Genomic DNA, 72,089 nt, shown 5'->3' on the forward strand with positions numbered 1-72,089 from the left:
ATCATTTCGGCTCCCTAATACGCTAAATCAGACGGTGAAATTTTTATTAAGATCATTTGACTTTTAAGGGGTGTCTATCCCTTTTTTTCAAAAATTAGGAGAATTTTCTCAGCCTCGTAACCTCTGATAGGTAAGACTAAACCTAATGAAATTCATGTATTTGAAGTCTGCATAAAAAGTCGACTCTTTTTTTATATATCTGTAAGTATACAAAATGCTGTTTTTTTAAATTTCGGTTACTTTTGAGGACAAGCGCTCCTTACTTACAGTCCATTACCACAAACTGTTTGAGGTTGTTGAAGTTTTAATTCTTAGGGTTGTTTTAAAAGCTAAAAAATAGTCTTAAATTCTGCATTTTAGTGTAATTTTTCTTTTATATTTTCGGTTGTTACGCTGAGTGCGGCCCTTGGACTGTACTCAGGCATAGTTCGTAAGTTAATTCATAACTCAATTTTGAGAAAGCCATTTAACCAACAAATTTGTAAACATGCTAAACTTAATCGGATAGCGAGAAAACTAACTGCCCTGTTTTGAATATTTACTGAAATTTGAAGAAAAAAAACAGGGACTTTGTAATTTGAATAGGAAGCTTTTTTGATAGTGCTAACAGCTTTAGCGTAAACAGCATTTTATTTAAGAGGGGGTGACTCTTCATATCCGGATTAAATCTGCCGAAACTAATATGCAAATTCTATTTTAATTTTTCATGTACGATATAAGAAAATTTTACTCACCAAAAGTCGCTTAGACGATTCCATATCTCTATCAATGTAAATGTTTTTAAACTATAGGTATTGATAGAACGAATGAACTATTCAATCTGTAAAAAATTACAATTTTAAACTTGAATATATACATAAAAATAACTGAATATATTAACACCTAAACAGGACACACTGGTTTTCTGACCCCGGATTTACCCTAAAAGACATGTATATCACATATACTACGAAGTAGAAATTATATAAGAAACTTGTCCTTCATAACATATTGCGCAATTCCCAACTAGAAGTATAATACCATGTGAGGGAGTTCTGAATCTCTTTGAAAAAGTGTATAGCTTCCATAGAATTCCATATGGCTGTTAGAATTCTTTGCTATAGCTTCCACATGTCAATCGCGAAATAGCATTATTCACCGCAAGCATATAAGAAGTCGATTTACTAAATTATTAAACAATTTTTCTTTTGAAAGGAAAAGCTTTTAAAAATTTACAAACGATTTAAGAATTAAAGCTTCGGTAAATAGCCCCCAAGACCATCCTTGTGTTTCAGACGTCGTTCATAAAGAATTAATTAAAAGCTATAAAATTGTAACACCCAGAAGGTTTCTGTATCTCATTACCCTAAATATATGCATGCTAATTCAGTTATATTGTGCCGCAAATTTTTACATGTCAATCGTGATGAAATAAACACGCATCCGTGATCTTTCTTCTGCGTGGCAAAAAATAGAAAATTCCACATTTTTACAGATAGGAGCTTGAAACCTTATTATTTGGGCTCCCTGATACGCTAAATCTGATGGTGTGATTTTTATTAAGATCACTTGACTTTTAAGGGGTGTCTATCCCTTTTTTTCAAAAATCAGGAAAATTTTCTCAGCCTCGTAACCTCTGATAGGTAAGACTATATCTAATGAAATTTATGTATTTGAAATCAGCATAAAAAGTCGACTCTTTTTTTTATATATCTGTTGGTATCAAAAATTCTGTTTTTTAAAATTTCGGTTACTTTTGAGGACGGGCGCTCCTTACTTACAGTTCATTACCACGAACTGTTTGACGTCGTTGAAGTTTTAATGCTTAGGGTTGTTTTAAAAGCTAAAAAATAGTCTTAAATTCTGCATTTTAGTATAATTTTTCTTTTATATTTTTGGTTGTTACGTTGAGTGCGGCCCTTGGGCCGTACTCAGGCATAGGGGCGAAATATTCATTTAAAGTTTTGAATTCCACTGTCTTCAGAAAAATTTTTCCTATTGTTTTGATTGTAATCGTTTGCTTATGATGGAAAGGCAGCGTGGTCTTCTTCATTATTTGCGTGTAGTTTTTATCGAGGATGTGTTCCCCTCTCCTCACGAAATACAATCTTACGTAAGTGTTTATTGGGAGCAATGTCACGTTTAAAAAACTTTTATCGTGACAATGTGTTCACTTTTGCTACTTTCATGTCAGAGAGAGAGAGAGAGAGAGAGAGAGAGAGAGAGAGAGAGAGAGAGAGAGAGAGAGAGAGAGAGAGAGAGAGAGAGAGAGAGAGAGAGAGAGAGAGAGAGAGAGAGAGAGAGACAGAAAGGGGAGAGAATGAGAGAGATGGGGGGGGGGAATAGCATTATTCACCGCAAGCATATTAGAAGTCGATTTACTAAATTAATAAAATATTTTCAGAATATCTATTTAGTACTTACGTCGAAAATCACAGCTAGCTCGGCAGATTCCTTCTCTCCTTCGGAATGTGGCGCGAGACGAATTACAGTTGATCTGATTGTATTCAATGATTCAATTAATCCCGTCTCAGTGTTATCCTGAGTTTCATCCAATTTTGCACGTTTTTGCTGCGATGGTTGATCAACAACATTCTAAAATAAAAATCATTTTCAGTTTTCAAACTATTTAGCTTATAAGAGGGCACTGCCCCTTCAATATCACAGTACCAAACCCCCAAAAGTTGAAAAAATGACACAAGCAATTAACCTGGACTAAATAAATCATTGTAAGCGAAGAGCTTTTTCTCCTTCCATATAAACAATTAAAGTGCCCCCTCCCCCCCCCAAATTTTTACATGTCAATAGCGAAATAGCATTATTCACTGCAAGCATATAAGAAGTCGATTTACTAAATTATCAAACAATTTTTCTTTTGAAAGGAAAAGCTTTTAAAAATTTCAAACGATTTAAGAATTAAAGCTTAGGTAAATAGCCCCCCAAGACCATCCTTGTGTTTCGGACGTTGTTCATAAAGAATTAATTAAAAGCTATAAATTTGTAACACCCAGAAGGTTTCTGTATCTCATTACCCCGAATATATGCATGCTAATTCAGTTATATTGTGCCGCAAATTTTTACATGTCAATCGTGCTGAAATAAACACGCATCCGTGATCTTTCTTCTGCGTGGCAAAAAATAGAAAATTCCATATTTTTACAGATAGGAGCTTGAAGCCTTATCATTTGGGCTCCCTGATACGCTAAATCTGATGGTGTGATTTTTATTAAGATCACTTGACTTTTAAGGGGTGTCTATCCCTTTTTTTCAAAAATCAGGAAAATTTTCTCAGCCTCGTAACCTCTGATAGGTAATACTAAACCTAATGAAATTTATGTATTTGAAATCTGCATAAAAAGTTGACTCTTTTTTTATATATCTGTTAGTATCAAAAATTTTATTTTTTTAAATTTAGGTTACTTTTGAGGACAAGCGCTCCTTACTTACAATTCATTACCACGGACTGTTTGACGTCGTTGAAGTTTTAATGCTTAGGGTTGTTTTAAAAGCTAAAAAAATAGTCTTAAATTCTGCATTTTAGTATAATTTTTCTTTTATATTTTTGGTTGTTACGTTGAGTGCGGCCCTTGGACCGTACTCAGGCATAGTTCGTAAGTTAATTCATAACTCAATTTTGAGAAAGCCATTTAACCAACAAATTTGTAAACATGCTAAACTTAATCAGATAGTGAGAAAACTGACTGGCCCTGTTTTGAATATTTACCGAAATTTGAAGAAAAAAAAAACTGGAACATTTTAATTAGAATAGAAAGCTTTTTTGAAAGTGCTAACAGCTTTTGCGTAAAAAGCATGATATTGAGGAGGGGGTGACCCTTCATATCCGGATTAAATCTGCCGAAACTAATATGCAAGTTCTATTTTAATTTTTCATGTACGATGAGCCAAAATCAAAGTGAACCTGCCTCTTTTTTTTGAATATTTACTAAAATTGAAACACATGGACTGTTTAATTAACATAGGAAGCTTTTTTAAAAGAGCTAACAGCACGGTGAAAAAAAGCGTAAGTAAGGAAGGTAAAGAAAATTCTTCCTTAACTTAATGGCGAGACAAAAATAGATTTCTTTTTTTATTATATAATATAAGAAAATTTTACTCACCAGAAGTCGCTTAGAAGATTCCATACCTCTATCAATGTAAATGATTGTAAAATAATGGTATTGATAGAACGAATGAACTATTCAATCTGTATAAAATTATAATTTGAAACTTGAATATATACGAAAAAATAACTGAATATATTAACACCTAAACAAGACACACTGGTTTTCTGACACGGATTTACCCTAAAAGGCATGTATACCATATATATTACGAAGTAGAAATTATGTAAGAAACTTGTCCTTCATAACATATTGCGCAATTCCCAACTAGCAGAAGATGGACTAGAAGTATACACCATGTGAGGGAGTTCTGAATCTCTTTGAATAGGTGTAGAGGCGTACGCAAATAACATAGAGATTCCTAGGGCCGTACGCAAATAGCATGGTCCTATGGCAGTACGCAAATAGCATGGTCCTATGGCAGTACGCAAATAGCATTGTCCTATGGCAGTACGCAAATAACATGGTCCTATGGCAGTACGCAAATAACACAGAGATTCCTAGGGCAGTACGTAAATTCCATATGTACAATCTACTTTAAACTACGTTGAACAAGATGTATATCTAAAAATTTTGATTGGATGTGTTTAGGGAAATGGTGGGCATCAGAGGGGGGTTAGTTGCCCTTCAATCACTTTCGACTATTAAAAGGGCACTAGCCCCTTCAATTTCCAATTGAATGAGCTCTTTTTGATGTTTTTACAACGTTGCTTTCTATAAAAACCTTACATACCCCAGGGCATAACTTACAACTCTTGCCCTGAGGGTTGTGGGGGGGGGGGGAAGGGATTGTCATCCTTAAAGACTTAATTTCCAAAATTTTCAACTACATTGAATAAAATGGCTACCTAAAAATTTTTATTGGACGTGTTTGTGGAAAAGTGGGCGTGAGAGGGGGGTTAGTTGCCTTCAAATCACTTTCGACTATTAAAAAGGTCACTAGCCCTTTGAATTTTCAATCCTAAGATCTCTTTTTCAAGTTTCTACGACCAAGGTTTCAATAAAAACTTATATGCCCCCAGGACATAACTTATAACCCTTGCCCTGAAGACTGTGGGGGGAGTGTCCTGCTCAAAGGTATAATTTCCTGAAGCTTAAACTGCGTGAAACAGAATAACTATCTAAAAATTTTGATTGGAAGTCTTTGGGGAAAAGGTGGGCGTGAGAGGGGGGTTAGTTTCCCTCAAATCGCTTTCGAGTATTAGAAAGGACACTAGCCCTTTGAATTTCCAATCGAATGAGCCCTTTTTCAAGTTTCTACGACAATTATTTCAATAAAAACCTTGTATGCCCCCGAGGCATAACTTATAACCCTTGCCTGGAAGACTGTGGGGGGAGTGTCCTGCTCAAAGGTATAATTTTCTGAACTTTAAACTGTGTGGAACAAAATGGCTATCTCAAAAATTTTGATTGGATGTTTTAAGGGAAATGGTGGGCGTGGAAGGGGTGTTAGTTGCCTTCCAATCATTTTTCACTATTAAAAAGGGCACTAGCCATTTCAAAATCCAATCAAATGAGCCCTTTGTGAAGTTTCTACGACGACGCGTTCTCTAAAGACCTTGTATGCCCACAGGGCATAACTTTCAACCCTTCCCTGAGGGCTGTGGAGGAGTTCCCTCCTCAAAAACATAATTTCTATCTGGAAATCAACTACGCTGAAGGAAATGGCTATCTAAAATTTTTCATTGGATGTGTTTGGGGAAAAGGTGGGCGAGAGAGGGGGGTTAGTTGCCCTCAAATCACTTTCATCTATTAAAAAGGGCACTAGAGCTTTGAATTTTCAATCGAATGATAAAGTTCTACGACAAATATTTCAATAAAAACATATATGCCCCCAGGGCATAACTTATAACCCTTGCCCTGAAGACTGTGGGGGGAGTGTCCTTTTCAAATGTATAATTTCCTCAACTTTAGACTGTGTGGAACAAAAGCCTATCTCAAAATTTTGTTGGATGTGTGTTGGGGAAATGGTGTGTGTGGAAGGGGTGTTAGTTACCTTCCAATTACTTTCGACTATTAAAAAGGGCACTAGCCATTTCAATTTCCAATCGAATGAGCCCTTTTTGAAGTTTCTACGACAATGCGTTCTATAAAAACCTTATATGCCCCCCAGGGCTTAACTTACAACCCTTGCCTTGAGGACTGTTGGGGGGTTGTCATCCTCAAAGACCTAATTTACAAAAGTTAAAGCTGCGTTGAATAAAATGGCTGTCTCAAAATATTGATTGGATGTGTTTGGGGAAACGGTGGGCGTGAAAGGGGGGTTAGTTGCCCTCCAATCACTGTCGACTAATTAAAAGGGCACTAGCCCATCGAATTCCTAATTGATTGGGCCTTTTTTGAAGTCTCAACAACAAGGCTTTCTTTAAAAAATTTATATATCCCTAGGGCATAACTTACAGCCCTTGCCCTAAAAGTTGTGGAGAAGTGTCCTTCTCAAAAACATAATTTCCATCTGGAAATCAACTACGCTGAACAAAATGGTTATCTCAAGTAGTTGCACTCAAATCACTTTCGACTATTAAAAAAAGGGCACTAGCCACTCCAATTTCCAATCGAATGAGCCCTTTTCGAAGTTTCTACGACAACTCCTTCGATATGAAGCACCCGAGTATAGAAAAAAAAAAAATAATACATTGTTCCATCATCTTTCTTTACTTAGGCAGCGCTATTGCGCTGCCTACGATTATTTATTTTTTCTCGTGGGCACTTCACATGGAAGGGGTGATCGTATAAACTTCGGATGGGGCTCATTCGACTGGAAATTGGGAGTTCTAGTGCCTTTGTTTCAGAGTCAGCCCTGGGACAGGCGTTGTAAGTTGTTCCATGGGGGTATATATGGTTCTTATTGGAGGGGTGATCGTAAAAACTTCAGAGAAGGCTCATTTCTTACGAAATTGAAAGTTCTAGTTCAATTTTTAAGAATCAAAAGACATCGGAGGGCAACTAATCCTCCCTTGCCCTTTTTTTCCAAACCCATCCCATAAAAATTTTGAGAGCCATTTTGTTAAAATTAGTCCAAACATCAGATAACAAAAACTCCGGGGTTGACAAAATCCCCCAGAGCCTGGGGGCAATTGTTGTAAGTTATTTCCTGGGGGCATATGTGTTTTTATGGAAGGGGTGCTCGTATAAATTTCAGAGGGGCTCATTTGATAGAAAATCCGAAGTTTTAGTTCACTTTCTAAGAATCAAAAGGAGATTGGAGGGCAACTCCCCCCAACCTACGCCTTTTTTCTCCAAACCCATTCGATAGGAATGTTAAGATAGCCATTTTGCTAAAAATAATTCAAAGACCGGATAATAAAAACTCTTAGGTCAACCCCCCCCCTTCAAATTCCGGGGCAGGCGCTGTAAGTTACGTCCTGGGGCATATATGGTTATTACGGATGAGGTGCTCGTATAAAATTCAGTGGGGGCTCATTTCATAGCCAGTTGAAAGTTCTAGTTCACTTTTTAAGAGTCAAAACATATCGGAGGCTAACTAGCTCTCTCCCACACTCTTTTTTTACTCAAATTTATCCGATAAAAATTTTGAAATAACCATTTTGTTAAAATTGGTTTAAACATGAGATAAAAAAAAATTCCGGGTTTATGCAACCCCTTAGAGCCTGGGGGCAGGCGTTGTAAGTTATGGCCTGGGGCTATATTTGGTTCTTATGGAAAGAGTAGTCGTATAAACGTCAGAGGGGGTTCATTTGATTGGAAATTGAAAGTTCTATTTCTCTTTTTAAGGGTCAAAAGTAATCAGAGGGCTACTAGCCCCCCCCCCCCGTGGCCTCTTTTCCCCAAATGCATCCGATCGAATTTTATATATAGTCATTTTGTTCAAAATGGACCATAGATAACATAATAAAACTCCATGGAAAACACGACTCCCCACAACCCGGGAGAAAATGTTGTAAGTTATCCCCAGGGAGCATATGACGTCTTCATAGAAGGGATGGTCGCATAATCTTTGAAGGGGGCTCATTTGATTGGTAAATTAAAAGTTTTAGTTCCCTTTTTAAGAGTCAAAAGTGACAGGGCAGTAAATAGCCCCCTCTCCAACGCCCTCTTTTCCCAAAAATCCATCCGATAGAATTTTTTAGATAGCTATTTTGTTCATAATAGACCAAAGATCATATCACAAAACTCTGGGCTGGGCAAGTTTTCCAAGACAGCCCTTACAGTACCCCAAGAGCTCTAACTCCTCCTCCCCCAAACTGACAGTAATAATGGAAATGGAGACAGTTCCCTACAACCAAATGTAACAAAAGTGGCAGAGTCGTTAAGCTAAGGAAGATAATGGACATTTAAATTACTTTATATATGTTTTTTTTGTTATTATTAGTGTGAAAAAGTTATTATTACCTGTGAAAAAAGGAGGTATAAGGTTTTGTGCTTGTGTTTGCTGTTTGCGTATGTAATGCTTGCTTTATTATTGCTGCTTGCTTTTGCTTTATTATGTGTTTTTGTTGCAGGTCGGTTGGCTTGATAAATTATCATCACGAAAAATGATACAATGTGAGAAAATGACAGAACGAATTATATATTCGAAAGTAATACAGGGTGAGAAATAACCCAAACGAATTCGCAAGTAGCGCTGATATCGTCTGGGAGACGGGACCTGTCGGTGTCTATTTGGGAACACTCAGTTAATATCTTTGAGTTAGTTACAATCATATTCAAGATGTTTTCCTTCAAGTAATGAACTCTTTTCTTCTTAAGAGTTTCGCTTGGAAAGCATGCCATACACTACAGTAAAAAGTATTGACAGACATTTTCCCGGGGAGTGGGGGGGGGGGGGTACCAGGAGACGGTTTTTAACGAGATTTAAACATGGATGTTTCTCAATTCCTGTTTTATATTTGCATTGTCTTATTGTTTCCTGGGGATGGGGCTTTTATAAGATTCAATTTTTTTTTTCAATTTCTGAATTTCTATTCGAAAACACTCCGTTAATATCTTTTTAGTTTGCTGGCAAGGAAAACGAGAAGTTATGATAGTTATTTTCTTACATGTGTTTTTTTTTTCATTCTTCTTGAAACAGAATTTATTTGTAAAAACGTTTTTACTCAAAACTCTGTCTTTCTTCTTACTGGATTATTATTCATACCAAAGAAAAAAATCAGATTTGCTTCCATTTTAATGGCTCGAAATTCGATATTCCAACAACGGGTAAATACAACAATAGGTAAAAAATATGTTGTTTTACACAAAAAGAAAAGTTTTAATTGTAATAATAAATTTTGTCATGATCATTGGTCAATACAAAGAATCGGCACTTAGTCTAGGCTGTAAGAAATGATTCGATTACAGTAATTTATTTTGTTAAAATCAGATAAGAAATGAACATTCAAAGATATAAAATTCTGTCGGTTATTACAGGAATTTCGTCAGAACCTGCATCGTCGATGATTGGATATACTCCTCCTTTTTTAGTTGTTGAGGCGTGGGATCCCCAGGCCTATCTTGCTTCAGTAGAGAAAACAAGTTATCAACCTTTTGCAAAAGCTTATGCAAAGATTTACAGCTAAGTAAGCCATCCAACCAGTGTTCATTTGCCATTATATGATTGGTCAAACTATACAGTAAAGAGCAATTAAAGTATAAAATCGAATTTGTGTCTTCATAAGGACACCATAGCAATCGGTTTAAGTACATCGTAAAAAAAAGTACCATTTGAAATTCTGAGTAGTTATGAACAATCTTCATGTTGTAGGTACTTGGGCTTTGGCTTTCACTCAAAATGTAACTCTTTCCTTGACCGTTAGTGACAATCTCTAACTTGAATCGATGAAGTTCTGGAAGAACTTTGATAGCTGAAATGCAGTCTTCAATATCTAAGTTATTCCATAAATCCTTGATATTGCTGCTTGAGTTATTTTCTAAGGATTCTCCTGATGACATTGCCATCCTCTTCGTTTCACTATTATCTTTGGCATTGGTGTATGACGTCTCAATAGTTTTAAGCAGAACTACCATAAAAACCAATCCATGAATTTCGAAACTAGCCTGATTTGCTTTACAGTAGCAATAGATGATGGAGCATATAAAAATCTGAACTTCCCCAGGAAATTGTGCAACGACTTCCAAGTCATTATCATTCAACTTTAACACTTGATGCAGAAATTGCTTTCTAATACCCGTTGGTAAATCCGGCATGTCTTTCAAATTTGGTAAGGAAATCACATCGCTTTCAGAAAATAGTATTGTTATTTCTTTGAGTTCAGATCCAACTCTCATCTCTACAATCAGATCAATAGCTTTGGACAAATTGCTTTCTAAAGATATTTTTGGATAGTCATTGCTCAAAACAACTGCTGCAAAAGCTTTGACAATTTCAATTGCTGCTAGGAGGCTGTACTTTTGATCTTCTTGCTCCACTTGAGGGAAATACACAATCTCTTGGAAGAAAGGAATTCTTAACACCCAAGATGGAAACTGATATTGTCTTAGAGCAGTGACAAACCATGGAGGTAAAATATTACATTTGTTAGGCAGTGTAAGAGCATTGCTTGATTCGTAAAATATTCTTTCTGGGTTTTCCATAACTTGTGTATAGGTGAGTTCCACAGTGGTCTTTGATGGATACTGAAGCAACCTCATTGCTTTGTCTCTTTTTTCATGTTCCACGCAAGACATTATCTAAAATTTAAATTTAATAATTAGTATAACTCCAGTTAAAGGAAGGCATACGAATTAAGGTATCTTTCTGTCACCCAATTGTTGCTAAATATTTTCACTTAGTTTTCAAAAACAGAATTGTCAATAAACAAAAACTTGTTAGTAGCAATTCTTGGAAGTGTATTATTTAGGTGATGAATTGAAAAAAAACGATGCTTTAAATGTCAAGAACGATTTAGAGTTTTGTAATAGACCAGTAAATCGATCATTGCTTGCAGATACGTTGGGAAGGTCTCGATCCCGGCGGTAAGAGTGCAGACGCAAGGTCCTTCGTAGTAAAGTAGCGTTGTTAATAAATAAATAAAAAAAAAAACAATTTGAAACAGCTTTTGAAATCTTAAAACAAATGTAAAAATGTATTTTAACTTTGTACAACGCAAAACCCATCCATGGTTATTCTTTTATAACAAAGAAATTCGCAAGTTTTATCAGCAAATTTTTGGCCGTCTTCTGAAAACAATATTCCACAAACCCCAGATCAGCCGTCTCACGAAAGCTCGTATCTACTCTGCCTCGGTACCTAATGGTGTTTTGTACTCGTCAGAAACTTGGCCTTTGACTCAGTCGCAGATGATAAAGGTAGACGCTGTCCAGTCAAAAAACCTCCGCAAAACTGAACACATTAGGTGGCTCGACAGGATACGGAACATGGATATCCTCCGGTCCTTTAAATTACCACCCCTGTCCAAAAAGCTTGAGTCCCGCTCGCAGTGTTGGTATGTTCATTTACCTAGCCTACCCACTGAAACACCTGCCCGACTTATATTCGACTTCGATCCAACTGCAAACGGCTGGAAACGCCCCAGAGGTAGACCACGTATGAGATGTGCAGATATCATCCGCGATCGACTCACAACGTGGGGCATTGACCCCAGCAAAGCTCCTACCCTAGCCAAAAACAGACCACTCTGGAGACAACTAATGGCGCAAACATCTGGCTTCTTTTACGCTGGTGACGCTGCCGAGCAAGAGCTTTAATTCAAGTAAGTCAAAGTATCTTTGCTCGTCAAATATTTAGGGTGGCAAGAACTCGCTGATTTTTTTTTTTTTTTTTCGGCGACGTTTTGAACTGTGAGAGTGTCACAAACAGTCGTTAAAATAAATTTCTTGTTTACTCTGTTTAAGCTAAATTTTCTTTCCACTTTTTTTTTATATTAACAGAAACAGGTTGTTATTTATTACCCCCTCCACCCTCTATTGCTCACCACCGTGAGTAAAGGCAAATTGTGTTAGTTTAACTAAACAAAAAAAGTTGTTTCTAAATCAGTGTTTGCGAATCGATTTCTGTAAGTACCAAGCAAATGTCGCTGCAAATTGGCTCTATGTATTATTATTTTTCCACCAAGACAATTCTTATGGAAAGAGTTGTCGTACAAAACTTCGAAGGGAGCACGGTCGATTGAAAATTCCATTTCTCTTTTCTAGTGCCCTTTTTAAGAATCAAAAGTGATTGGAAGGCAATCAGCCCCCTCCCACGTCCCTTATCCCCAGAGACACCCAACCGAAATTTTTAGATAGCCATATTGTTCAGCATAGTGTAAAGGTCCAATAACTATTCCTCTGGGGATGTCATGCTCCCCTCTCTCCCCACCACAGCCCTTGGGGCAAGGGCTTTAAGTTATGCACTTTAATCATTGTTTACACATAGTATTTTATATTGGGAAAGGGGGGGCATTTTTGACCCATGGTGTCCAAAAAGGCCAAGAGTATTCAGACGAAGCTTTAAGGGAATGTTGAGGGGAGATTTGAAGTAAATAAAAACACAATACGTGCATGCAGGTTGTCGAAAGGGCGTATCTCGGGAAGGGCTTAGGGCATTAGGTTAAAACTTTCAGGGAATAACGAGGGGGGTGATCAATTGACAAAAACACAATTTGTGCACGCTACTGCTGCTACTACTACTATTACCATTACTACAACTATTATTACTACTACTGCTACTACTTCTTCTATTGCGACTACTGCTAAGGCTAAGGGTATTAACGTGACAACTTCAGGAAAATTCGAGGGAGAAGTTGAATGAAATTAAAACATACTATATGCATATATGTTGTAGAAAGGGCGTAACAGCAATATCTTAGGAACAATTTGGAGTATCGAGTTGAAACTTCCAGGGCTTGATGAAAGAGATGGTCAACAGACCAAAAGGCAATATGTGCATATAACCATTACTACTAATACTCCTACTAATACTACTAATGCTACTACAACTATTAATACTCCAGAAACTACTCTATGACCACTACTATTACGGTACTTCTAAAGCAAAGGATATGAAGGTGAAATTTCAGGGAATACTGAGAGAAACCAAAACATACTGTGTGCATGCAGGTTGTGAAAGGGCGTATCACCAATATCTTAGGAACGACTTGGAGCATTGAGTTGAGACTTTCAGTGCATGTTGAGGGGTATTTTGAACAAAGTAAGAGACACCATGTGCATCTTACCACTACTGCTACTACTACTACTGCTACGACTGCTAGGTCTACTCAGACTAAGGTTAATAAGGTGGAGCTTTCAGGGAATATTTAGGGTGGGGATGACGAACACATTACGTAAATTAAGGTGACCAAAAGGGTGTAGGAGCCATTTCTCATGAAGAGCTTAGACTATTAAGTTAAAACTTTCAGGGCCCGTTGAGAGAGATCATGACCTTATCAAACAGCAATTTGTACATACTGCTTCTACTACGACTACTACTACTAAGGCTAATGGTGTTAAGGTGAAGCCTTTAGGGAATGTTTGCAGGGACATTAAGCTTAATCAAAACACACTTTGGGAATGCAGGTTGTCAAAAGGGCGTATCGGCAATACCACGAGAATGGTGTACAGCAACTGAACGGTGAACGGTGTTGACAGTTCTTTGTTTTTACCGATAACGGTGAAAACAACAGCTATTACTACTACCTCTTCTACCAATATTACTACTGCTACTACTACTACTGCTACAACAACTGCTTATGCTACTACTAATGCTACTGCGACTATTTATGACAGTCATCTCTTGCGTTTGTGATTACTTGCGACTGCAAAACTTGCGACTCTGACTCCAACTATTTTGAGTTGGAGTCAGTTAGTTGTTGTAGTACCACAACAGCAACTACTACTACTACTTTTGAACTAAATCAAAAGAGTTTAAGTACTTAGAGGTAGTCAAAACGGGAGTGATGCAATGTTTCAGGAATGATATAGGGTATTAATTTGAAACTTTCAGGAAAGGTGAGGAGGACGCAGAATTTAATCAAGATAAATTATGTGTAACCAGATTGTCAACAGAGTGTCTTTACAATATCCTAGGAAAAATCTGGGTCTTACGTTGGACCTTCAGAGTTTGTTTCGGGGATGTTAAACTAAATCAAAGACACTACGTGAATCCAGTTTTTCCAGAGGCCATATTTGCGATATCTTAAGAACAGCTAAGGGCATTAAGCATTTTGAATTGGAAATTGACTGGATCAAGTCGGACTATATGCATCCAAGATTGTCAAAAGGATGTACCTGCAATATCTCAAGAAAGGTTAAGGAATTTAAGTTGAAACGTTCAGGGAATGTGGAGAAGGATAGTTGCTTAACATTTGTCTGTACTCCAGGCTGTTACATTCTGGGGGTTAAAGTTAAAATTCCGCCTGCCCTATAGAGCCCCGATGATGATGCCGATTTTTGACCGATATATTAAAATATTTCTATTATTATATTATATTTCTATTATTATATTATATTTCAATTCTATTATTATATATTATTTCTATCATTATAGTACAATTATTATTAAAATTTGCTGCGAAATTTCGTAGAACACATAAATAGTAATCCAAGATCTTGATTCTTATAAGGAAAGCCAAAGGATTTAATATATTTTTTCTTAACCAATGAAAAAAAACCATGTCAACTAAAAATGAAAAAAAAAAAATTTAAATAATTTTTCCACAAAAGAAGTTTTTCAAAGAAAAGCTTTCCGGGCACGTTGAGAGAGATCATGCTCCTACAAAACAGCACTCTGTGCACACTGCTGCTACTACGACTACTACTACTAAGGCTAATGGTGTTAAGGTGAAGCCTTCAGGGAATGTCTGCGTGGGACAAAATTAAAACACACTTCGGGAACGCCGGTTATAAAAAGGGCGTATCAGCAATACCACGAAAAGGGTGTACAGCTACTTTAAGGTGAAAGGTGTTGATAGTTCTTGATTTTTATCGAGAACGGGAAAAGGTCGAACCACTATTATTACTACCTCTACTACCACTATTACTACTGCTACAACTACTGCTTATGCTACTACTAATGCTGCTGCGACTATTTATAACAGTCACCTTTTGCGTTTGTTATTACTTACGACGGCAAAAACTTGCGAATCTGACTCCAACTATTTGGAGTTGGAGTCAGTTAGTTGTTGTAGTACCACAACAGCAACTACAACTACTACTATTGAACTAAGTCAAAAGAGTTTAAGTACATCCAGGTAGTCAAAACGGTAGAGATGCAATGTCTCAGAAATGAAATATGGTATTAATTTGAAACTTTCAGGAAAGGTGAGGAGGATGCAGAATTTAATCAAGATAAATTATGTGTAACAAGATTGTCAACAGAGTGTCTTTACAATATCCTAGGAAAAATCTGGGTCTTACGTTGGACCTTCAGAGTATGTTTCGGGGATGTTAAAGTAAATCAAAGACACTGCGTACATCCAGTTGTTCAGAGGCTGGATTCGCGATATCTGAAGAACAGCTAAGGGCGTTAAGTTAACATTGTCATGGCATTTTGAATTGGAAATTGACTGGATCAAGTCGGACTATATGCATCCAAGGTTGTCAAAAGGGTGCATCTGCAATATCCCAAGAAATGTTAAGGAAATTAAGTTGAAACGTTCAGGGAATGTGGAGGGGGATAGTTGCTTAACATTTGTGTGTACTCAAGGCTGTAACATTCTGGGGGTTAAAATTTCGCCTGCCCTATAGAGCCCCGAAGATGATGCAGATTTTCGACCAATACATTTAAATATTTCGGTACTGTTATTTTATCTGTAACAAACACGCGATAGATGACAAAAAAGAAACTAGTCAAACAGATTGTTTCAACGGAGAATTTGATTGCAAACAGTGGTTTGTCACTGCATTTACAACATTTAAACTTTATTTTTTGGGGGTTTACAGGGAAAAAGGAACCTAGGTTAGGTTATATTACGTATTTAATATATGCTATGCTTCACCCCTATCCCCCTGATGTGCAAATATATAACCAAAATTTGTTTCTAAACTATTATATTTTCATCCTATTCCGTTTTATTTCATTAGCATTAAACAAACTTCCCTTCTCGCGTGGGTTACAGATAATAGAACAGCACCAACATTTCTTCCCTGACCATCAATCCATAGCATTATAGTGCAATTATTATTAAAAATTGTTGCAAAATTCCGTAGAACATATAAACAGTAACCCAAAATCTTGATTCTTATAAGGAAATCCAAATGATTTAACATATATTTTCTTAACCAATGAAAAAAATAACTTAACCAATTTTTAACTGAAAAATTTTTTTTTTTAAATTTTTAACTTAAAAAAATTTTCTTAACCAATTAAAAATGGAATACAAATTTTTTTTTTTTTAACATTTTCCACATATTAAACCAAAGATGAGCAGAAAAAAAAGTCAAATAACTTTTCAAGTGTAAAACTACCCTAAATCACCGTCAATACATAAATCAAACCCATTTTTAAGTAAATCTATTTCTGAGAAGGGAACAAAGAGAAGGAGAGAGAGAGAGAGGCAGATAGACAGAAATAGATAGAGAGTGAGAAAGAAAGGGGGACGGAGAGAGAGAAAAATGAGAAGAAGGAACAAGAGAGGGAAAGAAAAAACTGTAAGAAAAAATGCTTCTGAAGCTTACTTTTTCATCTGCGATATTCTTGTGATGGTATGTAAGCCACCTTCGAATAATATCCAGCCTTTTTTGGAAGTTGAAAGGTTGTTCCTGATTGAACAGCTTTTTAAAACCTGTATTGTCAATATACTCATCATTAAGAAGAATTGCCAGAAACGGCAACTGGGATCTCTTTATACAAAGATCTTCTAAAAACATGTCAATTGAGACCATTTTGCACCTCACTGAAGACTCACGAAAATGCTTCACGTTTTCGGTGCTTTCCAAATATTTATATGGTATCAAATTAGCACCAAAAATAATGAAGATTGAATCATTGCTCAAAATAGGACAATTTAATCTTTTTGCTAACTCCGCCATTTCTTCATGAGACTCGTGAACACTTTGAATAATTTTGAAATTACACTTTTTGCATGCCCTCATAAAAACATCCTTCGCAAAAAGTGGAAACAAATTTGATTTTTGCCACTTGTCCTCTTTCAGTGGGTCGTAATTACTACAGGTAGATAGCTTGTAGAGCCGATTGTTTCTCTTGAATCTTCTTCTTCCACTATCAGCTTCAATTCCCCCCTCGAAGACCATAATTGGCGTGATATTGCACTGTTTTAGTATTGTATTGAAATTCAAGTATTTGTAGTAAAGGGCATCGTAGTTTCCGCCAAATTCTTGGCCCATTTCAGGACTGTCTTTATAAATGCTGTATGCCAAATTAAGCCCATCAACAACCAATACAGACGACTGTAATTTGTGGTCGATCATGAATCGTCGCTCAACAAAAGAGAAGAGTCCTCTAATACCCATTATTGCCAATATCAAACAGCGATGAAGGAGCAAAATTTGCAAACAACTGAAATGATAAGCAATCGAAAATTTAGTTTTTTTAAGTCATAAAAAAAACAAGTTTTGTTCCCATTATCATTTTGGTGATCCTGCATGAGCATTACTTCTCAGAAGGAAACGCTTGAACAACAAAAGATGGGAGTAGAAGGGGAGGTGCTACTCCGATCACACACCCCTGCTGCCACCTACAACTTTTTTTTACATAATTTATGTCTGTTTGTTGTCAGTGAGAATGAAAAAACAGGAATTTTGTCACATTTATGGATGTTTTCTTGGATGGTTATGTGTGTTGGTCAATTTATTTGATGTTTTTCATGGATGTCAACAGTAATTTATGGATGTTTTTATGGTTTTTGTCAGTGAGAATTTGAAAAACAGGAATTTTCTCACTTTTATGGATGTTTTTATGGTTTTTGTCAGTGAGAATGAAAAAACAGGAATCTTCTCACATTTATGTCTGTTTTCATGGATGGTTATGTGTGTGGGTCAATTTATTTGATGTTTTTCATGGATGACAACAGCAGTTCATGTCTGTTTTATGGTTTTTGTCAGTGAGAATGGAAAAACAGTAATTTTCTCACTTGAAAAAACAGGAATTTTGTCACATTGATGGTTGTTTCTTGGTCGGTTATGTGTGTTGGTCAATTTATTTGATGTTTTTCATGGATGTCAACAGCAGTTTATGTCTGTTTAATGGTTTTTGTCAGTGAGGATGAAAAAACAGTAGCTTTCTCACTTTAATGGATTAATGAGTCTAATGGGGAACCGGTTCAATAACACTTCCTTCAAGATCTTGCTGTTGTTTTGGTCATGTGCGCGCAAAACCTAATGAAATTCTGTAAACCGTTAGATTCCGTGTTTCCTTCTCAGCCAATCAGCGAGTCGGATACATATCCTTTCTCAGCCAATCAGAGACTTGCTTACATATGATTTTCCCCGTTACATAACAATTCACCCTTGAGATTTCGTATATAACGGGCGTGCAATGTGATTAAATTATCAGAAAGTATTTTGACATAGTTCAAACAGAAATTTTCTTTTTATTACCTAAACCTAACCCCCCCCCCCATTGTTTTTTTACAACCAAAATTCTCGCAAATAGAAATAATTATCCTTTCGAAAAATTTAGCTTTTCCATATTGTAATCTTTTCTCTAACTGAGACTTCCGTCAAATCTTAAAGCATTGTCGTTCTGTTTTGACATAATGCTCTACGCGAGGTTAAAATTAGCTGTCACCCCTTTTCCTGTGTGTTTACGAACGCGGCAGCCAAAGTCAAAAGGAACTGTTTCTCCGCAAAATTAAAACACTTTGAGGCAATTGTAATAATTAGGCGCAGACGCAATGCGCTATTTTGGAGAAGTGAAACAGATTATTTTCAAGCTTTCTTTCGATAAAGTTTCTTTTATATTCCCGGGAGGGGGCGTGAATCCAGGATTTTTTGCTGGGGAGGAGGTTAGCAGTTTTAATAGAAATAGAAATGAAAGATTGTTTTTAACATAATTGTTTTCAACTTCAGTGTTTAACCATTTCTCTTTGATATTTGAGTGATTTTAGCCATAGCATTTGAATAAAAGGTAGTAAAATATATTCTTTATTGATATGCCTTTCGCTTGAATATATCACAAGATTAACTCAATGAGAGGGATGGCTTAATTTTCCTAAATTTAGGGGAGGGGGGGCGTGAATCCAGGATTTTTGTTGGGGAGGGGGTTAGCACTTTTATTAGTGACAAAATAGAAATGAAAGATTGTTTTTACCATAATTGTTTTCAACTTCAGTGTCTAACCATTTCTCTTTGATATTTTAGTGATTTTAGCTATAGCATTCGAATAAATGGTATTAATATATATTATTTATTGATATGCCTTTCGATTGAATATATCGCAATATTAACTCAATGTGAGGGATGGCTTCATATTCCTAAATTTAGGGGAGGGGGGGGCGTGAATCAAGGATTTGTGGTGGGGGGGGGGGTAGCTCTTTTATTAGTGAAAAAATAGAAAATGAAAGATTGTTTTTATCATAATTGTTTTCGACTTCAGTGTCTAACCATTTCTCTTTCACATTTTAGTGATTTTAGCTATAGCATTTGAATAAAAGGTAGTAAGATATATTCTTTATTGATATGCCTTTCGCTTGAATATATCGCAAGATTAACTCAATGAGAGGGATGGCTTAATTTTCCTAAATTTAGGGGAGGGGGAGCGTGAATCCAGGATTTTTGTTGGGGAGGGGGATAGCGCTTTTATTAGTGACAAAATAGAAATGAAAGATTGTTTTTACCATAATTGTTTTCAACTTCAGTGTCTAACCATTTCTCTTTGATATTTTAGTGATTTTAGACATAGCATTCGAACAAAAGGTAGTAAGATGTATTCTTTATTGATATGCCTTTCGATTGAATATATCACAAGATTAACTCAATGAGAGGGATGGCTTAATTTTCCTAAATTTAGGGGAGGGGGGGGGGCGTGAATCAAGGATTTTTGTTGGGGAGGGGGTTAGCGCTTTTATTAGTGACAAAATAGAAAATGAAAGATTGTTTTTATCATAATTGTTTTCGACTTCAGTGTCTAACCATTTCTCTTTGATATTTTAGCGATTTTAACTATAGCATTTAAATAAAAGGTAGTAAGATATATTCTTTATTGATCTGGCATGCGCTTGAATAAAAAACTGAACGTTAGTATAATAATGCTTTGAGTTATTTCTGAGAAAATTTGAATTTATTATAATCAAACTATGATTTTCAGAGTTTAGGTTGTTTTCGACAAAGATTTCTCTTTACATACGGCAAATTTCCACAAGGTGATTGATCCATGGCCCTTCTAAATGTGATAGAAGCTACTACGCCCTGCTTCAATCTCTTTTTACGTATTCAAACTGAATGTTCGTATAACAATGCTATGAGTTATTCCTCAGAAAATTGACCCCTCCAAATATTTACTCAGAGGAGCGGGTGCTGAAATGTAAAACGTTACTTATTTGCCAATCATTTTCACAGTTTTCAGGTTGGGATCTTTGAACACACTCCCTCCTTCTCAGTTTATTCTATGAAAGTGAGCTGTATTTGTTAGAGTTTCAGAAACATTACATATTTATTTAATTTAAGCACTATTTTTCAGATATAATAATGTTTGGTGTGATTGACACAGAATATATTGGACTGAAATATTCCTCAACTGGCATTATTTTCGAAGCAGCTTTCTTACTCCTAGACAATCAACGACGTTAAATTCATTGCTATAAATGGAACATCAGATACAATATGTATAAGTACGAGAAAAACAGATGGAGTCCAACACTAAATTTTATAAATCGAAATGACTTTTACGCTAAAACCATACGACCACGTAATGAAATTGGCTATGAAATAAAACATGTACAAGAAAAAATTCAGGAAATATGCAGTATTTTAGGTGTGCAAGTTTTATATGTTAAGGGAACGTGTTAATTGATAAATTTTTACTAGAAAAATGTGATATAAACATATCATTATTCAATTTAGAAGATTTCAAATGTGAGAAATGGCCGCATTCAATCTATTACCCAGAAGATGAAGTTAAATATCTCGCTCAATGGATACCGGAAAAGATACCTGATATGGAAAAATGCATCATATATCCAAAGTCCTAAACTTGCTCCTCCTCCTCATATCAAATGGATTAAGCTTCTTTTTTTTTAAATATGTTATTTTTTTTTTTTCAAATGTTTTTAAATATGTTTAAGCAATAAATATCTTAAGCCTCAACCGTTATTATTATTTAGAATAGTCCATCGCTATGAAAATTATACTTTCAGATTCAACATGTCAGGGAACACACTTTCAAGTTCAGCATGTTGGAGAACCCTAAATAGTCACCCCTAAAAAAGGTAAGTTAACCCTAAAAGGTTAAAGAATTTCTCTGAAATTACACTTTCAGATCCAACAGGTCAGGGAACAAACTTTCAGGTTCAGCAAGTAGGAGAACCCTAAATGCTCATCCCTAAAAAAGGTACGTTAACCCTAAACGCTTAAAGAATTTCTCTGAAATCTCACTTTCAGGTTAGGTTAGGTAGGACCCCGACCCACACTACCCCAACCCCGAAGTAATCCCCTCGCCTCAGAGCCTCCCCGGCCCCCCAAGACCCACACGACCCCCCAATACATTTCAAAATGCTATAATATGCCTTTTAAGTACAAGTTCTTTTCTTAATATCCTTATTAAAACAAATTTACAAATTTTAAATTTTTCCTTAGTGGATAGAAAAAGCTATATCATAGCTGTGAATATTTTCTCGAAAGATAAGCAGTTGTATTTCAATTTTAAATTTTCTCAATGAAGTGAAGAAAAGTTCAAGTTCTCTTCTGAATTTTCTCAATGAAAAAGAAATTAGTTTTTATTCAATTTTATTTTTTCAAATAATATAAAAATTTTCCACTTTAATTCAGATTTTTCTCAAAGGAATGACAAATCTAAAATACTATTTCAAATTTTCTCAACGTTGTGAAGAAAAGTTTAAGTTCTCTTCTGAACTTTACCAAAGAACACACTTCAATTCTAATTTCTCCAGAGAAAACAAAAATCTTCCACTTCAGTTCTTTATTTCACAAAGACATAAAGAAATTTAAAGTTCAATTCTAATTTTTCGGTGGAAGATAGAAAAAGTAACCCCCAACCCGAAGGAACCCCCGGTCCCCAAAGGCCCCAGGCCCCCCGGTCCCCACAATGCCTGCCAAAGGACACCGAACCCAAAGGCCTCCAAAGCCCCCCCCCCCGAAAAACTCAAAAGGCCAACAAACACAAATTTTTCTTAGAAATAATATTTTTCGTCAATGATAACACTTTTTCTGTTCGAACTAGCAAGTTTTCTACCAAAGATAGCAAATAGTTTCATAGAAGTAACATTTTTTTTATTATGATAACAACTTTTCTGTCAGAAGTAGCAAGTTTTGCTTAACACTAACAAACATTCTCATCAAAGTAATGATATTTTAACTTTTATACTAATATACTTTTACCGAACACACACAAATTTTTCTTAAAAATAATTTTTTTCATCAGTGATAGCACTTTTTCAGTTTGAACTAGCGAATTTTCTACCAAAGATACCAAACATTTTCATTGACGTACAATTTTTTTATAGTGATAACAACTTTTTTATCAGGAGTAGCAAGTTTTTTATTAAAACTTACAAAAATTCTCATCAAAGTAACATTTTACACTAATACTAACATACTTTTATTGAACACACAGAAATTTCTCTTAGAAATAATATTTTTCGTCAGTGATAACACTTTTTCAGTTCAAACTAGCAAGTTTTCTAGCAAAGATACCAAATTTTTTCGTATAAGTAACATTTTTTTTTATTGTGATAACAACTTTTCTATCAGAAGTAGCAAGTTTTGCTTAACACTAACAAACATTCTCATCAAAGTAACGATATTTTACTTTAATACTAACATACTTTTACTGAAAACACATAAATTTTTCTTAGAAATAATATTTTTCGTCAGTGATAACACTTTTTCTGTTCGAACTAGCAAGTTTTCTACCAAAGATACCAAATATTTTCATATAAGTAACATTTTTTGACTGTGATAACAACTTTTCTGTCAGAAGTAGCAAGTTTTGCTTAACACTAACAATCCTTCTCATCAAAGTAACAACATTTTACCCTAATACTAACATACTTTTACTGAACAAACAAAAATTTCTCTTAGAAATAATATTTTTCGTCAGTGATAACACTTTTTCAGTTCAAACTAGCAAGTTTTCTAGCAAAGATACCAAATATTTTCATAGTAGTAACATTTTTGATTGTAATAGCAACTTTTCTGTCAGAAGTAGCAAGTTTTTTTCTTAACACTAACAAACATTCTCATCAAAGTAATGATATTTCGCCATAATACTAAGATGCTTTTACTGAACACACATAAATTTCTCTTAGAAATTTTATTTTTCATCAGTTATAACACTTCTTCTGTTTGAACTAGAAACTTTTCTACCAAATATACCAAATTTTTTATTAGAAGTAACATTTTTGACTGTGATAACAAAGTTTCTGTCAGAAGAATCAAAGTTTGCTTAACACTAACAAACCCTCTCATCAAAGTAACGACACTTTACGTTAATACTAAAATACTTTTGCAGAACACGCACACAAAATTCTCTTAGAAATAGTATTTTTCATTTATATTTCTAAATGTATTTTCATACATGTCTGGGATGGTGTTTGGTTAGGGTAGGTTAGCTAAGTTAGGTTAGGTTAGGTTAGCTAAGTTAGGTTAGATATTATACATTTCTCCATTTTTAATTTCGGTTAGGCTAGGTTAACTTATCATGAGCTCTCAATATAACCTAACCTAACTTAACTCAAACATGATACCAAGTTGACACGGGTGGATTTTCCGGCGAGTATGGTTAGGTTAGGTAGGATCAAGTTAGATTAGGTTAGGTTAATTTAGGTTGGGTTAGCCTACCTACGCGCGCGTACGTAAGCTAACCCAACCAAACTTAACCTAACCTAATCTAACTTGATCTAACCTAACCTAACCATACTCGCCGGAAAATCCACCCGTGTGGATTTTCCGTGTGGATATTCTTTATTTCAATAAAGAATATATCTTACTACCTTTTATTCAAACGCTATAGTTAAAATCGCTAAAATATCAAAGAGAAATGGTTAGACACTGAAGTTGAAAACAATTATGATAAAAACAATCTTTCATTTTCTATTTTGTCGCTAATAAAAGCGCTAACCCCCTCCCCAACAAAAATCCTGGATTCACGCCCCCCTCCCCTAAATTTAGGAAAATTAAGCCAACCCACTCATTGAGTTAATCTTGCGATATATTCAAGCGAAAGGCATATCAATAAAGAATATATCTTAATACCTTTTATTCAAATGCTATAGCTAAAATCACTAAAATATCAAAGAGAAATGGTTAGACACTGAAGTCGAAAACAATATAGGGTAAAAACAATTTTTCATTTCTATTTTGTCACTAATAAAAGTGCTAACCCCCTCCCCAACAAAAATCCTGGAGTCACGCCCCCCCTCCCCTAAATTTAGGAAAATTAAGCCATCCCTCTAATTGAGTTAATCTTGCGATATATTCAAGCGAAAGGCATATCAATAAAGAATATATCTTACTACCTTTTATTCAAATGCTATATCTAAAATCACTAAAATATGAAAGAGAAATGGTTAGACACTGAAGTAGAAAACAATTATGATAAAAACAATCTTTCATTTTCTATTTTGTCACTCATAAAAGCGCTAACCCCCTCCCCAACAAAAATCCTGGATTCACGCCCCCCTCCCCTAAATTTAGGAAAATTCAGCCATCCCTCTCATTGAGTTAATCTTGTGATATATTCAAGCGAAAGGCTTATCAATAAAGAATATATCTTACTACCTTTTATTCGAATGCTATAGCTAAAATCACTAAAATATCAAAGAGAAATGGTTAGACACTGAAGTTGAAAACAATTATGGTAAAAACAATCTTTCATTTCTATTTTGTCACTAATAAAAGTTCTAACCCCCTCCCCAACAAAAATCCTGGATTCACGCCCCCCCCCTCCCCTAAATTTAGGAAAATTAAGCCATCCCTCACATTGAGTTAATCTTGTGATATATTCAAGCGAAAGGCATTTCAATAAAGAATATATCTTACGACCTTTTATTCGAATGCTATAGCTAAAATCGCTAAAATATCAAAGAGAAATGGTTAGACACTAAAGTCGAAAACAATTATGGTAAAAACAATCTTTCATTTCTATTTTGTCACTATTAAAACTGCTAACCCCCTCCCCAGCAAAAATCCTGGATTCACGCTCACCTCCCGGGAATATAAAAGAAACTTTATCGAAAGAAAACTTGAAAATAATCTGTTTCACTTCTCCAAAATAGCGCATTGCGTCTGCGCCTAATTATTACAATTGCCTCAAAGTGTTTTAATTTTGACAGTGAAACAGTTCCTTTTGACTTTGCCGCTCCGTTCGTAAACACAAATGGAAAAGGGTGACAGTTAATTTTAACCTCGCGCTGGAGCATTGTGTCAAAACAGAACGACAATGCTTTAAGATTTGACGGAAGTCTCAGTTATATAAAAGATTACAATATGGAAAAGCTAAATTTTTCGAAAGTATAATTATTTCTATTTGCGAGAATTTTGGTTGTAAAAAACAATGGGGGGGGGTTAGGTTTAGGTAATAAAAAGAATATTTCTGTTTGAACTATGTCAAAATACTTTCTGATAATTTAATCACATTGCACGCCCGTTATATACGAAATCTCAAGGGTGAATTGTTATGTAACGGGGAAAATCATATGTATGCAAGTCCCTGGTTGGCTTAGAAAGAATATGTATCCGACTCGCTGATTGGCTGAGAAGGAAACACGGAATCTAACGGTTTACAGAATTTCATTAGGTTTTGCGTACACATGACCAAAACAACAACAAGATCTTGAAGGAAGTGTCATTGACCCGGTTCCCCATTAGACTCATTAATCCATCAAAGTGAGAAAGTTCCTGTTTTTCCATTCTCACTGACAAAAGCCATAAAACAGACATAAACTGATGTTGACATCCATGAAAAACGTCAAATAAATTGACCATCACACATAACCGTCCAAGAAACAACCATCAATGTGAGAAAATTCCTGTTTTTTCAAGTGAGAAAATTACTGTTTTTCCATTCTCACTGACAAAAACCATAAAACAGACATAAATTGCTGTTGACATCCATGAAAAACATCAAATAAATTGACCCACACACATGACCATCCAAGAAAACAGACATAAATGTGAGAAAGTTCCTGTTTTTTCATTCTCACTGACAAAAGCCATAAAAATATACATAAAAGTGAGAAAATTCCTGTTTTTTAAATTCTCACTGACTAAAACCATAAAAGCATCCATGAAATTACTGTTGACATCCATGAAAAACATCAAATAAATTGACCAACACACATAAAAAATCCAAGAAAACATCCATAAATGTGACAAAATTCCAGTTTTTTCATTCTCACTGACAACAAACAGACATAAATTATGTAAAAAAAAGTTGTAGGTGGCAGCAGGGGTGCGTGATCGGAGTAGCACCTCCCCTTCTACTGATGGGTACCATTGTTGAATCCCCCATTCAACCCTTTCTTGAAAATTAATGGTGACAATTACATTCAACCCCCTCAATTGGGACGAGGTATAGTGCTAGGCTATACACAAAACTAAAAGAAAACACTAAAGTAGCATAACTTTTACTTTTATGATATGCAGAAACAACTACTACTGCTAATAACGCACTGCAGCACCAAGATACTCGAGGCAAACACAGCTACGCACACTCTTCTTCCATCCCAATCTATTCAAAGCCTCCCTCTTTACACCCTCCCAAGAAGTTTCAATATCCATCAGATCCTAGCCATCTGGAATTTTGGGAGGGGAATCTTTCGATTGGGGTTTGAACGTTAGTGTCCTTTTTGGGTTAAAAGTTATTTGATGGTAACCATCCCCCTCCGGTGCCCTTTTTGCTACCCAAGATATCCTATCATGATTCCCGTATAGCCATTTTCCTCAAAATAGTCGAAGGGACCTATGATTGTCCCTTCCAAGATGATATTGCCGCCTAATCTCCTCGGACAAGGATCACAAATAATGCGAAGTGTCCACTGTTTACAAATAGGTTTTATCAAACAGTTCGTGGTAACGAACTGTAAGTAAAGAGCGACCCGGCTCAATACTAGCCGAAACTCTAAAAAACGGAATTTTGATACCAATAGATACATCAAAAGAATCAGATTTTAATGCTGATTTCAAATATATAAGTTTCGCCAAATTTAGTCCTACTCATCAAAAATTCGTCTGAGAAAATTTGCCTGATTTTCGAAAAAAACGGAAAACACCCCAAAAAATTATAGAACCTTAATGAAAATCACACTATCAGTTTTAGGGCATCAGAGATCATTACTGTAGAGGTTTTAAACTCCTATCTGCAAAAATGTGGAATTTTGTATTTTTTGCCAGAAGAAAGATCACGAATACGTATTTATTTATTTCTTTTTTTTGTGTTTGTTTGTTTTTTTCCCCAGGGGTAATCGTATCGACCCAGTGGTCCTTGAATATCGTGGGAGGGCTCATTCGAACGGAAATTGTAAGTTCTAGTGCCCTTTTTAAGTGAACAAAACACGGAGGGCAACTAGGCCCCCTCCCACGCTCGTTGTTTCCCCCTAATTTACCCGACCAAAATTTTGAGATATCCATTTTGTTCAGCATGGTCGAAAATATAGCAGCTATGTCTTTTAGAATGGCTTAATCCCCCACAGTCCCCGGGGGGAGGGCTGCAAGTTATGAACTTCACCCAGTATTTACATATAGCAATGGTTATTGGGAAGTATACATACGTTTTCAGGGGGTATTTTTTCTAGTTGTGGGGGTGGGTCGGGGGTTAGGCGGGAGGATCTTTCCACGGAGGAAGTTTTCACGGGGGAAGGGACATTGCCATGCAGGGGGAGCCGGATTTCCCAGCATTATTTAAAAAAAACGATCAGAAATTCAATAAAAACAAGTTCTTCAATTGAAAGTAAGGAGCAACATCAAAACTTAAAAGGAACAGAAATTATTACGTACATGATTGGGTCCGCCCCCTAGTCAATACCTCGCTCTTTAATCCAAAGACTTTTTAGTACTTTCATAAGAGCTACTTATTCTAATCAACGGCTTGTGTGATTAAGCGGTCATTTTTAAAGAATTGGAACAAAATTCGAATTTTATCGTGAAGAGCGAGGTAGTGACTAGGGGGCGAACCCCCTAATATACGTATTAAAAATATATGAATATAGAAGTACATTACGTAAGTTAATTCATAAGTTACGTATATTTATTACTAATAAAAACGTTCCTAAATAAAATTAAACAACTTTCGAGAAAGTCATTTAGCAAAATAAAAGTAAAATGAATATGCAAATTTTGTTTTAATAATTCATGTCCTCTCCTCAACGCCTCGCTCTTTACGCTCAAATTTTTTATTGTTTTAAAAAAATTTGCGAGAAAGAGTCTAACCTTAGCGTACAGAGCGTTGCGTTGAGGAGGGGACAGCCCCTTTCATATACGGAATAATTTCTGTTCGTTTTAAGTTCTAATGTCGCTACTTACTTTCAGTTAAAAAAAAAACTAGTTTTTTTTGTTTAATAGTAGAAAAAGAAGCCTGTTTGATATGGGTGTTGGATTGGCTCGAAACTTTTTCCGTTCATTCCCTATGCCAAGAGGAATATAGGGAATCACGGGGTGGAACGGGGTACTAAGTTTAAAATGATTTTTATTAATTAGAAGGAGTCAATACAAAAGGCTACAAAATTTCATAAAAGTACATTGTATTGTTGTAAACAAAGTTTCACACTCATATTGTAAGAGGTGAAAACAATTATTATTTATTTTATTAAAATATAAAAAAAGTCAAATGCTCCGTATCCGGGGCATAATAGGGTGGTAAGTTAAAACAGAATATCTAAATAAATAAAACTGTTATTTGATTTTTTATTTATTTTGATTAAGGGAACAACTCTATTTTAAAAATATTCTTTCATCAAATTAATCTGATTATGATTAATTAATCTGATTAATAAAATAAAACTTATAATTTGGCTTTTTATCCATTTCGCTTAAGCCAACAAAACTAGTTTAAACATATTCTTTCATGAAATTAATCTCATTCTGTATTACAAAAATCACACACAAGGATAGCCTTATCGTCCTCGCTATCAATTCCTGCACAGGAATTCTGAGCCCATTTTTTACATATGGAACAGGCAACCCAACCCTCAGTTGACCTTAAGTAAAACTCACAACAACATAAACATTCACAGTCGGAAACCTCGTCAGAATCACTACCGTAAGTTTCAGGTTGTTTCTTTATCTTCTTGTTTTTTTTTCTTGGCACTTTTTCGCTCTTATTCAGACACTTTTCCTTTGGTATTAGAGCTTCTGTTTTGTTTTCTTTCTTAAAAAGTATCTTCAGTGCTCTTTCAGTCTTCGCTATCTCCTTTTCTATTTTTCCTTTTATAGCATCCTCTAACTCATTTTTATAGTGTGAATCAGCTTTAACTACAGTCTTCTCTTTCCTTCGATTCGTCCTTTTTGCACTTCCTCTGACTTTTGGAATAGGAATTAAATTTTCAGGTGAAACAATAAATGCAATTGGAGAGTCATTTATGTCAGTTGTCATCCAAGAGCATCCAGAAGTAGCCTTGTCATCCATATTAAATAGAACCTTTTTAGCTGGGGTGCCATTAACACCAACGGTAGGGCCAGAAATTGTAACATCTTCACCCCCATCACTACAAGTGAGGGGATTTACCTTATCAATAGATGAGCCAGACGAAGATTTTCCCACTTGTTCTTTCTCTTTCGTTGGAGGTTTCTCAATCGCTTTTTGGGTTGAAGGTCCAGCTTGTTTGATGTCAGTAGTGTCAGCTGGTACGAAATCTGAATCAGAGAATATGGCTGGGTTAGGTGTCCAAATTCCTGTTGCTTTAAACCCCTTAATTGCAGCATTCATAGAGGGGCTTTGGATAAACGCTGTTCCGAAGAGCGTTGAAATTTGAAACAGCGTTACAAATTTGCCTGGGTTGCAACGGAGCCACTTTCGAAGCTCGTCACCGTAGTGAAGGCTCAAAGGCTTCATGAAAGACACATCAATCGGTTGTAACTTGTGAGAACAATGCGGGGTTAAACAAAGCAACGAAACGCCATTATCTCTAGCGTAGTCAATGACCTCTAAGTTCTTGGTGCGGGTGGAATGTCCGTCTAATATGAGAAGAACCGGAAAGTCCTTTGATGCCTTAGAAAATGCTACGATTTTTTTTTAAACCATACTAAGAACAGCTCAGCGGTCATCCAGCCCGTGCTGTGAACTTCAGCCCAACGCCCTGGAGGTATTCCAAGCACAAACTCCTTCTGCATTTTCTTCTCCGGAAAAACTAACATCGGGGGCATGTATGATCAGCTTGGTGACATGCAAATAAGGCAAGTTACGGTCTCCCCCCCCCTTTCTGCAGAAGTTATTGCACCAACTTGTCGTTTACCCTTTACAAGCAATGATTTTTGAATGGTTATTAGGGTTCACTGAAACAACCGTTTCATCACAATTAAATATCTGCGACGCTGCAAGTTTGTGCTTATCTACCAATTGAGTGAGTAGTGAAAAAAAACTATCCATGGAAACTCTATTAAATCCCATAGCTCTTGCACCAGATGTTGACTCTGGCTTACGAATAGATAGAGTAGGATTTCGCTTAAAAAATCCGCTGACCCAGTCTTAACCAGCTATTTCATTTTGAAATCTATGAGCTATGCCATTTCTTTGAGCTAACTGGTAAGCTAAGGTGCCCAAGTCCTTCATCGTCAGACCAAATAACCAGCCTCCATAGTTTTTAAGTACGTCACAAGCTAAAGTTCCTGTTCTTGGGTAAAAACGGTTTGAAATTTCCCAGCAGTTTTATCAATCAGATACTCAGGATTTTCCTTTTTTCGTATCTTTCAAGAGTAATTTGGGGAATGTCAAACTCATTAGAAGCCTTCAGGCGGCCACAACGGCCAGAAATAACCACTTTAACAGCATTGTTCATCGCCTCAGTAGACCAGGATTGTCTGTTTGTCTTTTTCTTATACACACGGATCATCCGAAAATAAATTCAGAAAAGTTACTGACCCAATTTGAACGACTGGCTAGATTAAAATAGTGCGAGGCAGAATGGGGTACTTCCCCATTCCGTCCCACCTGTTCCACCCCAGGAACACGCCTTATTATTTGGAGGTTATGGCCACGCAAAAACTTCAAGTAAAGAAACAATAAGGTGACTAAAACAAAGCCAATTGAACGCACTACAAGTATGACTAGCTAGAGCTGTAATACAAAGAAGCGTATTACCCTTACCTTGATTACAAAATCAATAAAAGTTGCAATCCAACAGCAAATATAAATGTTTTTACTTTTATAACTTTAATAAATCAAATAATATTAACATTTTGATTAACAAATATCAGTATAAGAATATTAGACTGACAATGTCCATTCCATTTGTATTTGTTTTTCAGTAAAGTGCAAATTATGTTCTGGCCTTGGGAAGGCATAGGGGTTTTGAGCCCTAATCATGTTAATTTCTGCTCGTTTTGAGTTTGACTCGGTTATTTATTGTAATCTCTGTTCGTTTTGGGTTTTATTTACTTATCGATACTGATTTGTGGTAGTTTCGCGCTTGGTAGATTATTTTATTTTATTTTTGCTCATTTTTGGTTTTTCTTTACTTTTCATTGAAAAAATTATTTTATGGGAAAAGTTTTTTTAATTAATTTCTGTTCGTTTTATATCGACATAGTCTTTTCAGGGAAAAAGAAAATAATAGTTTAAATCTTTTTTTTAAGACTCTATAGTTTGGCCTGCTATTTGTATGCTGGAGAAAATTTTTCAGCAATTTTTAACAACATATACCCTTTTAAAAATCTTGACACAAATAATAGTGTTTAATTTAGTTTCATTCCTCCTCTAGTTGACCTGAAATAGTAAACTTGATACCATTCACAAAAAAATCTGTTTACTCTCTTTGATAGCTTGCATACACTTATGCTATTTTCATTTGGTTAAAATTTAAGAGCAGAAGTAGCCCCGAAAGTTTGAATATAATACCCTCAGTCGTTCTTGGGATACTGCTGAGATGCCTTATTGAGAATTAGTACGAGTGCATTAACAGAGTGCATTTTGATTTAATCTTAACTTACAACCTTTGCCCTGGGGACTCTGGGGGGTTTGTCTTCCTTAACCACATAATTTCCAGAACTTTCAACTACGCTGAACAAAATGGCCATATCTAAACTTTGATTGAATGTGTTTGGGGAAATGGCAGGCGTGAGAGGGGGTCAATTACTCTCCACTTACTTTCAACTATTAAAAAGGGCATTTTCAATTTCCAAACAAATGAGACCTTTTTGAAATTTTTACAACAAGTTGCTACAAAATCCTTATATGCCCCAAGGGCATAACTTACAACCCTTGAATTAAGGGCTCTGATGGGGTTATCATGCTAAAAGACCTAATTTCCAGAACTTTCGACTAAGTTGAACAAAATGTATATCTCAAAATTTTGATTGGAAGTGTTTGGGGAAATGGTGAGCGTTAGAGGGGGGTTAGTTGCCCTTCAATCCCTTTCGACTATTAAAAGGGCACTAGCCCTTTCAATTTTCAATTGAATGAGCCTTTTTTAATGTTTTTAAAACATCGATTTTTATAAAAACCTTACATGCTCCCAGGGCATAACTTACAACCCTTGCCCTGAGGGTTGGGGGGGGGGGAGAGGTTGTCATACTTAAAGACCTAATTTCCAAAACTTTCGACTATTAAAAAGGGCACTAGTCCTTTGAATTTGCAATCAAATGAGCCCTTTTTCAAGTTTCTACGACGAAGATTTCAACAAAAACCTTATATGGCCCCAGGGAATAACTTATAACCCTTGCCCTGAAGACTGTGGGGGAGCGTCCTGCTCAAAGGTATAATTTCCTGAACTTTAAACTGCGCGGAACAAAATGGCTATCTCAAATTCTGACTGGATGTGTTTGGGGAAATGGTGGGCGTGGAAAGGGTGTTAGTTGCCTTCCAATCACTTTCGACTATTAAAAACAACACTAGCCATTCCAATTGCCAATCGAATGAGCCTTTTTTGAAGTTTTTACGACAACACGTTCTATAAAAACCTTATATACCCCCAGGGTATAACTCAAAACTCTTGCCCTGAGGGCTGCGGGGGATTGTCCTCCTTAAAAACATAATTTCTATCTGGAAATCAACAACGCTGAACAAAATGGCTATCTCAAAATTTTGATTGGTTGTGTTTGGAGAAAAGGTGGGCGAGAGAGGGGGATTAGTTGCCCTCAAATTACTTTCGAGTATTAAAAACTGCACTAGACCTTTGAATTTCCAATCGAATGAGCCTGTTTTGAAGTTCCTACGACAATGCCTTCTATAAAAACCTTATATGCCCCCAGGGCATAAATTAAAAACCCTTGCGCTGAGGGTTGTGGGGGAACACATTTTCTATCTGGAAATCAACTACGCTGAACAAAATGGCTGTCTCGAATTTTGATTGGATGTGTTTGGGGGAATGATGGGCGTGGGGGGGGGGCTAGTTGCCCTCCAATCACTTTCGACTTTTAAAAGGGCACTAGCCTCCCAAGTTTCCAATTGAATGAGCCCTTTTCGAAGTTTCTACGACAACCCCTTCGATACGAAGTGCCTTTCGAAGAAAGAAAAAAAAACACATTGTGGCCACATCGTTCTTTACTTAGGCAGCGCTAGCGCGCCACCTATGATTACACAATCAATAAAAGCTGCAATCCAACAGCAAATAACTAGATGAAAACTTATTCACTCATCAAACGAAAGGAAACTAAACCAACATGGATGCCGCAGTTCAGCTGTACCGAGCTGAGTAGTTGTAGCTATTGCCGCTTGGCACAGCACCTTGCTTGTCATCTGAAAATCGGCTACCCCGTTATGCCCCTTACCCCGTTCCACCCTGTGTTCCCCTACACAAAGTGAAAAATTGAAACTACACGTAAAAGTGAAAAGTGTTCACTTTTACAGTTCAGATTAAAACCAAACAAGGTCTTATAAGTCCATAACTTAACTGGATCCTGATTGTATAAGGTTTTAAAAACTTGGCCCTGTTCATTTTGTATGGACTTCAAGCACATTTGGGGACAATCGTCATTTTTTTTCATGGGGGGGGGATTGATAAGAAACGTTGATGAACATTAATAAGAGAGGAACCTAACTATAATAGTAAAATGTAATTTTGACCCAAAAAAATGCAAAATTTTTTAAAAAAAGCCTCGCAAGTGACGTTACAGCAGAACTGACGTCATTTTCAAATTTGGTTCAGAATAATATTTTACTATAAAGGCTATGAAAATAATAGTGAACATTCCTGAATCAGCTACAAATATCAAATTTTCTCATTAGATACTTTTTTTAGAAGCACATTTTTAATTTTTTGGTTAGACTGTTTTGAGCTTTTTTTTAACCCTTTTAAGACCTCAAAATCAAATTTACCCCAGAAATGATTATCAAATTTTGAAGGAGCATTAAAAAAGGCATGAATTGATGTATTAACTTTCTTCCTATCTAAACTATATGAATATGAATATATTTAGCAAGGCTTAAGCCTTTTGACAATTTCTTTGAATTTTTAAACTACTCGCGTAAAATTAATTTAAAAAAAAATGCAACTAAAAATTCGAATAAATTTCATAAACAGACCATTCAAGAATGAAAAGGAAATAGACGGTAAAGTTCTACCAAATCATATTATTGAGTTAGAAATAAAGTGAATACACCATTAATTTACAAATCACATCCCCCTAATGTGCAAATATATACCCTGAATTGGTATATATAGAGGTAGGGGTAAAATTCATTTCTGACAAAAATGATTATTATATTTGGAAATCTGCTTTCTACATAATCAAAATGAGAAAAACTGTTCTTATCTTATTAATGATTCTTAAAGTCAGAGGCACAGTATAAGGATATACTCACTTTATATCCCCTTTAATATGGTTATACCTCACTCGTTGATAACAAAAATCCAACTGAAACTTCTGTTTTTGACTCGCAATCATTTGATCTCGATGTTTTGTTGTTGAGGCATTCATTCTTCAACAGGGGAAAAAGTACAAGTTTAATGTTGTATATGATGATTATTGGTGTTGCAAGTATTGATGTTACTGTATTTTCATTTGAAAAAGAGGTAACATTCTAGACGAGGGGTTTCACTATCTTTGGGAACTAATTAGGGTCAATTTGAATACTACACTTGAGAGTTTAATATTGACAATGTGGAAGATAGTTGGGTACTTATGTGTTATATAATGCACACTCGAGAACTTGCATCGCGAACATGAGAAAATACCCAGTTTTCATGGTGTTTATACCAGACAATTAGCTTCGGCTCGGTGGAAAACTACATTATAGCTATAAATTAATTAAATATTTAGTTTTTATTTTGGTTAGGTTAGGTTAGTGTGGGTTATGTATTTAATATAACGTGCTCTGGGCCCTTCCAGGAGTCTTGGTCGTAGTGTTCAAAATTTTGTTACTAAAGTCTTGTATTTTCATCATATTTTGTTTTATTTCATTAGCATTCACCCAACTTTACTTCTCGAGTGTGTATTATATAACACATAAGTACCGATGGTTGGAATAATTTTTTTAAAAATTTGTGTAGTTGCTGATGGTGTCTTAGGGAAGAAAGTTAGGGGTACTGGTGCATTATGCAGGCCCATCGCTATATACTGTATCAAGGAAACCAGTCACAAAAGAAATACTAGCCAAGCAGGCTATTTACAAGAGACCGCTATAGATAAATGATTGCAAAGCCGTGGTTTCTCAATGAGTTACAAGATTTAAACGATTGTTTTTTGTAGTTTAGGGGGGTGGGGAAAGGTACCTAGATTAGGTTACGTATTTATTATATTCTATGCTCTACCCCCTACCCCCACCAGGCCCCACCCCCTAATGTGCAAATATATAGCCCAAATTTGTTTCTAAATTTTTATTTATTCATCCTATTTTATTCTATTTCATTAGCATTAACCAAACTTGACTTCTTCGCGGTGCCCGCATAATGCACCAGTACTAAGTTAGGACAGCAGCTAGGAATATTAGTGAAAAAGCTTTTTGTTTAATATAGATCAGAATGGGTTTATACAAGAATTATCTGAGTAATAGATCATATGAAAATAAAAGGAATGTAAAGAAAGTGGAGAAAGCATTGGCGCCCTTAACGGGGGGGGGCAACCCTTGGCTGAACTACGGTGTCATAGATTTGTTTTATTTTAAAAAATTTCCACAGAATAAGTTTTCAAAGAAAAGTAAAGAGCTGTATTAAGCCAAGAATGGGCAGAAATAAAGTCAAATAACCTTCCAAGCGTAACACTACCACAAATTACTATCAACAATTAAATAAAACTCAATACGAACAGAAATTATAATAACTTGTCGAATCAAACTCAAAACGAGCAAAAATTAACATTACTATGGCTGAAAACTCTCATGGCTTCTCAAGACCAGAACGTAAATTAGGCTTTACTAAAACAAAATGACCATGGATTGTCAGTTTAATATATATACTAATAGTTATTCCTTAAAATAAATATGGGTAAAAAAAAGTTTTTTACTTATTTAAGTAAAAAAAAGTGAAAATATTTAAACATATTTTTTTTTCAGTAAAGCATGAATTATGTTCTGGTCTTGAGAAGGCATGGGGGTTATCAGCCCTACTAATGTTAGTTTTTGCTCATTCCGAGTTTGAATCGACTATTTATTCTTATTTCTGTTTATTTTAAGTATCGTTAATTTTTTGAAAATGGTTTGTGGTATTTTTACGCTTGTCTTATTGTCTAACTTTATTTCTGATCATTATCTGCTTAATGGAACTTTATAATTTTCTCTGGAAAATCTATTTGGTAGAAAAAGTTTTTTAGATAAATTTATGATCGTTTTCTATTGACAACAAGTGGCCATCTTAAAATTTCTATCCGATTCGTTTCTGGAAAATACGACGTGCGTGTGTGTGTGAAGGGGGGGGGGCTATTTGCCTTTTGATCACTTTGACTTCTAAAAAGAGCACTACAACTTGTGATTATCAAACCAATGAACCATCTTTAAAGTTTATACGACCACCATTTCTACAAAAACCTTTTATGCCCCCAGGGCGTAACTTACAACCCTTGCCCTGTGGGTTATATGGGGGGGGGTATCCTCAAAGAAATAATTTCTGGATCTTTCAACTACACTGAAACAAATGGCTTTCTCAAAAATTGTGATTAAATGTGTTTGGGGTAATGATTGGTGCATGGGGAGGGGGCTGGATGACCTCCAATCACTTTTGACTGTTAAAAAGGCCAATAGAACTTCTGATTATCAATCAAATGAGCTCCCTCTGAGGTGTATACGACCACCCTTTCTATCAAAAACCTTATATCCCCACAGGGCATAACTTACAACCCTTGCTATGAGGGTTGTGGGGAGGGGGAGGGTGCCATTCCCAATGTCATAATTTCCGGACCTTAAAACTACACTAAACAAAATGGCTATCTCGAAATTTTGATTGGATGTGTTTGGAGAAGTGATTAACGTGGGGAAGGGGGAGCCGGTTGCCCTCCATGAGCTCTCTTGAAGTTCCTATGATATTTCTTTCTATAAGAAGTGCCCTAGTCTAAAAAAAGACAATATATTGTGCACATATCGCTCTTTACTTAGGCAGCGCTATAGCACTGCATATGATATTTTGTCTTGAGATTTCAATTATACAGCGCTGGATGTGCCGATTAGACCAGGTAAGCACCCCCCCCCCCCTAAAATTCAGTCTATGGGTGCCCATGGGAGAAAGCACTAAAATATGAACTAAGTAGATGTGAAGTGGAGACCATGGATAAAATTGCCGAGGATCTGGAAGATGCAGCTAGACGGCATAATAGTAAAATAGTACTAAAAGGATTAAAAAACGATAAGGCTCCAGGTGCTGATACTATGGTGAATGAGTTTCAAGTGGAATCAAATGGGGAAGGAAAACTCTCCTGTACTTAGATTATACTGATGATTTAAGCATCTTAGATGAAATTGTAAGCAAAATGAATGGACTTTTAGACGTTTTGCGAGTCCAGGGTGCTAGAATAGGTTTGAAAATTAATGTTAAGAAGACTAAGTCAGAAAGGCTTTGAATAAGTGAAGATGAAAAGGTGACGTTGGATAACGAAAAGATTGATCAGGTGGCCAGCTTGATCAGGTTGATCAGGCAGTAAGATATATTCTTTATTGATCTGGCATGCGCTTGAATAAAAAACTGAACGTTCGTATAATAATACTTTGATTTATTTCTGAGAAAATTTGAATTTATTATAATCAAACTATGATTTTCAGATTTTAGGTTGCTTTCGATAAAGACTTCTCTTTACTTACAGCAAATTTCCAAAAGGTGATTGATCCATGGCTCTTCTAAATGTGATAGAAGCTACTACGCCCTGCTTCAATCTCTTTTTACGTATTCAAACTGAATGTTCGTATAACAATGCTATGAGTTATTCCTCAGAAAATTGACCCCTCCAAATATTTACTCAGAGGAGCGGGTATTGAAATGTAAAACGTTACTTATTTGCCAATCATTTTCACAGTTTTCAGGTTGGGATCTTTGAACAAACTCCCTCCTTCTCAGTTTATTCTATGAAAGTGAGCTGTATTTGTTAGAGTTTCAGAAACATTACATATTTATTTAATTGAAGTACTTTTTTTCAGATATAATAATGTTTGGTGTGACTAACACGGAATATATTGTACTTAAATATTCCTCAACTGGCATTATTTTCGAAGAAGCTTTCTTAATCCTAGACAATCAACGACGGGAAATTCATTGCTATAAATTGAGCATCAGATACAATATGTATAAGTACGAGAAAAACAGATGGAGTCCAACACTAAATTTTATAAATCGAAAAGGCTTTTACGCTAAAACCATACGACCACATAATGAAAATGGCCATGAAATAAAACATGTACAAGAGGAAATTCAGGAAATATGCAGTTTTTTCGGTGTGCAAGCTGTTTATGTTAAGGGAAACGTGCCAACTGATAAATTCTTACTAGAAAAATTTGATAAAAACATAACATTATTCAATTTAGAAGACTTCAAATGTGAGAAATAGCCGCATTCAGTCTGTTACCCAGAAGATGAAGTTAAATATTTCGCTCAATGGATACCGGAAAAGATACCTGACATGGAAAAATGCATCAGATATCCAAAGTCCTTAACTTGCTCCTCCTCCTCATATCAAATGGATTAAGCTTCTTTTTTTTTAAATATGTTATTATTATTTTTTTCAAATGTTTTTGAATATGTTTAAGCAATAAATATCTTAAGCCTCAACCGTTTTTATTCTTTAGAATAGTCCATCGCCATGAAAATTATACTTTCAGATTCAACATGTCAGGGAACACACTTTCAAGTTCAGCATGTTGGAGAACCCTAAATAGTCACCCCTAAAAAAAGGTAAGTTAACCCTAAAAGGTTAAAGAATTTCTCTGAAATTACACTTTCAGATCCAACAGGTCAGGGAACAAACTTTCAGGCTCAGCATGTAGGGGAACCCTAAATACTCATCCCTAAAAAAGGTAAGTTAACCCTAAACGCTTAAAGAATTTCTCTGAAATCACACTTTTAGGTTAGGTTAGGTAGGACCCCGACCCCCACAAACCCCAACCCCAACTAATCCCCCGGCCCCAACGCCCCCCGGCCCCCAAAGACCCTCAGGACCCCGCAATACTTTTCAAAAGGCTTTATTATATCTTTTCAGAACAAGTTCTTTCCTTAATATCCTTCTTAAAACAATTTTACAAATTTTAAATTTTTCCTTAGTAGATAGAGAAAGCTACATCATAGCTGTGAATGTTTTCTCGAAAGATAAGCGGTTCAATTTCAATTTTAAATTTTCTCAATGAAGTGAAGAAAAGTTCAAGTTCTTTTCTGAATTTTCTCAATGAAAAAGAAATTAGTTTTTATTCAATTCTATTTTTCCAAATAATATAAAAATTTTCCACTTTAGTTCAGATTTTTCTCAAAGGGATGACAAATTTAAAATACTGTTCCAAATTTTCTCAACGAAGTGAAGAAAAGTTCAAGTTTTTTTCTGAACTTTACCAAAGAACACACTTCAATTCTAATTTCTCCAGAGAAAACAAAAATCTTCCACTTCAGTTCTTCATTTCACAAATACATAAAGAAATTTAAAGTTCAATTCTAATTTTTCGGTGGAAGATAGAAAAAGTAACCCCCAACCCGAAGGAACCCCCCGGTCCCCAAAGGCCCCCAGGCCCCCCGGTCCCCACAATGCCTGCCAAAGGACACCAAACCCAAAGGCCTCCAAAGCCCCCCCCCCCCGAAAAACTCAAAAGGCCAACACACACAAATTTTTCTTAGAAATAATATTTTTCGTCAATAATAACACTTTTTCTGTTCGAACTAGCAAGTTTTCTACCAAAGATACCAAATATTTTCATAGAAGTAACATTTTTTTATTATGATAACAACTTTTCTGTCAGAAGTAGCAAGTTTTGCTTAACACTAACAAACATTCTCATCAAAGTAATGACATTTTACCCTTAATACTAACATACTTTTACTGAACACACAGAAATTTCTCTTAGAAATAATATTTTTCGTCAGTGATAACACTTTTTCTGTTCGAACTAGCAAGTTTTCTACCAAAGATACCAAATATTTTCATAGAAGTAACATTTTTTGATTGTGATAACAACTTTTCTGTCAGAAGTAGCAAGTTTTTTCTTAACACTAACAAACATTCTCATCAAAGTAACATTTTACCTTAATACTCACATACTTTTATTGAACAAACTGAAATTTTTCTTAGAAATAATATTTTTCGTCAGTGATAGCACTTTTTCAGTTCTAACTAGCAAGTTTTCTAGCAAAGATACCAAATTTTTTCGTAGAAGTAACATTTTTTTATTTTGATAACAACTTTTCTATCAGAAGTAGCAAGTTTTGCTTAACACTAACAAACATTCTCATCAAAGTAACGATATTTTACTTTAATACTAACATACTTTTACTGAAAACACATAAATTTTTCTTAGAAATAATATTTTTCGTCAGTGATAACACTTTTTCTGTTCGAACTAGCAAGTTTTCTACCAAAGATACCAAATATTTTCATATAAGTAACACTTTTTGATTGTGATAACAACTTTTCTATCAGACGTAGCAAGTTTTACTTAACACTAACAAACATTCTCATCAATGTAATGATATTTTACCTTAATACTAACATACTTTCACTGAACACACACAAATTTCTCTTAGAAATAATATTTTTCGTCAGTGATAACACTTTTTCTGTTCGAGCTAGTAAGTTTTCTACCAAAGATACAAAATTTTTTCTTAGCAGTAATGTTTTTTGATTGTGATAACAACTTTTCTGTCAGAAGTAGCAAGTTTTGCTTAACACTAACAATCCTTCTCATCAAAGTAACAACATTTTACCCTAATACTAACATACTTTTACTGAACAAACAAAAATTTCTCTTAGAAATAATATTTTTCGTCAGTGATAACACTTTTTCAGTTCGAACTAGCAAGTTTTCTAGCAAAGATACCAAATATTTTCATAGTAGTACAATTTTTGATTAAAATAGCAACTTTTCTGTCAGCAGTAGCAAGTTTTTTCTTAACACTAACAAATATTCTAATCAAAGTAATGATATTTCACCTTAATACTAAGATACTTTTACTGAACACACACAAATTTATCTTAGAAATATTATTTTTCATCAGTTATAACACTTCTTCTGTTTAAACTAGCAACTTTTCTACAAAACATACAAAATTTTTTCGTAGAAGTTACATTTTTGATTGTGATAGCAACGTTTCTGTCAGAAGAAGCAAGGTTTGCTTAACACTAACAAACCTTCTCATCAAAGTAACGACATTTTACCTTAATACTAACATACTTTTACAGAACACGCACACAAAGTTCTCTTAGAAATAATATTTTTCATTTCTATGTCTGAATCTATTTGCATACATGTCTGGGTTGGTGTATGGTTAGGGTAGGTTAGCTAAGTTAGGCTAGGTTATGTTAGCTAAGTTAGGTTAGCTATAAAAAATTTCTCCATGTTAAAGTTAGGTTAGGTTAGCTTATCATGAGCACTCATGATAACCTAACCTAACCTAACTTAAACATGATACCAAGTCGACATGGGTGGATTTTCCGGCGAGTATGGTTAGGTTTGGTTAGGTTAGATCAAGTTAGATTAGGTTAGGTTAATTTAGGTTGGGTTAGGTTAGCCTACGTACGCGCGCGTACGTAGGCTAACATAACCCAACCTAACTTAACCTAATCTAACTTGATCTAACCTAACCTAACCATACTCACCGGAAAATCCGCCCGTGTGGATTTTCCGTGTGGATATTCTTTATTTCAATAAAGAATATATCTTACTACCTTTTATTCAAATGCTATATTTAAAATCGCTAAAATATCAAAGAGAAATGGTTAGACACTGAAGTTGAAAACAATTATGATAAAAACACTCTTTCATTTTCTCTTTTGTCACTAATAAAAGCAATAACCCCCTCCCCAACAAAAATCCTGGATTCACGCCCCCCCTCCCCTAAATTTAGGAAAATTAAGCCTTCCCTCTCATTGATCTAATCTTGCGATATATTCAAGCGAAAGGCATATCAATAAAGAATATATCTTACTACCTTTTGTTCGAATGCTATGGCTAAAATCACTAAAATATCAAAAAGAAAGGGTTAGACACTGAATTTGAAAACAATTATGGTAAAAACAATCTTTCATTTCTATTTTGTCACTAATAAAAGTTCTAACCCCCTCCCCAACAAAAATCCTGGATTCACGCGCCCCCTCCCCTAAATTTAGGAAAATTAAGCCATCCCTCTCATTGAGTTAATCTTGTGATATATTCAAGGGAAAGGCATATCAATAAAGCATATATCTTACTACCTTTTATTCAACTGCTATAGCTAAAATCACTAAAATATCAAAGAGAAATGGTTAGACACTGAAGTCGAAAACAATTATGATAAAAACAATTATACATTTTCTATTTTGTCGCTAATAAAAGCGCTAACCCCCTCCCCAACAAAAATCTTGGATTCACGCCCCCCTCCCCTAAATTTAGGAAAATTCAGCCATCCCTCTCATTGAGTTAATCTTGTGATATATTCAAGCGAAAGGCATATGAATAAAGAATATATCTTACTACCTTTTATTCAAATGCTATAGCTAAAATCATTAAAATATCAAAGAGAAATGGTTAGACACTGAAGTTGAAAACAATTATGGTAAAAACAATCTTTCATTTCTATTTTGTCACTAATAAAAGTTCTAACCCCCTCCCTAACAAAAATCCTGGATTCACACCCCCCCCCCCTCCCCTAAATTTAGGAAAATTAAGCCATCCCTCTCATTGAGTTAATCTTCCGATATATTCAAGCGAAAGGCATATCAATAAAGAATATATCTTACTACCTTTTATTCGAATGCTATAGCTAAAATCACTAAAATATCAAAGAGAAATGGTTAGACACTGAAGTTGAAAACAATTATGGTAAAAACAATGTTTCATTTCTGTTTTGTCACTATTAAAATTGATAACCCCCCCCCCAGCAAAACTCCTGGAGTCAAGCTTGCCTCCCGGGAATATATCAGAAACTTTATCGAAAAAAAACTTTAAAATAATCTGTTTCTCTTCTCCAAAATAGTACAGTCCGTCTGCGCCTAATTATTACACATGCCTCAAAGTGTTTTAATTTTGCGGTAAAACAGTTCCTTTTGACTTGGGCTGTCGCTTTCGTAAACACATAGGAAAAGGGGTGACAGCTAACTTTTACCTCGCGTATATCATTATGTCAAAATAGAACGACAATGCTTTAAGATTTGACGGAAGTCTATGTTAAAGAAAAGATTACAATTTGGAAAAGCTAAATTTTTAGAAAGGATAATTATTTCTATTTGCGAGTCTTTCGGTTGTAAAAAACAATGGGGGGGGGGGTTAGGTTTAGTTAATAAAAAGAATATTTCTGTTTGAACTATGTCAAAATACTTTCTGATAATTTAATCACATTGCACGCCCGTTATATACGAAATCTCAAGGGTGAATTGTTATGTAACGGGGAAAATCATATGTAAGCAAGTCTCTGATTGGCTGAGAAAGGATATGTATCCGACTCGCTGATTGGCTGAGAAGGAAACACGGGATCTAACGGTTTACAGGATTCCATTAGGTTTTGCGTGCACATGACCAAAACAACACCAAGATCTTGAAGGAAGTGTCATTGACCCGGTTCCCCATTAGACTCAATAATCCATCAAAGTGAGAAAGTTCCTGTTTTTCCATTCTCACTGACAAAAGCCATAAAACAGACATAAACTGCTGTTGACATCCATGAAAAACATCAAATAAATTGACCAACACACATAGCCGACCAAGAAACAACCATCAATGTGACAAAATTCCTGTTTTTTCAAGTGAGAAAATTACTGTTTTTCCATTCTCACTGACAAAAACCATAAAACAGACATGAAATGCTGTTGACATCCATGAAAAACACCAAATAAATTGACCCACACACATAACCATCCAAGAAAACAGACATAAAAGTGAGAAAATTCCTGTTTTTTCATTCTCACTGACAAAAACCATAAAAACATCATTAAAATTGAGAAAGTTCCTGTTTTTTAAATTCTCACTGACAAAAACCATAAAAACATCCATAAATTACTGTTGACATCCATGAAAAACATCAAATAAATTGACCAACACACATAAAAAATCCAAGAAAACATCCATAAATGTGACAAAATTCCAGTTTTTTCATTCTCACTGACAACAAACAGACATAAATTATGTAAAAAAAAGTTGTAGATGGCAGCAGGGGTGCGTGATCGGAGTAGCACCTCCCCTTCTACTGATGGGTACCATTGTTGAATCCCCCATTCAACCCTTTCTTGAAACTTAATGGTGACAATTACATTCAACCCCCTCAATTGGGACGAGGTATAGTGCTAGGCTATACACAAAACTAAAAGAAAACACTAAAGTAGCATAACTTTTACTTTTATGATATGCAGAAACAACTACTACTGCTAATAACGCACTGCAGCACCAAGATACTCGAGGCAAACACTGCTACGCACACTCTTCTTCCATCCCAATCTATTCAAAGCCTCCCTCTTTACACCCTCCCAAGAAGTTTCAATATCCATCAGATCCTAGCCATCTGGAATTTTGGGAGGGGAATCTTTCGATTGGGGTTTGAACGTTAGTGTCCTTTTTGGGTTAAAAGTTATTTGATGGTAACCATCCCCCTCCAGGGCCCTTTTTGCTACCCAAGATATCCTATCATGATTCCCGTATAGCCAATTTCCTCAAAATAGTCGAAGGGACCTATGATTGTGCCTTCCAAGATGATATTGCCGCCTAATCTCCTCGGACAAGCATCACAAATAATGCGAAGTGTCCACTGTTTACAAATAGGTTTTATCAAACAGTTCGTGGTAACGAACTGTAAGTAAAGAGCGACCCGGCTCAATACTAGCCGAAACTCTAAAAAACGGAATTTTGATACCAATAGATACATCAAAAGAATCAGATTTTAATGCTGATTTCAAATATATAAGTTTCGCCAAATTTAGTCCTACCCATCAAAAATTCGTCTGAGAAAATTTGCCTGATTTTCGAAAAAAACGGAAAACACCCCAAAAAATTATAGAACCTTAATGAAAATCACACCATCAGATTCCGCGTATCAGAGATCCCTACTGTAGCGGTTTCAAACTCCTATCTGCAAAAATGTGGAATTTTGTATTTTTTGCCAGAAGAAAGATCACGGATGCGTGTTTATTTGTTTCTTTTTTTTTGTTTGTTTGTTGTTTTTCCCCAGGGGTAATCGTATCGACCCAGTGGTCCTTGAATATCGTGGGAGGGCTCATTCGAACGGAAATTGTAAGTTCTAGTGCCCTTTTTAAGTGAACAAAACACGGAGGGCAACTAGGTCCCCTCCCACGCTCATTTTTTCCCAAAGTCAGCCGATCAAAATTTTGAGATAGCCATTTTCTTCAGCATGGTCGAAAATATAATAACATTATCTTTTAGGATGACTTAATCCCCCAAAGTCCCCGGGGGAAGGGCTGAAAGTTATGAACTTTACCTAATATTTACATATAGTATTGGTTATTGGGAAGTATACAGACGTTTTCAGGAGGGATTTTTTCTGGTTGTGGGGGTGGGTCGGGGGTTATGCGGGAGGATCTTTCCACGGAGGAAGTTTTCACGGGGGAAGGGACATTGCCATGCAGGGGGAGCCGGATTTCCCAGCATTATTTAAAAAAAAACGATCAGAAATTAAATAATAAAAAACAAGTTCTTCAACTGAAAGTAAGGAGCAACATTAAAACTTAAAACGAACAGAAATTATTACGTATATGATTGGGTTCGCCCCCAAGTCAATACCTCGCTCTTTAAGCCAAAGACTTTTTAGTACTTTCATAATAGCTACTTATTCTAATCAACGGCTTGTGTGATTAAGCGGTCATTTTTAAAGAATTGGAACAAAATTCGAATTTTATCGTGAAGAGCGAGGTAGTGACTAGGGGGCGAACCCCCTAATATACGTATTAAAAATATATGAATATAGAAGTACATTACGTAAGTTAATTCATAAGTTACGTATATTTATTACTAATAAAAACGTTCCTAAATAAAATTAAACAACTTTCGAGAAAGTCATTTAGCAAAATAAAAGTAAAATGAATATGCAAATTTTGTTTTAATAATTCATGTCCTCTCCTCAACGCCTCGCTCTTTACGCTCAAATTTTTTATTGTTTTAAAAAAATTTGCGAGAAAGAGTCTAACCTTAGCGTACAGAGCGTTGCGTTGAGGAGGGGACAGCCCCTTTCATATACGGAATAATTTCTGTTCGTTTTAAGTTTTAATGTCGCTACTTACTTTCAGTTAAAAAAAAACTAGTTTTTTTTGTTCAATAGTAGAAAAAGAAGCCTGTTTGATATGGGTGTTGGATTGGCTCGAAACTTTTTCCGTTCATTCCCTATGCCAAGAGGAATATAGGGAATCACGGGGTGGAACGGGGTACTAAGTTTAAAATGATTTTTATTAATTAGAAGGAGTCAATATAAAAGGCTACAAAATTTCATAAAAGTAGATTGTATTGTTGTAAACAAAGTTTCACACTCATATTGTAAGAAGTGAAAACAATTATTATTTATTTTATTAAAATATAAAAAAAAGTCAAATGCTCCGTATCCGGGGCATAATAGGGTGGTAGTTAAAACAGAATATCTAAATAAATAAAACTGTTATTTGATTTTTTATTTATTTTGATTAAGGGAACAACTCTATTTTAAAAATATTCTTTCATCAAATTAATCTGATTATGATTAATTAATCTGATTAATAAAATAAAACTATAATTTGGCTTTTTATCATTTTGCTTAAGCCAACAAAACTAGTTTAAACATATTCTTTCATGAAATTAATCTCATTCAGTATTACAAAAATCACACACAAGGATAGCCTTATCGTCCTCGCTATCAATTCCTGCACAGGAATTCTGAGCCCATTTTTTACATATGGAACAGGCAACCCAACCCTCAGTTGACCTTAAGTAAAACTCACAACAACATAAACATTCACAGTCGGAAACCTCGTCAGAATCACTACCGTAAGTTTCAGGTTGTTTCTTTATCTTCTTGTTTTTTTTTCTTGGCACTTTTTCGCTCTTATTCAGACACTTTTCCTTTGGTATTAGAGCTTCTGTTTTGTTTTCTTTCTTAAAAAGTATCTTCAGTGCTCTTTCAGTCTTCGCTATCTCCTTTTCTATTTTTCCTTTTATAGCATCCTCTAACTCATTTTTATAGTGTGAATCAGCTTTAACTACAGTCTTCTCTTTCCTTCGATTCGTCCTTTTTGCACTTCCTCTGACTTTTGGAATAGGAATTAAATTTTCAGGTGAAACAATAAATGCAATTGGAGAGTCATTTATGTCAGTTGTCATCCAAGAGCATCCAGAAGTAGCCTTGTCATCCATATTAAATCGAACCTTTTTAGCTGGGGTGCCATTAACACCAACGGTAGGGCCAGAAATTGTAACATCTTCACCCCCATCTCTACAAGTGAGGGGATTTACCTTATCAATAGATGAGCCAGACGAAGATTTTCCCACTTGTTCTTTCTCTTTCGTTGGAGGTTTCTCAATCGCTTTTTGGGTTGAAGGTCCAGCTTGTTTGATGTCAGTAGTGTCAGCTGGTACGAAATCTGAATCAGAGAATATGGCTGGGTTAGGTGTCCAAATTCCTGTTGCTTTAAACCCCTTAATTGCAGCATTCATAGAGGGGCTTTGGATAAACGCAGTTCCGAAGAGCGTTGAAATTTGAAACAGCGTTACAAATTTGCCTGGGTTGCAACGGAGCCACTTTCGAAGCTCGTCACCGTAGTGAAGGCTCAAAGGCTTCATGAAAGACACATCAATCGGTTGTAACTTGTGAGAACAATGCGGGGTTAAACAAAGCAACGAAACGCCATTATCTCTAGCGTAGTCAATGACCTCTAAGTTCATGGTGCGGGTGGAATGTCCGTCTAATATGAGAAGAACCGGAAAGTCCTTTGATGCCTTAGAAAATGCTACGATTTTTTTTTAAACCATACTAAGAACAGCTCAGCGGTCATCCAGCCCGTGCTGTGAACTTCAGCCCAACGCCCTCAAGGTATTCCAAGCACAAACTCCTTCTGCATTTTCTTCTCCGGAAAAACTAACATCGGGGGCATGTATGATCAGCTTGGAGACATGCAAATAAGGCAAGTTACGGTCTCCCCCCCCCCTTTCTGCAGAAGTTATTGCACCAACTTGTCGTTTACCCTTTACAAGCAATGATTTTTGAATGGTTATTAGAGTTCACTGAAACAACAGTTTCATCACAATTAAATATCTGCGACGCTGCAAGTTTGTGCTTATCTACCAATTGAGTGAGTAGCGAAAAAAAACTATCCATGGAAACTCTATTAAATCCCATAGCTCTTGCACCAGATGTTGACTCTGGCTTACGAATAGATAGAGTAGGATTTCGCTTAAAAAATCCGCTGACCCAGTCTTAACCAGCTATTTCATTTTGAAATCTATGAGCTATGCCATTTCTTTGAGCTAACTGGTAAGCTAAGGTGCGCAAGTCCTTCATCGTCAGACCAAATAACCGTGCCTCCATAGTTTTTAAGTACGTCAAAAGCTAAAGTTCCTGTTCTTGGGTAAAAACGGTTTGAAATTTCCCAGCAGTTTTATCAATCAGATACTCAGGATTTTCCTTTTTTCGTATCTGTCAAGAGTAGTTTGGGGAATGTCAAACTCATTAGAAGCCTTCAGGCAGCCACAACGGCCAGAAATAACCACTTTAACAGCATTGTTCATCGCCTCAGTAGACCAGGATTTTCTGTTTGTCTTTTTCTTATACACACGGATCATCAGAAAATAAATTCAGAAAAGTTACTGACCCAATTTGAACGACTGGCTAGATTAAAATAGTGCGAGGCGGAATGGGGTACTTCCCCATTCCGTCCCACCCCAGGAACACGCCTTATTATTTGGAGGTTATGGCCACGCAAAAACTTCAAGTAAAGAAACAATAAGGTGACTAAAACAAAGCCAATTGAACGCACTACCAGTATGACTAGCTAGAGCTGTAATACAAAGAAGCGTATTACCCTTACCTTGATTACAAAATCAATAAAAGTTGCAATCCAACAGCAAATATAAATGTTTTTACTTTTATAACTTTAATAAATCAAATTATATTAACATTTTGATTAACAAATATCAGTATAAGTATATTAAACTGACAATGCACATCCCATTTGTGTTTGTTTTTCAGTAAAGCGTAAGATACGTCCCGGTTTTGATAATACGTTTAGGTTCTGAGCCCTACTCAGGTTAATATTTCTCGTTATGGGTTCCACTCGGTATTTAATAGTATTTTCTGTTAGTTTTGGGTTTCATTTATTTATTAATGTTAATATGTGGTATTATATACTTGATAGGTTATTTGATTTTATTTTTGCTCATTTTTGGTTTAATTGAGTTCTTTACTTTTCTTTGCAAAACTTATTTTGTGGAAAAAGTTTTTTAAATTAATTTCTGTTCGTTTTATATCGACATAGTCTTTTCAGGGAAAAAGAAAATAATAGTTTAAATCTTTTTTTTAAGACTTTATAGTTTGGTCTGCTACTTGTCGGCCGGAGAAGAATGTTCAGTAATTTTTGAAAGCGTACACCGTTTTCAACATATTGACTCAAATAGGATGGCTTAATTTATTTGGTTATCTCCCCGAGTTGATCTGAAATATAAAAATTAACACCGGTCACAAAAAAATAACTGTTTACTTTCTTCGATATCTTGCATAGACTTATGCTATTTTCATTTGGTTAAAATTTAAGAGCAGAAGTAGCCCCGACAGTTTGAATATAATACCCTCAGTCGTTCTTGGGATACTGCTGAGATGCCTAATTGAGAATTAGTATTAACACAGTGCAATTTGATTTAATCTTAACTTACAACCTTTGCCCTGGGGACTCTGGGGGGTTTGTCTTCCTTAACCACATAATTTTCAGAACTATCAGCTACGTTGAACAACATGGACATGTCTAAACGTTGATTGAATGTGTTAGGGGAACTGGTGGGCGTGAGAGGGGGGTCAATTACTCTCCACTCACTTTCAACTATTAAAAAGGGCCATTTCAATTTCCAAACAAATGAGCCCTTTTTGAAATTTTTACAACAATTTGCTATATAAACCTTATATGCCCCCAGGGCATAACTTACAACCCTTGAACTGAGGGCTCTAAAATGGTTTTCATCCTAAAAGACCTAATTTCCAGAACTTTCGACTAAGTTGAACAAAATGTATATCTCAAAATTTTGATTGGATGTGTTTGGGGAAATGGTGAGCGTTAGAGGGGGGTTAGTTGCCCTTCAATCCCGTTCGACTATTAACAGGGCACTAGCCCTTTCAATTTTCAAATGAATGAGCCCTTTTTGATGTTTTTACAACATCGCTTTCTATAAAAACCTTATATGCTCCCAGGGCATAACTTACAACCCTTGCCCTGAGGGTTGGGGGGGGGGGATGGGTAGTCATCCTTAAAAATCAAGTTTCCAAAACTTTCGACTATTAAAAAGGGCAGTAGCCCTTTGAATTTGCAATCTAATGAGCCCTTTTTCAAGTTTCTACGACAAAGATTCCAACAAAAACCTTATATGGCCCCAGGGAATAACTGATAACCGTTGCCCTGAAGACTGTAGGGGGAGTGTCCTGCTCAAAGGTATAATTTCCTGAACTTTAAACTGCGCGGAACAAAATGGCTATCTCAAAATTTTGATTGGATGTGTTTGGGAAAATGGTGGGCGTGAAAGGGGTGTTAGTTGCCTTCCAATCACTTTCGACTATTAAAAAGGACACTAGCCATTTCAATTTCCAATCGAATGAGCCTGTTTTGAAGTTTCTACAACAACGCGTTCTATAAAGACCTTATATGCCCCCAGGCCATAAATTAAAACCCTTGCGCTGAGGGTTGTGGGGGAACACGTTTTCTATCTGGGAATCAACTACGCTGAACAAAATGGCTGTCTCGAATTTTGATTGGATGGGTATGAGGGAATGATGGGCGTGGGGGGGGGCTAGTTGCCCTCCAATCACTTTCGGCTTTTAAACAGGGCACTAGCCATCCCATTGTCCAATCGAATGAGCTCTTTCCGAAGTTTCTACGACAACTCCTTCAATACGAAGTGCCTGTCGAAGAAAGAAAAAAAAACACATTGTGGCCACATCGTTCTTTACTTAGGCAGCGCTAGCGCGCTACCTATGATTACACAATCAATAAAAGCTGCAATCCAACAGCAAATAACTAGATGAAAACTTGTTCACTCATCAAACGAAAAGAAACTAAACCAACATGGATGCCGCAGTTCAGCTGTACCGAGCTGAGTAGTTGTAGCTATTGCCGCTTGGCGCAGCACCTTCCTTGTCATCTGAAAATCGGCTACCCCGTTATGCCCCTTACCCCGTTCCACCCTGTGTTCCCCTACACAAAGTGAAAAAGTGAAACTACACGTAAAAGTGAAAAGTGTTCACTTTTACAGTTCAGGATGTAGAACTAAAGACCACAAATTAAAATCAAACAATAAGTCCATAACTTAAGTGGATCCTAATTGTATAAGGTTTTAAAAACTTGGCCCTGTTCATTTTGTATGGACTTCAAGTACATTTGGGGACAATCGTCATTTTGTTTCGGGGGGGGGGGGGGGGGGTTGATAAGAAACGTTGATGAACAGTGGGAACGGAAATTCCAAAGTGGTCCGAAAACCCTGCTCTAAGTGAAGCATGTGGTCGTGCAAAATTTTGGCTTAGGCTCTGGAACGAGTGTGGTCGTCCGAAATCAGGTGTTGTAAATGAAGTTCGGCTGTTCAGCAAACGCAGATTTGCTAAGATTTTGTCTAAGCATAAATGTGAAGTGATCGATCAACATAGTCAATTGATAAGTAATGATCCAAATGCTGTGTGGAGATTTCTTAATCGTAAGGGTGATCAGAATGGTGTCGAACCTGTGATCTCTGAGCAAGATTGGGTGTCCCACTTTACTTCTGAGTTCTCTCCACCCGAACAAGATCTTGAAGATAAATATGAAGTCGAACTTGATAAGTTCATGGAATTGCCTAGTTCTGGTGTTGGCTACATAGTAACTGTTCCTAATCTGATTCGTGCAATTTCAAAATTAAAAAAGAAACAATCGAAAGGTGTCGACAAGTTGTGTGGGTTGCATCTTGTACATGGTACTGCTGGTCTCCTGAGTCATTTAGAGCTTCTATTCCAAATTATCTTTAATTCTGGTCTCGTTCCCGACGTTTTTGGTACTGGAGTAATTACACCTATTTTGAAAAAAGGGAAAAATCCGTTTGAATGCGTATCTTACCGCCCTATAACTGTTTCGCCGGTTTTATGTAAGCTTATGGAATTGCTAGTTATAGATCATATTGCTTTTCAATGTTCTACCCCCGATAATCAGTTCGGATTTAAAAAAGGTGTTGGTCGCGAGCACGTCCATTATATTCTTGCTAATATATTAATAGAAGCTGATGAACTGAATGAATCCCTTATTCTAGCGAGTCACGATGTTAGACGTGCTTTTGATTCTGGGATACATCCCCAGTTATTAGTGTCTGCTCATAAACGTGGTGTGGACCGATCGGTTATTTTGCCTTTTCGGGATATGTATAAGAAGCTTCGAGTCCAAGTTAAAGTCCCGTCTCCTAACGGGCCGATTGTATTACCAAAAGCTATTCCGGTTAGAAAGGGCATTAGGCAGGGTGCAATTTCGTCACCCCGGTTGTATAATAATAGTGTTCTCGAGGCCCAAAAGTTAGTGCAAATGAGCTGCATTTTCCGAGGTTTGGATGTAACATTACTTACTTACGCAGATGATATTTTTAATTTAAGTAGATGTTTGTCTCGTATTGATGAAAATTTTCAGATTCTAGATGATGCTTATAGAGAGATAGGCCTATCTTTTAATGCAAGTAAAAGCGAGATTGTTGCTTTCAATAGGAGAAATGCAGATTGTATAGATCTTGCTGTCAAATTTGGTGCTCAAGAGGTTCCACTGTCTGACTCCATAATGTACTTAGGAATGCCTATAGGTCATAACATGGCATCTACACGTGCTCGCCAAATAAGTAATTTCGCAGAAAAGGCACGTAAGGCTTACGGGGCGCTATCTTCAACTAAAGCGAAATATAATCGACAAATTCGAGCTAGGCTATATAATGCACTGGTGATCCCACACTTTCTGGCTTTATCACCGTTTTGGCATATATTTAGTGTTAGTGATAAAAGAAACCTTCGATCACTTTTTTACAATTATGCAAAATTTCTTTTAAATACCCCACCGTGGGTTAAAAATTCCAAGATGTCTGCAAGGTTCGGTATCACAGATCCGATTGCTGCTGTGACGAAACGTCGTTCTGAATTTTTGGGGTCGCTTGGGCCTAGTAGTCTGGCCATTGCAATTCGTCCTTAGTGAGTTTTTGTAATAATGTCTTTATTTATTGGCGGTGTATCGTAACGTTTGTTTTTGTTTTTGCAGTTAAGTGTTTTTTTTGTTTTTTTTTCTTCTTCTTTATACTCCATTCGTGCCATTTGTGGTTTTGTATCGAGTGGGTGAATAAAATTATCTATCTATCTATCTATTAATAAGAGAGGAACCTAACTATAATAGTAAAATGTTATTTTGACCAAAAAAAATGCAAAATCTTTTAAAAAGAGCCTTGGAAGTGACGTTACAGCAGAACTGACGTCATTGTCAAATTTGGTTCAGAATAATATTTTACTATTAAGGCTATGAAAATAATAGTGAACATTCCTGAATCAGCTACAAATATCAAATTTTCTCATTAGATAGTTTTTTTAGAAGCACATTTTTAATTTTTTGGTTAGACTTTTTGAGCTTTTTTTAACCCTTTTAAGACCTCAAAATCAAATTTACCCCAGAAATGATTATCAAATTTTGAAGGAGCATTAAAAAAGGCATAAATTGATCTATTAACTTTCTTCCTATCTAAACTAATTGAATATGAATATATTTAGCAAGGCTTAAGCCTTTTGACAATTTCCTTTAATTTTTAAATTACTCGCGTAAAATTAATTTAAAAAAAATGCAACTAAAAATCCGAATAAATTTCATAAACAGACCATTCAAGAATGAAAAGGAAATAGACGGTAAAGTTCTACCAAATCATATTATTGAGTTAGAAATAAAGTGAATACACCATTAATTTACAAATCACATCCCCCTAATGTGCAAATATATACCCTGAATTGGTATATATAGAGGTAGGGGTAAAATTCATTTCTGACAAAAATGATTATTATATTTGGAAATCTGCTTTCTACATAATCAAAATGAGAAAAACTGTTCTTATCTTATTAATGATTCTTAAAGTCAGAGGCACAGTATAAGGATATACTCACTTTATATTCCCTTTAATATGGTTATACCTCACTCGTTGATAACAAAAATCCAACTGAAACTTCTGTTTTTGACTCGCAATCATTTGATCTCGATGTTTTGTTGTTGAGGCATTCATTCTTCAACAGGGGAAAAAGTACAAGTTTAATGTTGTATATGATGATTATTGGTGTTGCAAGTATTGATGTTACTGTATTTTCATTTGAAAAAGAGGTAACATTCTAGACGAGGGGGTTTCACTATCTTTGGGAACTAATTAGGGTCAATTTGAATACTACACTTGAGAGTTTAATATTGACAATGTGGAAGATAGTTGGGTACTTATGTGTAATATAATTCACACTCGAGAACTTGTATCGCGAACATGAGACAATACCCAGTTTTCATGGTGTTTATACCAGACAATTAGCTTCAGCTCGGTGGGAAACTACATTATAGCTATAATTTAATTAAATATTTAGTTTTTATTTTGGTTAGGTTTGGTTAGTTTGGGTTATGTATTTAATATAACGTGCTCTGGGCCCTTCCAGGAGTCTTGGTCGTAGTGTTCAAAATTTTGTTACTAAAGTGTTGTATTTTCATCACATTTTGTTTTATTTCATTAGCATTCACCCAACTTTACTTCTCGAGTGTGTATTATATAACACATAAGTACCGATGGTTGGAATAATTTTATCAAAAATTTTAGTAGTTGCTGATGGTGTCTTAGGGAAGAAAGTTAGGGGTACTGGTGCATTATGCAGGCCCATCGCTATATACTGTATCAAGGAAACCAGTCACAAAAGAAATACTAGCCAAGCGGGCTATTTACAAGAGACCGCTATAGATAAATGATTGCAAAGCCGTGGTTTCTCAATGACTTACAAGATTTAAACGATTGTTTTTTGTAGTTTTTTGGGGGGGGGGGGGAAAGGTACCGAGATTAGGTTACGTATTTATTATATTCTATGCTCTACCCCCTACCCCCACCAGGCCCCCCCCCCTAATGTGCAAATATATAGCCCAAATTTGTTTCTAAATTGTTATTTATTCATACTATTTTATTCTATTTCATTAGCATTAACCAAACTTGACTTCTTCGCGGTGCCCGCATAATGCACCAGTACTAAGTTAGGACAGCAGCTAGGAATATTAGTAAAAAAGCTTTATGTTAACTACAGAGGAGAAGGGGCTTGTACAAGGATTATCTCAGTGAAAGATAATATGAAAATAAAAGGAATGTAAAGAAAGTGGAGAAAGCATTGGCGCCCTAAACGGGGGGGGGGGCAACCCTTGGCTGAACTACGGTGTCATAGATTTGTTTTATTTTAAAAAATTTCCACAGAATAAGTTTTCAAAGAAAAGTAAAGAGCTGTATTAAGCCAACAATGGGCAGAAATAAAGTCAAATAATCTTCCAAACGTAACACTACCACAGATTACTACCAACAATTAAAGGAAACTCAAAACCAACAGAAATTATGATAAATAGCCAAGTCAAACTCAAAACGAGCAAAAATTAACATTACTAGGGCTGACAACCCCCATGCCTTCTCAAGACTAGAACATAACTTAGGCTTTACTGAAAAAAATGACCATGGATTGTCAGTTTAATTTACCTACACTGATAGTTATTCATTAAAATAAATATGGGTAAAAAAAAGTTTTTTACTTATTTAAGTAAAAAAAAGTTAAAATATTTAAACATATTTTTTTTTCAGTAAAGCATTAATTTTGTTCTGGTCTTGAGAAGGCATGGGGGCTATCAGCCCTACTAATGTTTATTTTTGCTTTTTTCTAGTTTGGATCGGCCATTTATTCGTATTTCTATTCGTTTTAAGTTTCGCTTATTTACAGATGACGATGTGTGCTATCTTTATGTTTAGCTAATTATTTGAATTCAGGTATGTTCTTATCTGCTTAATGTGGTTTTATATTTTTTATTCTAAGCTTTTTTTGCCGGTTAAGTTTTTTAGATGAATTTCTGTTTGTTTTCTATTGACAACAAGTGGCCATCTTAAAATTTCTATCCGATTCGTTTCTGGAAAATACGACGTGCGTGTGTGTGTGAGGGGGGGGGCTATTTGCCTTTTGATCACTTTGACTTCTAAAAAGAGCACTATAACTTCTGATTACCAATCCAATGAGCCTTCTTTGAAGTTTGTACAACCCCCATTTCTATAAAAACCTTATATGCCCCCAGGGCGTAACTTATAACTCTTGAGCCAAGGGCTATATGGGGGGGGTATCTTCAAAGACATAATTTGTGTAGCTTTTAACTAAACTGAACAAAATGGCTATCTCAAGAATTATGATTGAATGTGTTTTGGGTAATGATTGGTGTATGAGGAGGGGGCTGGATGACCTCCAATCACTTTTGACTGTTAAAAATGCCAGTAGAACTTCTGATTACCCATCAAAAGAGCCCCTTCAGAGGTGTATACGACCACCCTTTCTATCAAAAACCTTATATCCCCCCAGGGCATAACTTACAACCCTTGCTCTGAGGGTGGTGGGGAGGGGGAGGGTGCCATTCCCAATGTCATAATTTCCGGACCTTAAAACTACACTAAACAAAATGGCTATCTCGAAATTTTGATTGGATGTGTTTGGAGAAGTGATTAACGTGGGGAAGGGAGAGCCGGTTGCCCTCCATGAGCTCTCTTGAAGTTCCTATGATATTTCTTTCTATAAGAAGTGCCCTAGTCTAAAAAAAGACAATATATTGTGCACATATGGCTCTTTACTTAGGCAGCGCTATTGCACTGCATATGATATTTTGTCTTGAGATTTCAATTATACAGCGCTGGATGTGCCGATTCGACTAGGTACCCCCCCCCCCCTAAAATTCAGTCTATGGGTGCCCATGGGAGAAAGCACTAAAATATGAACTAAGGAGATGTGAAGTGGAGACCATGGATAAAATTGCCGAGGATCTGGAAGATGCAGCTAGACGGCATAATAGTAAAATAGTACTAAAAGGATTAAAAAACGATAAGGCTCCAGGTGCTGATACTATGGTGAATGAGTTTCAAGTGGAATCAAATGGGGAAGGAAAACTCTCCTGGACTTAGATTATGCTGATGAGTTAAGCATCCTAGATGAAATTGTAAGCAAAATGAATGGACTTTTAGACGTTTTGCGAGTCCAGGGTGCTAGAATAGGTTTGAAAATTAATGTTAAGAAGACTAAGTCAGAAAGGCTTTGAATAAGTGAAGATGAAAAGGTGACGTTGGATAACGAAAAGATTGATCAGGTGGCCAGCTTCACCTACCTAAGTAGTATTATTAGTAAAGACGGTGGGAGGAGTGCAGAAGTTAAAAGTAGAATAGCCAAGGCTAAGGGTGTTTTTTTCACAGTTTAAAAACGTTTGGAAGAATAGGAAGATAAAACTGCAAGCCAGGATTAGAATATTGGAAGCTACAGTGATGACGGTGGTCAAATATGGCTCTGAAGCATGGGCTCTCCGAAAAGCGAATGAAGATTTGCTAGATGTTTTCCAGAGAAATTGCCCGATGTTTTCTGAGTACCCGGCTGTCTCACGGTATTTCAAACAGTAGGCTGTACGAAAAATGTGATTCAATCCCTCTTTCTAGGGTTATAATGAAAGTAAGATTAAGATGGCTAGGGTACGTTCTGCGGATGAAAGAAGACAGATTGCCGAAAATCGTCCTTTTCGGCCAACCGTCTAGGGCTAAACAGATATCTGGTCGTCCTGGTCTTGGGTGGGAAATTGTCAGAAATAAAGAATTAAAGGAAATGAGAACTTCCTGACAGGGTGTAAAGAGCGAGGCTTTGAATAGATTGGGATGGGGGAGGAGCGTGCGTAGCTGTGTTGGCCTCGGGAGGCCTGGTGCTGCGGTGAGTTGTTAGTAGTAGTAGTATTAGAAGTAATTAGGGTAAGTGAGTGATTAATTCAGGAGTGGATCAAGAGTCTAATCACACTCCGGGTGCATCTTTGGAGATATTTACTTCGGTAATGGTGCCTTATATGGTCGTTTACAAGGAAACCAGTCACGAAAAACGCGTCAGACGGGTTAATTCAAGAGACTGCTATAGAGAAATGCAATACAAAGCGTGGTTTTCATTGCGTTTACGATATTTAAACAGTTGTTTTTAGGGGGTTTAGGGGAGGGGAGGTACCTAGGTTAGGTTATGTTACGTATCTAATATATGATATGCTTTACCCCCCACCCCCACCCCTAATGTGCAAATATATAGCCCAAATTTGTTTATTAATTATTATATATTCATCTTATTTTATTTTATTTCATTAGCATTAACCTAACTTGACATTTTAGAAGTGACCATATAATGCACCAGTATCTTTACTTCCATCCCCTCCAGAAAGCACTGGCCTATGCTGAACTTAAATAAACTTTGTGGTATAAAAGCATAACTTTCGTAACACTTAATCAGCTCAAATGAAACCCAAAGAAAGTGTTTTGAGCTCCTACCTCTGATAAATATTTTTTTTATAAGATTTTACAAAAATATAGTTTTAAACTGGAAACTGACGTAGCATGGATTAAACTCGTCATAAATACATCAGAATTTTATTTTAAAAATCTAGCGCCAAAAAGAAAACTAACTCAAGCCAAAGTTAAGGAGAAATGTTATTTTTGCCCCAGGAGGGCAACTGCCACTCCCCTAGACCATGATATACAACCCCCCTCCTTCCCTAGCTGAAATTTAGCATCTTCAGAAATTTTGTCAAAACTAAGATAGGCCTGCATAATTCAAGCAACCACAGAAACAGATTAATTTTCTTTAGTATACCTTTACCTTTATGGTACTGTATGGCCCATTTTTCATTCTTCACTTGGTCATTTTCCCTTGACTTGGGAAACTCGGCGGTACTTACGTGTTATAGCGACCACACTTTGTTCTTGATCTGTAATTAAACCGGTTGTATCTGTCCACTCGGAGTTAATCAGATTAGCCCGAGTGAAAGAAACCACTTTGCAGGTATATTTTAATTAAATATTTAATATATAGAGGTGGTTGGGTTAGGTCAGTTTAGGCTAGACATCTAATATAACGCGTTCTGGACGGCCTGCTTTCAACAATTCTCCTTTGTATTTTCCATGATTTTGTTACTAAAGTATTATATTTTATTCATGTTTTGATATATTCCATTAGGATCAACCTAACTTCACTTCTTTGGTGTGGTCGCTTTAATGCGCAAGTATCAAATCGGCTCCAACTTAGCCCCTCCCAGGATTTTGATGAAATTACGCCCCTAAAATACACATTTCTTCTATGCTATCTTCTAACCCCTAGAAATAAGGAAGAAGTAGATACAAGAGTTTTAAATCCATAGCATTGCTTTGGGTTCTTCTGAAAGCTCCGTTCATCAAAATCCGCTACTTTTCAAATAGCAAGAAACTAGCTTTTAAATAGCTTTTTGATATCTCAAACAACTGGGGAGTGGCTGCTCTTAGATCACTTTTGACTCTTAAAAAGGGCTTTATAACTTCCAATTTCAAATCAAATGAGCTCCATCTGAAGTTTAAACGACAACCCATTCCATAAAAACCTTATTTGCCCCCAGGGCATAACAATGTCTCTAGGGTTAACACAACCCCCAGAGGACTAGGGCAAGGGCTGTAAGAGGGATAGGCGTTTCATGAAAGAGGGGTAGTTAGGGGTTGGCCTAGAACTTACAGCCCTTGCCCCAGGGCTCTGGGGGTTTTGTCAACCCTAGAGGCAGTGTTATATGTTCTCTGGATTATTTTATTTTAAAATGGATTTTAAAACATCTAATCTCGAACTGTATGGTTTTTTCTGTTTAACTTAGCTTGCTTGCTTTGTTGGTATTAGTAGAAAGGCCTTATTGACTCCGACGGGGTACAACTGCTGCCACCTACAACTTTTTTACATAATTTATGCATGTTTTTATGGTTTTTCTCACTTGAAAAAACATGAATTTTCTCACATTGATGGATGTTTCTTGGACGGTTATGTGTGTTGGTCAATTTATCTGATGTTTTTCATGGATGTCAACATCAATTTATGTCTGTTTTATGGTTTTTGTCAGTGAGAATGAAAAAACAGGATTTTTCTCACTTTGATGGTTGGTTCTGGGATGGTATCGCTATGATGGTTGTTTCTTGGATGTTCTCACTTTGGTGGATGTTTCCTTGTATGTTTTCACTTTAATGGATGTTTCTTGGTTGTTCTCGCTTTAATGGATGTTTATTGGATGTACTTAGTTTGATGGATGTTTTCTTGGATGTTTATGAGTAACACATGACACATGACACATGACACATGACACGTGACACGTGACACATGACACATGACACAATACATGACACGTGACACATGACACAACACATGAGACATGACACATGACACGAAACATGACACATGACACATGACGAATGACACATGACACATGACATATGACATAAGAATGACGTAATCAACTAGGACAAATGGATTTTCTGAGAAATTGATTACAAAATCTGTAGAACCCTATCAGGAGGTCGTGACGAGGGTTCATATATGGACATAGAATGACGTAACGACTAGGACAAATGGATTTCTGAGAAATTGATTACATAATCAGTAGAACCCTATCAGAAGGTCATGACGGGAGTCCATATATGGGCATAGAATGACGTAATCAACTAGGACAGTTGGTTATCTGAGAAATTGATTACATAATCGGTAGAACCCTATCAGGAGGTCATGACGGGAGTCCATATATGGGCATAGAATGACGTAATCGACTAGGACAGTTGAAATATTTCAGTAGTGGTTTGTCGTGGTTTACCATTTCACAGTTACATTCTCTTGATTTTTCAAAGTTTATTTTCGATTTCTTTCGTTGAAATGCATGAGTTGGAATATTTCAGTTGTGTTTTGTCGCGGTTTAACTTGTCACAGTTACATTCTCTTGATTTTTCAAAGTTCATTTTGAAGCTCTTTCGTTGAAATGCAAGAGTTGGAATATTTCAGTAGTGTTTTGTCGTGGTTTACCTTCTCAAAGTTGCATTTTCTTAATTTTTCAAAGTTCATTTTGGAATTCTTTCATTGAAAAGCAAGAGTTAGATTATTTCAGTAGTGTTTTGTTGTGGTTTACCATTTCACAGTTACATTCTCTTGATTTTTCAAAGTTCATTTTGAATTTCTTTAGTTGAAATGCAAGAGTTGGAACAATTCAGTAGTGTTTTGTCATAGTTTACCTTGTCACAGTTACATTCTCTTGATTTTTCAAAGTTCATTTTGAATTTCTTTCGTTGAAATGCAAGAGTTGGAATATTTCAGTAGTGTTATGTCTTGGTTTACTTTGTCACAGTTACATTCTCTTGATTTTTCAAAGTTCATTTTGAATTTCTTTCTTTGAAATGCATGGGTTGGAATATTTCAGTAGTGGTTTGTTGTGGTTTACCTTGTCACAGTTACATTCTCTTGATTTTTCAAAGTTCATTTTGAATTTCATTCGTTGAAATGCATGAGTTGGAATATTTCAGTAGTGTTTTGTTGTGGTTTACCTTGTCGCAGTTACATTGTCTTGATTTTTCAAAGTTCATTTTGAATTTCTTTCATTGAAATGCAAGAGTTGAATTATTTCAGTAGTGTTTTGTCGTGCTTTACCATGTCACAGTTACATTCTCTTGATTTTTCAAAGTTCATTTTGAATTTCTTTCGTTGAATTGCAAGAGTTGGAATATTTCAGTAGTGTTTTGTTGTGGTTTACCTTGTCGAAGTTACATTCTCTTGATTTTTCAAACTTCATTTTTAATTTCTATCATTGAAATGCAAGAGTTGGAATATTTCAGTAGTGTTTAGTCGTGGTTTACCTTGTCACAGTTAAATTCTCCTGATTTTTAAAAGTTCATTTTGAATTTCTTTCGTTGAAATGTAAGAGTTGGAATATTTCAGTAGTGTTTTGATGTGGTTTACCTTGTCACAGTTATATTCTCTTAATTTTTCAAAGTTCATTTTTAATTTCTATCATTGAAATGCAAGAGTTGGAATATTTCAGTAGTGTTTAGTCGTGGTTTACCTTGTCACAGTCACATTCTCCTGATTTTTCAAAGTTCATTTTGAATTTCTTTCGTTGAAATGCAAGAGTTGGAATATTTCAGTAGTGTTTTGTTATGGTTTACCTTGTCACACTTACATTCTCTTAATTTTACAAAGTTCATTTTTGATTTCTTTCGATGAAATGCAAGAGTTGGAATATTTTATTAGTGTTTTGTTGTGGTTTACCTAGTCACAGTTACATTCTCTTAATTTTTCAAAGTTCATTTTGGATTTCTTTCGTTGAAATGCAAGAGTTGGAATATTTAAGTAGTGTTTTGTTGTGGTTTACTTTGTCACACTTACATTCTACTGATTTTTCAAAGTTCATTTTGAATTTCTTTCATTGAAATGCAAGAGTTGGAATATTTCAGTAGTGTTTTGTCATGGTTTACCTTGTTACAGTTACATTCTATTAATTTTTCAAAGTTCATTTTGAATTTCCTTCGTTGAAATGCAAGAGTTTGAATATTTCAGTAGTGTTTTATCATGGTTTACCTTGTCACACTTACATTTTCTTGATTTTTCAAAGTTCATTGTGGATTTCTTTCATTGAAATGTAAGAGTTAGAATACTTCAGTAGTGTTTTGTCGTGGTTTACCTTGTCACAGTTACATTCTCTTAATTTTTCAAAGTTCATTTTTAATTTCTCTCGTTGAAATGCAAAAGTTGAATTATTTCAGCAGTGTTTTGTCGTGGTTTTCATTGTCACAGTTATATTCCCACGATTTTTGAAAAGCAATTTGGGATATCTTTCATTGAAATGCAAGAGTTGGAATATTTCAGTAGTGTTTTGGCAAGGCTTACTTTGTCAAATCTATATTATAGTAATTTTTAAAATTTTCTTTTCAATTTCTTTTGTTGAAATGCAAGTTGAATTTGAATTTGAATTTCGTTGGAAAGCAAGAGTTGGAATATTTCAATAGTGTTTTGTCGTGGTTTACCTTGTCAAACTTACATCTCTTAATTTTTCAAAGTTCATTTTGGATTTCTTTCGATGAAATGCAAGAGTTGGAAAATTTCAGTAGTGTTTGGTTGTGGTTTACCTTGTCACAGTTACATTCTCTTAATTTTTCAAAGTTCATTTTGGATTTCTTTTGTTGAAATGCAAGAGTTGGAATATTTCAGTAGTGTTTTGTCGTGCTTGACAATGTCAAAGTTACATTCTCTTGATTTTTCAACGTTTATTTGAATTTTTTTCATTGAATTTCACGAGTTAGATTATTTCAATAGTTTTTTGTTGTGCTTTATCTTGTCAGAGATGTATGCTCTTGATTTTTAAAAATAAATGTAATTTATTTTGGTGAAATGCACGAGTTTTATTATTTCAGTGATGTTTTGTTGTGATTTACCATCTCACAGTTACATTCTCTTAATTTTTCAAAGTTCATTTTGGTTTTCTTTCATTGAAATGCAAGAGTTGGAATATTTCAGTAGTGTTTTGTTATAGTTTACCTTGTCACAGTTACATTCTCTTAATTCTTCAAAGTTCATTGAATTTCTTTCGTTGAAATGCAAGAGTTGGATTATTTCAGTAGTGTTTTGTTATAGTTTACCGTGTCAGAGTTACATTCTCTTGATTTTTCAAAGTTAATTGAATTTCTTTCGTTGAAATGCAATAGCTGGAATATTTCAAAAGTGTTTTGTCATGGTTAACCTTTTCACAGTTACATTCTCTTGATTTTTCAAAGTTCATTTTGGTTTTTTTTTAATTGAAATGGAAGAGTTGGAATATTTCAATAGTGTTTTTTCATGGTTTTCCTTGTCACAGTTACATTCTCTAAATTTTTCAAAGTTCATTTTGAATTTCAATCGTTGAAATGCATGAGTTGGAATATTTCAATAGTGTTTTGTCATGGTTTACCTTGTCACAGTCACATTCTCTTAATTTTTCAAAGTTCATTTTGAATTTCTTTCGTTGAAATGCATGAGTTGGAATATTTCAGTTATGTTTTGTCATGGTTTACCTAGTTATAATTTCATTCTCTAAATTTTTCAAAGTTCATTTTGGTTTTCTTTCGTTGAAATGCAAGAGTTGGAATATTTCAGTAGTGTTTTGTCGTGGTTTACCTAGTCACAATAACATTCTCTTAATTTTTCAAAGTTCATTGTGGTTTTCTTTCGTTGAAATGCATGCGTTGGAATATTTCAGTAATGTTTTGTCGTGGTTTACCTTGTCACACTTACATTCTCTAGATTTTTCAAAGTTCATTTTGATTTCTTTCGTTGAAATGCAAGAGTAGGAATATTTCAGTAGTGTTTTGCTGTGGTTTAACTTGTCACAGTTACATTCTCTTGATTTTTCAAAGTTCATAGTTGGAATATTTCAGTAGTGTTTTGTTGTGGTTTACCTTGTCACAGTTACATTCTCTTGATTTTTCAAAGTTCTTTCTGGAATTTCTTTCGTTGAAATGCAAGAGTTGGAATATTTCAGTAGCGTTTTGTTGTAGTTTACCTTGTCACAGTTACATTCTCTTGATTTTTCAACGTTCATTTTGAATTTCCTTTGTTGAAATGTAAGAGTTGGAATATTTCAATAGTGTTTTGTCATGGTTTACCTTGTTACTGTTACATTATCTTGATTTTTCAAAGTTCAATTTGAATTGTTTTCGTTGAAATGCAAGAGTTGGAATATTTCAATAGTGTTTTGTCATGGTTTACCTTGTCACAGTTACATTCTCTTGATTTTTCAAAGATAATTCTGGTTTTCTTTCGTTGAAATGCAAGAGTTGGAATATTTCAGTATTGTATTGAATACTGAATGTAACTGTGACAAAGTAAACCACGGCAAAACACTACTGAAATATTCCAAGTCTTGCATTTCAAATACGGATCCCCGAAATATACTTTTAAAAATCAAGTGAAGTTAACATTTACTATTTACAACAAAGCAAACCGCTACTTCCATAATCCAGATTTTGAATTTAAATGAAAGCAATTTCAAATGAAGTTTGAAAAATCAAAATAATGTAACCCTTACATGGTAAACCATAAAAAAACATCACTGAAATATTCAAACTCTTGCATTTCAAAGCGTGAAATTCGAAATGAACTTTGAAGAATCAAGAGAATGTAACTTCGACAAGGTAAACCATTACAAAACAATATTGAAATATTCCAACTCTTGCATTTAAACGAAAAAAATTCAAATTGAACTTTGAAAAATCAAGAGAATGTAACAGTGACAAGGTAAACCATGACAAAACACTATTGAAATATTCCAACTCTTACATTTCAACAAAGAAAATTCAAAATGAACTTTTAAAAATCAAGAGAATGTAACTGTGACAAAGTAAACCACAACAAAACCCTAGTGAAATATTCCAACTCTTGCATTTCAACGAAAGAAATTCCAAAAGAACTTTGAAAAATCAAGATAATATTACTGTGGCAAGGTAAACCAAAAAAAACACTACTGAAATATTTCAACAACTAACTTTGAAAAATCAAGAGAATTTAACCGTGATAGTGCAAACCACAACAAAATCCTACTGAAATATGCTTATTCTTGAATTTCAGCGAATGAAATCCTAATGAAATTCCAAGAATCCAGAAAATGTAACTGTGTCAAGGTAAACCATGACAAAACATTACTGAAATATTCTAACTCTTGCATTTCAACGAAAGAAATTCAAAATGAACTTTGAAAAATCAGGGAAATGTAACTGTGATAAGATAAACCCCGACAGAACACTACTGAAATATTCCAACTCTTGCATTTCAACGAAAGAAATCCAAAATGAACTTTGAAAAATTAAGAGAATGTAACTGTGACAAGTTAAACCACATCAAAACATTACTGAAATCTTACAACTCTTGCATTTCTATAAAAATATATTCAAAATGAAGATTGAAAATCAAAAAAATATAACTGTGACGAGTTAAACCATAATAAACCACTTTTGAAATAATCCAACTCTTGTATTTCAACAAATGAAATTCAAAATGAAGTTAACAAATTTAAGAGAATGAAACTGTGATAATATAAACAATGACGAAATACATCTGAAATATTCTAACTCATGCATTTCAATAAAGGATATCCAAAATAAACTTTGAAAAATTAAGAAAATGTAACTGTGATAAGGTAAACCACAACAAAACACTATTGAAATACTCCAACTCTCACATATCATATAAAGACAATCAAAATTAACTTTGAAAAATTCAGATAATGTAACTGCGACAAGATAAACCACAACAAAACACTATTGAAATAATCCACCTCTTGCATTTCAATAATAAAAAATCAAAATAAAATTTGAAAAATAAAGAGAATTTAACTTTGACAAGGCAAACCACGACAAAATACTACTGAAATATTCCAACTCTTGCATTTCAATGAAAGAAAACCAAAATGAACTTTGAAAATCTAGAGAATGTAACTGTGACAAGGTAAACCATGACAAAACACTACTGAAATATTCCAACTCATGCTTTTTATCGAAAGAAGTTCCAAAATGAACTTTGAAAAATCAAGAGAATGTAACTGTGACAAGGTAAACCACATCAAAACACTACTGAAATATTCCAACTCTTGCTTTTCAACGAAAGAAAACCAAAATGAACTTTGAAAAATAAAGAGAGTGTAACTGTGACAAGGTAAACCACATCAAAACACTGCTGAAATAGACCAACTCATGCATTTCAACGAAAGAAATTCCAAAATGAACTTTGAAAAATTAAGAGAATATAGCTGTGACACGATCAACCATAACAAAACATTACTGAAATATTCCAACTCTTGTATTTCAATGAAAGAAATTCAAAATGAACTTTGAACAATCAAGAGAATGTAACTGTGACAAGGTAAACCACAACAAAACATTACTGAAATATTTAAACTCTTGCATTCCAACGAAAGAAATTCAAAATGAACTTTGAATAATTAAGACAATGTAACTATGATTAGGTAAACCACGACAAAACACTATTGAAATATTCCAACTCATGCATTTCATCGAAAGAAATCCAAAATGAACTTTGAAAAATTAATAGAATGTAAGTATGATAAGGTAAACCACGAAAAAACACTATTGAAATATTCCAACTCTTGCATTTCAACGAAAGAAAACCACAATGAACTTTGAAAAATCTAGAGAATGTAAGTGTGACAAGGTAAACAACGACAAAACATTACTGAAATATTCCAACTCATGCATTTCAACGAAAGAAAACCACAATGAACTTCGAAAAATTAAGAGAATGTAATTGTGACTAGGTAAACCATGACAAAACACTACTGAAACATTCCAACTCTTGCATTTCAACGAAAGAAAACCAAAATGAACTTTGAAAAATTAAGAGAATGCAACTGTGACAAGGTAAACCACGACAAAACATTACTGAAATATTCCAACTCGTGAATTTCTACGAATGAAATTCAAAATGAACTTTGAAAAATTAAGAGAATGTGACTGTGACAAGGTAAACTATGACAAAACACTATTGAAATATTCCAACTCTTGCATTTCAACGAAAGAAAACCAAAATGAACTTTGAAAAATTAAGAGATTGTAAGTGTGACAAGGTAAACCACGACAAAACACTATTGAAATATTCCAACTCTTGCTTTTCAACGAAAGAAATTCAAAATGAACTTTGAAAAATCAAGAGAATGTAACTGTGACACGGTAAACTATAACAAAACACTACTGAAATATTCCAACTCTTGCATTTCAATGAAAGAAAACCAAAATGAACTTTGAAAAATCAAGAGAATGTAACTTTGACAGGGTAAACCACGACAAAACACTACTGAAATATTCCAACTCTTGCATTTCAACGAAAGAAAACCACAATGAACTTTGAAAAATCTAGAGAATGTAATTGTGACTAGGTAAACCACGACAAAACATTACTAAAATATTCCAACTCATGCATTTCAACGAAAGAAAACCACAATGAACTTTGAAAAATTAAGAGAATGTAATTGTGACTAGGTAAACCACGACAAAACATTACTGAAATATTCCAACTCGTGAATTTCAACGAATGAAATTCAAAATGAACTTTGAAAAATTAAGAGAATGTGACTGTGACAAGGTAAACTATGACAAAACACTATTGAAATATTCCAACTCTTGCATTTCAGCGAAAGAAAACCAAAATGAACTTAGAAAAATTAAGAAAATGTAACTGTGACAAGGTAAACCAAAACAACCCACTACTGAAATATTCCTACTCTTGCATTTCAATGAAAAAAAAAACAAAATGAACTTTGAAAAATCTATAGAATGTGACTGTGAAAAGGTAAACCACGACAAGACACTACTGAAATATTCCAGCTCTTGCATTTCAACGAAGGAAATTCAATTAACTTTGACCAATTAAGAGAATGTAACTGTGACACGGTAAACTATAACAAAACACTACTGAGATATTCCAACTCTTGCATTTCAAGGAAAGAAAAACAAAATAAACTTTGAAAAATTACGAGAACGTAACTTTGAGAAGGTAAACCACGACAAGACACTACTGAAATAATCCAACTCTTGCATTTCAACGAAAGAAATTCAATGAAATTTGAAAAATTAAGAGAATGTAACTGTGACAAGGTAAACTATAAAAAGCACTACTGAAATATTCCAACTCTTGCATTTCAATGAAGGTAAACCAAAATGAACTTTTAAAAATCACGAGAATATATCTGTGAGATGGTAAACCCCGACAAGACACTACTGAAATAATCCAACTCTTGCATTTCAACGAAAGAAATTCAATGAACTTTGAAAAATCAAGAGAATGTAACTGTGACAATGTAAACCATGACAAAATACTACTGAAATATTCCAACTCATGCATTTCAACGAAAGAAAACCACAATGAACTTTGAAAAATCTAGAGAATGTAAGTGTGACAAGGTAAACCACGACAAAACATTACTGAAATATTCCAACTCATGAATTTCAACGAATGAAATTCAAAATGAACTTTGAAAAATTAAGAGAATGTGACTGTGACAAGGTAAACTATGACAAAACACTATTGAAATATTCCAACTCTTGCATTTCAGCGAAAAAAAACTAAAATGAACTTAGAAAAATCAAGAAAATATAACTGTGAAAAGGTAAACTAAAACAAACCACTACTTAAATATTCCTACTCTTGCATTTCAATGAAGGTAAACCAAAATAAACTTAGAAAAATCTAGATAATGTGACTGTGAAAAGGTTAACAATGACAAGACACTATTGAAATATTCCAGCTCTTGCATTTCAACGAAGGAAATTCAATTAACTTTGACAAATTAAAAGAATATAACTGTGACAAGGTAAACTATAACAACACACTACTGAAATATTCCAACTCTTGCATTTCAAGGAAAGAAAACTAAAATGAACTTTGACAAATTACGAGAATGTAACTTTGACAAGGTAAACCACGACAAGACACTACTGAAATAATCCAACTCTTGCATTTCAACGAAAGAAATTCAATGAAATTTGAAAAATTAAGAGAATGTAACTGTGACAAGGTAAACTATAAAAAACACTACTGAATATTTCAATGAAAGAAAACCAAAATGAACTTTGAAAAATTAAGAGAATGTAACTGTGACAAGGTAAAACACGACAAGACACTACTGAAATAATCCAACTCTTGCATTTCAACGAAAGAAATTCAATGAACTTTGAAAAATCAAGAGAATGTAACTGTGACAAGGTAAACCATGACAAAATACTACTGAAATATTCCAACTCTTGCATTTCAACGAAAGAAATCTAAAATGAACTTTGAAAAATTAAGAGAATGTAACTTTGACAAGGTAAACCACAACCAAACACTACTGAAATATTCCAACTCTTGCATTTCATCGAAAGAAATCCAAAATGAACTTTGAAAAATTAAGAGATTGTAAGTGTGACAAGGTAAACCAAGACAAAACACTATTGAAATATTCCAACTCTTGCTTTTCAACGAAAGAAATTCAAAATTAACTTTGAAAAATTAAGAGAATGTAACTGTGACAAGGTAAACCACGACAAAACACTACTGAAATAATCCAACTCTTGTATTTCAACGAGAGAAATTAAAAATGAACTTTAAAAAATTAAGAGAATGTAACTGTGACAAGGTAAACCACGACAAAACACTACTGAAATATTCCAACTCTTACATTTCAATGAAAGAAATCCACAATGAACTTTGAAAAATCAAGAAAATGTAAGTGTGACAAGGTAAACCATGACAAAACACTACTGAAATATTCAAACTCTTGCATTTCAATGAAAGAAATTCAAAATGAACTTTGAAAAATTAATAGAATTCAACTGTGACAAGGTAAACCATGACAAAATACTACTGAAATATTCCAACTCTTGCATTTCAACGAAAGAAATCCAAAATGAACTTTGAAAAATTAAGAGAATGTAACTGTGACAAGGTAAACCACAACCAAACACTACTGAAATATTCCAACTCTTGCATTTCATCGAAAGAAATCCAAAATGAACTTTGAAAAATTAAGAGATTGTAAGTGTGACAAGGTAAACCACAACAAAACACTACTGAAATATTCCAACTCTTGCTTTTCAACGAAAGAAATTCAAAATGAACTTTGAAAAATTAAGAGAATGTAACTGTGACAAGGTAAACCATGAAAAAACACTACTGAAATATTCAAACTCGTGTATTTCAATGATAGAAATTAAGAATGAACTTTGAAAAATCATTAGAGTACAGGTGTGACAAATTAAACCACGACAAAACACTACTGAAATAATTCAACTCTTGCATTTCAACGAGAGAAATTAAAAATGAACTTTGAAAAATTAAGAGAATGTAACTGTGACAAGGTAAACCATGACAAAACACTACTGAAATATTCAAACTCTTGCATTTCAATGAAAGAAATTCAAAATGAACTTTGAAAAATTAAGAGAATGTAACTGTGACAAGGTAAACCATGACAAAACACTGC

At 35.1% G+C, this 72,089-nt stretch overlaps 1 protein-coding gene across 1 annotated transcript; it reads right to left on the reverse strand.

Annotated features, from left to right (window-relative positions):
- Positions 1-9,396: 9,396 nt before the first annotated feature.
- Positions 9,397-35,130, reverse strand: LOC148943125 (single-strand DNA endonuclease ASTE1-like). Its single transcript, XM_089102202.1, has 3 exons — positions 35,068-35,130; positions 16,656-17,496; positions 9,397-10,730 (listed from the first exon to the last, which is right to left on the reverse strand). The coding sequence occupies exons 2-3, from the start codon at positions 17,448-17,450 to the stop codon at positions 9,465-9,467; spliced, it is 2,061 nt and encodes a 686-aa protein (XP_088958328.1). The 5' UTR covers positions 17,451-17,496; positions 35,068-35,130; the 3' UTR covers positions 9,397-9,464.
- Positions 35,131-72,089: the final 36,959 nt, after the last annotated feature.

This window comes from Artemia sp. Qi Xiang Cuo, chromosome 16 (assembly GCF_049724085.1).
Source record: "Artemia sp. Qi Xiang Cuo chromosome 16, ASM4972408v1, whole genome shotgun sequence".
In the NCBI taxonomy this organism is placed as follows: domain Eukaryota; kingdom Metazoa; phylum Arthropoda; class Branchiopoda; order Anostraca; family Artemiidae; genus Artemia; species Artemia sp. Qi Xiang Cuo.

What these genes read in the sequence shown, in the direction of transcription:
- LOC148943125 (XM_089102202.1), bottom strand. Translation starts at nt 17,450, where the DNA reads ATGGGTATTAGAGGACTCTTCTCTTTTGTTGAGCGACGATTCATGATC. An exon ending in AGAATATCGCAGATGAAAAA is followed by an intron (nt 10,731 to 16,655) that starts GTAAGCTTCAGA and finishes TTTAAATTTTAG; the next exon opens with ATAATGTCTTGCGTGGAACA.